This window comes from Oncorhynchus mykiss, unplaced genomic scaffold (assembly GCF_013265735.2).
Source record: "Oncorhynchus mykiss isolate Arlee unplaced genomic scaffold, USDA_OmykA_1.1 un_scaffold_225, whole genome shotgun sequence".
Lineage (NCBI taxonomy): Eukaryota > Metazoa > Chordata > Actinopteri > Salmoniformes > Salmonidae > Oncorhynchus > Oncorhynchus mykiss.
Window position 1 is genome coordinate 467,370 of NW_023493693.1, and position 67,631 is coordinate 535,000.

General features: G+C 46.5%; 1 protein-coding gene across 9 annotated transcripts; it reads right to left on the reverse strand.

Moving 5' to 3' along the window:
- Positions 1–11,176: 11,176 nt before the first annotated feature.
- On the reverse strand, positions 11,177–59,574 carry LOC118948220 (serine/arginine repetitive matrix protein 2-like). 9 transcript variants are annotated; one of them, XM_036973189.1, is made up of 10 exons: positions 59,358–59,574; positions 51,512–51,577; positions 51,227–51,297; positions 48,941–49,055; positions 48,264–48,455; positions 42,472–42,550; positions 15,790–17,696; positions 15,583–15,639; positions 11,848–15,510; positions 11,177–11,698 (listed from the first exon to the last, which is right to left on the reverse strand). In XM_036973189.1, the coding sequence occupies exons 1-10, from the start codon at positions 59,452–59,454 to the stop codon at positions 11,691–11,693; spliced, it is 6,255 nt and encodes a 2,084-aa protein (XP_036829084.1). In that variant the 5' UTR covers positions 59,455–59,574; the 3' UTR covers positions 11,177–11,690. The 9 variants fall into 9 exon arrangements, with proteins under 9 accessions (XP_036829084.1, XP_036829083.1, XP_036829081.1 ...); XM_036973188.1 differs by having other exon boundaries at positions 11,848–15,639; XM_036973186.1 differs by having other exon boundaries at positions 11,848–15,714.
- Positions 59,575–67,631: the final 8,057 nt, after the last annotated feature.

The window sequence follows — 67,631 nt, forward strand, 5'->3', positions numbered from 1 at the left end:
ATTATTGGGGTATAGTGATGTCTTTATTGGGGTATAGTGATGTCATTATTGGGGTATAGTGATGTCTTTATTGGGGTATAGTGATGTCTTTATTGGGGTATAGTGATGTCTTTATTGGGGTATAGTGATGTCATTATTGGGGTATAGTGATGTCATTATTGGGGTATAGTGATGTCTTTATTGGGGTATAGTGATGTCATTATTGGGGTATAGTGATGTCATTATTGGGGTATAGTGATGTCTTTATTGGGGTATAGTGATGTCTTTATTGGGGTATAGTGATGTCATTATTGGGGTATAGTGATGTCATTATTGGGGTATAGTGATGTCAGTATGGGGTATAGTGATGTCATTATTGGGGTATAGTGATGTCTTTATTGGGGTATAGTGATGTCTTTATTGGGGTATAGTGATGTCTTTATGGGGTATAGTGATGTCTTTATTGGGGTATAGTGATGTCTTTATTGGGGTATAGTGATGTCTTTATGGGGTATAGTGATGTCTTTATTGGGGTATAGTGATGTCTTTATGGGGTATAGTGATGTCTTTATTGGGGTATAGTGATGTCTTTATTGGGTATAGTGATGTCTTTATGGGGTATAGTGATGTCATTATTGGGGTATAGTGATGTCATTATGGGGTATAGTGATGTCTTTATTGGGGTATAGTGATGTCTTTATTGGGGTATAGTGATGTCTTTATTGGGGTATAGTGATGTCTTTATGGGGTATAGTGATGTCTTTATTGGGGTATAGTGATGTCTTTATGGGGTATAGTGATGTCTTTATTGGGGTATAGTGATGTCTTTATGGGGTATAGTGATGTCTTTATTGGGGTATAGTGATGTCTTTATTGGGTATAGTGATGTCTTTATGGGGTATAGTGATGTCATTATTGGGGTATAGTGATGTCATTATGGGGTATAGTGATGTCTTTATTGGGGTATAGTGATGTCTTTATTGGGGTATAGTGATGTCATTATTGGGGTATAGTGATGTCTTTATGGGGTATAGTGATGTCATTATTGGGGTATAGTGATGTCATTATTGGGGTATAGTGATGTCATTATTGGGGTATAGTGATGTCATTATTGGGGTATAGTGATGTCATTATTGGGGTATAGTGATGTCATTATTGGGGTATAGTGATGTCATTATTGGGGTATAGTGATGTCATTATTGGGGTATAGTGATGTCATTATTGGGGTATAGTGATGTCATTATTGGGGTATAGTGATGTCTTTATTGGGGTATAGTGATGTCTTTATTGGGGTATAGTGATGTCTTTATGGGGTATAGTGATGTCTTTATTGGGGTATAGTGATGTCTTTATTGGGGTATAGTGATGTCTTTATGGGGTATAGTGATGTCTTTATGGGGTATAGTGATGTCATTATTGGGGTATAGTGATGTCATTATTGGGGTATAGTGATGTCTTTATTGGGGTATAGTGATGTCTTTATTGGGGTATAGTGATGTCTTTATTGGGTTATAGTGATGTCTTTATTGGGGTATAGTGATGTCATTATGGGGGTATAGTGATGTCTTTATTGGGGTATAGTGATGTCTTTATGGGGTATAGTGATGTCTTTATTGGGGTATAGTGATGTCATTATTGGGGTATAGTGATGTCTTTATTGGGGTATAGTGATGTCTTTATGGGGTATAGTGATGTCTTTATGGGGTATAGTGATGTCTTTATTGGGGTATAGTGATGTCTTTATTGGGGTATAGTGATGTCTTTATGGGGTATAGTGATGTCTTTATGGGGGTATAGTGATGTCTTTATTGGGGTATAGTGATGTCATTATTGGGGTATAGTGATGTCTTTATTGGGGTATAGTGATGTCATTATTGGGGTATAGTGATGTCATTATTGGGGTATAGTGATGTCTTTATGGGGTATAGTGATGTCTTTATGGGGTATAGTGATGTCATTATTGGGGTATAGTGATGTCATTATTGGGGTATAGTGATGTCATTATTGGGGTATAGTGATGTCATTATTGGGGTATAGTGATGTCTTTATGGGGTATAGTGATGTCTTTATGGGGTATAGTGATGTCATTATTGGGGTATAGTGATGTCATTATTGGGGTATAGTGATGTCTTTATTGGGGTATAGTGATGTCTTTATTGGGGTATAGTGATGTCATTATTGGGGTATAGTGATGTCTTTATTGGGGTATAGTGATGTCATTATTGAGGTATAGTGATGTCATTATTGGGGTATAGCGATGTCTTTATGGGGTATAGTGATGTCTTTATGGGGTATAGTGATGTCATTATTGGGGTATAGTGATGTCATTATTGGGGTATAGTGATGTCATTATTGGGGTATAGTGATGTCATTATTGGGGTATAGTGATGTCTTTATTGGGGTATAGTGATGTCTTTATTGGGGTATAGTGATGTCTTTATGGGGTATAGTGATGTCTTTATTGGGGTATAGTGATGTCTTTATTGGGGTATAGTGATGTCTTTATTGGGGTATAGTGATGTCATTATTGGGGTATAGTGATGTCTTTATTGGGGTATAGTGATGTCATTATTGGGGTATAGTGATGTCTTTATGGGGTATAGTGATGTCTTTATGGGGTATAGTGATGTCTTTATTGGGGTATAGTGATGTCTTTATTGGGGTATAGTGATGTCTTTATGGGGTATAGTGATGTCTTTATTGGGGTATAGTGATGTCTTTATGGGGTATAGTGATGTCATTATTGGGGTATAGTGATGTCTTTATTGGGGTATAGTGATGTCTTTATGGGGTATAGTGATGTCATTATTGGGGTATAGTGATGTCTTTATTGGGTATAGTGATGTCATTATTGGGGTATAGTGATGTCTTTATTGGGGTATAGTGATGTCATTATTGGGGTATAGTGATGTCATTATTGGGGTATAGTGATGTCATTATTGGGGTATAGTGATGTCTTTATTGGGGTATAGTGATGTCTTTATTGGGGTATAGTGATGTCTTTATTGGGGTATAGTGATGTCTTTATTGGGGTATAGTGATGTCATTATTGGGGTATAGTGATGTCTTTATTGGGGTATAGTGATGTCTTTATGGGGTATAGTGATGTCATTATTGGGGTATAGTGATGTCATTATTGGGGTATAGTGATGTCATTATTGGGGTATAGTGATGTCTTTATGGGGTATAGTGATGTCTTTATGGGGTATAGTGATGTCATTATGGGGTATAGTGATGTCATTATTGGGGTATAGTGATGTCTTTTTTGGGGTATAGTGATGTCTTTATTGGGGTATAGTGATGTCATTATTGGGGTATAGTGATGTCATTATTGGGGTATAGTGATGTCATTATTGGGGTATAGTGATGTCATTATTGGGGTATAGTGATGTCATTATTGGGGTATAGTGATGTCATTATTGGGGTATAGTGATGTCATTATTGGGGTATAGTGATGTCTTTATTGGGGTATAGTGATGTCATTATTGGGGTATAGTGATGTCATTATTGGGGTATAGTGATGTCATTATTGGGGTATAGTGATGTCATTATTGGGGTATAGTGATGTCATTATTGGGGTATAGTGATGTCATTATTGGGGTATAGTGATGTCTTTATTGGGGTATAGTGATGTCTTTATTGGGGTATAGTGATGTCATTATTGGGGTATAGTGATGTCATTATTGGGGTATAGTGATGTCATTATTGGGGTATATTGATGTCATTATTGGGGTATAGTGATGTCATTATTGGGGTATAGTGATGTCATTATTGGGGTATAGTGATGTCATTATTGGGGTATAGTGATGTCATTATTGGGGTATAGTGATGTCATTATTGGGGTATAGTGATGTCATTATTGGGGTATAGTGATGTCTTTATTGGGGTATAGTGATGTCATTATTGGGGTATAGTGATGTCTTTATTGGGGTATAGTGATGTCTTTATTGGGGTATAGTGATGTCTTTATTGGGGTATAGTGATGTCATTATTGGGGTATAGTGATGTCATTATTGGGGTATAGTGATGTCTTTATTGGGGTATAGTGATGTCATTATTGGGGTATAGTGATGTCATTATTGGGGTATAGTGATGTCTTTATTGGGGTATAGTGATGTCTTTATTGGGGTATAGTGATGTCATTATTGGGGTATAGTGATGTCTTTATTGGGGTATAGTGATGTCATTATTGGGGTATAGTGATGTCTTTATTGGGGTATAGTGATGTCTTTATTGGGGTATAGTGATGTCTTTATTGGGGTATAGTGATGTCTTTATTGGGGTATAGTGATGTCTTTATTGGGGTATAGTGATGTCTTTATTGGGGTATAGTGATGTCATTATTGGGGTATAGTGATGTCTTTATTGGGGTATAGTGATGTCTTTATGGGGTATAGTGATGTCATTATTGGGGTATAGTGATGTCATTATTGGGGTATAGTGATGTCATTATTGGGGTATAGTGATGTCTTTATGGGGTATAGTGATGTCTTTATGGGGTATAGTGATGTCATTATGGGGTATAGTGATGTCATTATTGGGGTATAGTGATGTCTTTATTGGGGTATAGTGATGTCTTTATTGGGGTATAGTGATGTCATTATTGGGGTATAGTGATGTCATTATTGGGGTATAGTGATGTCATTATTGGGGTATAGTGATGTCATTATTGGGGTATAGTGATGTCATTATTGGGGTATAGTGATGTCTTTATTGGGGTATAGTGATGTCATTATTGGGGTATAGTGATGTCATTATTGGGGTATAGTGATGTCATTATTGGGGTATAGTGATGTCATTATTGGGGTATAGTGATGTCATTATTGGGGTATAGTGATGTCATTATTGGGGTATAGTGATGTCATTATTGGGGTATAGTGATGTCTTTATTGGGGTATAGTGATGTCTTTATTGGGGTATAGTGATGTCATTATTGGGGTATAGTGATGTCATTATTGGGGTATAGTGATGTCATTATTGGGGTATATTGATGTCATTATTGGGGTATAGTGATGTCATTATTGGGGTATAGTGATGTCATTATTGGGGTATAGTGATGTCATTATTGGGGTATAGTGATGTCATTATTGGGGTATAGTGATGTCATTATTGGGGTATAGTGATGTCATTATTGGGGTATAGTGATGTCTTTATTGGGGTATAGTGATGTCATTATTGGGGTATAGTGATGTCTTTATTGGGGTATAGTGATGTCTTTATTGGGGTATAGTGATGTCTTTATTGGGGTATAGTGATGTCATTATTGGGGTATAGTGATGTCATTATTGGGGTATAGTGATGTCTTTATTGGGGTATAGTGATGTCATTATTGGGGTATAGTGATGTCATTATTGGGGTATAGTGATGTCTTTATTGGGGTATAGTGATGTCTTTATTGGGGTATAGTGATGTCATTATTGGGGTATAGTGATGTCATTATTGGGGTATAGTGATGTCAGTATGGGGTATAGTGATGTCATTATTGGGGTATAGTGATGTCTTTATTGGGGTATAGTGATGTCTTTATTGGGGTATAGTGATGTCTTTATGGGGTATAGTGATGTCTTTATTGGGGTATAGTGATGTCTTTATTGGGGTATAGTGATGTCTTTATGGGGTATAGTGATGTCTTTATTGGGGTATAGTGATGTCTTTATGGGGTATAGTGATGTCTTTATTGGGGTATAGTGATGTCTTTATTGGGTATAGTGATGTCTTTATGGGGTATAGTGATGTCATTATTGGGGTATAGTGATGTCATTATGGGGTATAGTGATGTCTTTATTGGGGTATAGTGATGTCTTTATTGGGGTATAGTGATGTCATTATTGGGGTATAGTGATGTCTTTATGGGGTATAGTGATGTCATTATTGGGGTATAGTGATGTCATTATTGGGGTATAGTGATGTCATTATTGGGGTATAGTGATGTCATTATTGGGGTATAGTGATGTCTTTATTGGGGTATAGTGATGTCTTTATTGGGGTATAGTGATGTCATTATTGGGGTATAGTGATGTCTTTATTAGGGTATAGTGATGTCTTTATTGGGGTATAGTGATGTCATTATTGGGGTATAGTGATGTCTTTATTGGGGTATAGTGATGTCTTTATTGGGGTATAGTGATGTCATTATTGGGGTATAGTGATGTCATTATTGGGGTATAGTGATGTCAGTATGGGGTATAGTGATGTCATTATTGGGGTATAGTGATGTCTTTATTGGGGTATAGTGATGTCTTTATTGGGGTATAGTGATGTCTTTATGGGGTATAGTGATGTCTTTATTGGGGTATAGTGATGTCTTTATTGGGGTATAGTGATGTCTTTATGGGGTATAGTGATGTCTTTATTGGGGTATAGTGATGTCTTTATGGGGTATAGTGATGTCTTTATTGGGGTATAGTGATGTCTTTATTGGGTATAGTGATGTCTTTATGGGGTATAGTGATGTCATTATTGGGGTATAGTGATGTCATTATGGGGTATAGTGATGTCTTTATTGGGGTATAGTGATGTCTTTATTGGGGTATAGTGATGTCATTATTGGGGTATAGTGATGTCTTTATGGGGTATAGTGATGTCATTATTGGGGTATAGTGATGTCATTATTGGGGTATAGTGATGTCATTATTGGGGTATAGTGATGTCATTATTGGGGTATAGTGATGTCATTATTGGGGTATAGTGATGTCATTATTGGGGTATAGTGATGTCATTATTGGGGTATAGTGATGTCATTATTGGGGTATAGTGATGTCATTATTGGGGTATAGTGATGTCTTTATTGGGGTATAGTGATGTCTTTATTGGGGTATAGTGATGTCTTTATGGGGTATAGTGATGTCTTTATTGGGGTATAGTGATGTCTTTATTGGGGTATAGTGATGTCTTTATGGGGTATAGTGATGTCTTTATGGGGTATAGTGATGTCATTATTGGGGTATAGTGATGTCATTATTGGGGTATAGTGATGTCTTTATTGGGGTATAGTGATGTCTTTATTGGGGTATAGTGATGTCTTTATTGGGTTATAGTGATGTCTTTATTGGGGTATAGTGATGTCATTATGGGGGTATAGTGATGTCTTTATTGGGGTATAGTGATGTCTTTATGGGGTATAGTGATGTCTTTATTGGGGTATAGTGATGTCATTATTGGGGTATAGTGATGTCTTTATTGGGGTATAGTGATGTCTTTATGGGGTATAGTGATGTCTTTATGGGGGTATAGTGATGTCTTTATTGGGGTATAGTGATGTCATTATTGGGGTATAGTGATGTCTTTATTGGGGTATAGTGATGTCATTATTGGGGTATAGTGATGTCATTATTGGGGTATAGTGATGTCTTTATGGGGTATAGTGATGTCTTTATGGGGTATAGTGATGTCATTATTGGGGTATAGTGATGTCATTATTGGGGTATAGTGATGTCATTATTGGGGTATAGTGATGTCATTATTGGGGTATAGTGATGTCTTTATGGGGTATAGTGATGTCTTTATGGGGTATAGTGATGTCATTATTGGGGTATAGTGATGTCATTATTGGGGTATAGTGATGTCTTTATTGGGGTATAGTGATGTCTTTATTGGGGTATAGTGATGTCATTATTGGGGTATAGTGATGTCTTTATTGGGGTATAGTGATGTCATTATTGAGGTATAGTGATGTCATTATTGGGGTATAGCGATGTCTTTATGGGGTATAGTGATGTCTTTATGGGGTATAGTGATGTCATTATTGGGGTATAGTGATGTCATTATTGGGGTATAGTGATGTCATTATTGGGGTATAGTGATGTCTTTATTGGGGTATAGTGATGTCTTTATTGGGGTATAGTGATGTCTTTATGGGGTATAGTGATGTCTTTATTGGGGTATAGTGATGTCTTTATTGGGGTATAGTGATGTCTTTATTGGGGTATAGTGATGTCATTATTGGGGTATAGTGATGTCATTATTGGGGTATAGTGATGTCTTTATGGGGTATAGTGATGTCTTTATGGGGTATAGTGATGTCTTTATTGGGGTATAGTGATGTCTTTATTGGGGTATAGTGATGTCTTTATGGGGTATAGTGATGTCTTTATTGGGGTATAGTGATGTCTTTATGGGGTATAGTGATGTCATTATTGGGGTATAGTGATGTCTTTATTGGGGTATAGTGATGTCTTTATGGGGTATAGTGATGTCATTATTGGGGTATAGTGATGTCTTTATTGGGTATAGTGATGTCATTATTGGGGTATAGTGATGTCTTTATTGGGGTATAGTGATGTCATTATTGGGGTATAGTGATGTCATTATTGGGGTATAGTGATGTCATTATTGGGGTATAGTGATGTCTTTATTGGGGTATAGTGATGTCTTTATTGGGGTATAGTGATGTCTTTATGGGGTATAGTGATGTCTTTATTGGGGTATAGTGATGTCTTTATTGGGGTTTGGTGATGTCTTTATTGGGGTATAGTGATGTCATTATTGGGGTATAGTGATGTCTTTATTGGGGTATAGTGATGTCATTATTGGGGTATAGTGATGTCTTTATGGGGTATAGTGATGTCTTTATTGGGGTATAGTGATGTCATTATGGGGTATAGTGATGTCATTATTGGGGTATAGTGATGTCTTTATTGGGGTATAGTGATGTCTTTATTGGGTATAGTGATGTCTTTATGGGGTATAGTGATGTCATTATTGGGGTATAGTGATGTCTTTATTGGGGTATAGTGATGTCTTTATTGGGGTATAGTGATGTCATTATGGGGTATTGTGGGGTATTGTAAAATAATTTACAGGGTTAATAACCTCTGGGGGGGTAGTGGGGTGTACAGGGTTAATAACCTCTGGGGGGGGTAGTGGGGTGTACAGGGTTAATAACCTCTGGGGGGGTAGTGGGGTGTACAGGGTTAATAATCTCAGGGGGGGGGGGGGGTAGTGGGGTGTACAGGGTTAACCTCTGGGGGGGGGGGGGTAGTGGGGTGTACAGGGTTAATAAACTCTGGGGGGGGGGGGTAGTGGGGTGTACAGGGTTAACCTCTGGGGGGGGGGGGTAGTGGGGTGTACAGGGTTAATAACCTCTGGGGGGGGGGGTAGTGGGGTGTACAGGGTTAATAACCTCTGGGGGGGGGGGGGTAGTGGGGTGTACAGGGTTAATAACCTCTGGGGGGGGTAGTGGGGTGTACAGGGTTAATAATCTCTGGGGGGTGGTAGTGGGGTGTACAGGGTTAACCTCTGGGGGGGGGGTAGTGGGGTGTACAGGGTTAATAACCTCTGGGGGGGGGGGGGTAGTGGGGTGTACAGGGTTAATAACCTCAGGGGGGGGGGGGTAGTGGGGTGTACAGGGTTAATAACCTCTGTGGGGGGGGGGGGGGGGTAAGTGGGGTGTACAGGGTTAATAACCTCTGTGGGGGGGGGGGGGGGGGTAAGTGGGGTGTACAGGGTAAAAAACCTCTGGGGGGGGGGGTAGTGGGGTGTACAGGGTTAATAATGTTCACACACGACAGGCAGGACTCATTTCATTCACATGTTTAATTCATTAATGCTCTGGGTGAAAACTAAGAAACCAAAGAACAGACAGAAAAGCCCAACAACAACAACAACATTGTTTAAAAGACAGAAGGCTTCAAGGCAATGTTCCCCGTTAGCAGAGATCTCATTAGCTTTAAAACGTCACACTAGAAGGTGGTTCCCGGGTCCCGGGCCGTACTGAAAGACATCCTGCATCACGTCCTCTTCACCACGCCACGGCCCAGAGTCGTGTGCTACGTCGGGGGTACGGTGTCCTTCGAGATGAGCCCGTAGCTTCTGGACAGAGTCGATATGAAGTAAGTAGGGTTTAAGTCACAAATAGCACCTTGTGCACTACCCTTGACCGGAGCGGCTCTGGTAGGGCACTAAATAGGGCGGGGGGGGGGGGGTCAAACTGATTCCAAGCAGGGCCCTAGTGTCTGCTGGGTTTCCCCCTTTCAATTAAAGACCTAGACAACCAGGTGAGGGGGGAGTTCCTTACTAATTAGTGACCTTTTTAATTCCATTCAATCAGGAACAAAAACCCACAGACACTCAACCCCTCCAGTGGAATGAGTTTGACACTATGGGGGGGGGTTTGTTGTCATCGGGGCGTCGGTCCAGCTCCAGTCTGCTGGTTGAGCCGTTAGATCGTGAGGTATGTTGTTTTGGAGGGGGAGGAGGGGGGGATCGTGGTGCTGCTTCTTTAATGCAGCAAACACTTTAATCTTCATACAAAATGGCTGCCGTGGCAGTCTAAAAACCTAGTTCAGTTCCTACCACACTGAACTGTCCCTCCCTCATGGATCTAACGTGGACTAGTGTTAGGTAATATGGTGAAACTCCCTCCCTCATGGATCTAACGTGGACTAGTGTTAGGTAATATGGTGAAACTCCCTCCCTCCCAAGCTGAAGGTGACACTCCCTCCCTCCCAAGCTGAAGGTGAAACTCCCTCCCTCCCAAGCTGAAGGTGAAACTCCCTCCCTCCCAAGCTGAAGGTGAAACTCCCTCCCTCCCAAGCTGAAGGTGAAACTCCCTCCCTCCCAAGCTGAAGGTGAAACTCCCTCCTTCCCAAACTGATGGTGAAACTCCCTCCCTCCCAAACTGATGTTTACATCTATAATGTTTATAAATCCACGAGGGGAAGTGCACACATCATGGAGGAGAGAATCAGACCCAAAGGGAACCCTATTTCTTATATATAGTGCACTACTTTAGACCAGAGCCCTATGGCACCCTATTCCCTATATAGTGCACTACTTTATACCACAGCCCTATGGCACCCTATTCCCTATATAGTGCACTACTTTATACCACAGCCCTATGGCGCCCTATTCCCTATATAGTGCACTACTTTATACCACAGCCCTATGGCACCCTATTCCCTATATAGTGCACTACTTTATACCTGAACATTATATGGCCCTGGTCTAAAATAGTGCCCTATATATAGGGAATAGGGTGCCATAGGGCTCTGGTCTAAAATAGTGCCCTATATATAGGGAATAGGGTGCCATAGGGCTCTGGTCTAAAATAGTGCCCTTATATAGGGAATAGGGTGCCATAGGGCTCTGGTCTAAAATAGTGCCCTATATATAGGGAATAGGGTGCCATAGGGCTCTGGTCTAAAATAGTGCCCTATATATAGGGAATAGGGTGCCATAGGGCTCTGGTCTAAAATAGTGCCCTATATATAGGGAATAGGGTGCCATAGGGCTCTGGTCTAAAATAGTGCCCTATATATAGGGGATAGGGTGCCATAGGGCTCTGGTCTAAAATAGTGCCCTATATATAGGGGATAGGGTGTCATAGTAGACGCAGGGTTTGAATGTGTCCTCTCCCAAACGGGCCTCCAGGCTCATTACAACAGAACTTGATGGGTTGGTAGTTGTATCAGACAAGGCAGAAGAAAGGTGTGTCAAAGTTTTAAAAACAAACGTTCTGTACAAACATATACACAGTTTGGTTTTGTTAAAGCAGTGTGTGTGTGTGTGTGGGGGGGGGGGGGGGCTGAATAGTTTAAAAATAGTGCAATGGTAAGCTTCTTCTGGTTCAACGTTTCCTTCTGCTACATAATGCCAAGGGGCAGTCTGAAGGCACCGAGTTGTTTTACGCGCAGTCACCGCGGAGATGGAGGGAGGAGCGTCCCGCCAATACAGTTACAACACAGTCACCGCGGAGACGGGACGGAGGACAGTCAGGTTCCTGCAGAGATGAGGGAGAGTAGAATGTTTTGTGATAAAACAATGATCTATAACTGTACAACAATATGGATCCAGATTAAGGATACTTCTATACTTCGGCTACTTGACTGTCAGAATGTAAACGAAACAACAGGAAGATAAAGTCATTACCCAGTATAAAGTCACGCCACCGCGGCCCGGTCAGGCCCCTCCCACGCGATTTTCTCATGACTTTTGTTGGCGGCGGGGTCGGTGATTGGCTCGTGGCTTTCGCTGGCGGCGGGGTCGGGGATTGGCTCGTGGCTTTCGCTGGCGGCGGGGTCGGTGATTGGCTCGTGGCTTTCGCTGGCGGCGGGGTCGGTGATTGGCTCGTGGCTTTCGCTGGCGTCGGGGTCGGGGATTGGCTCGTGGCTTTCGTTGGCGGCGGGGTCTGTGATTGGCTCGTGGCCTTCCCTGAATTTTTCTGTTTGCCTCTCCTGTTCCCGGCTCGGACCTGGTTGTGCTCCTGAACCATCACCTCCTGCGGCGAGCCGCTAGACTCCTTCCAGGGAACTCTCCTCTTCCTTCTCTCCGTTTTCACAGCTTTGTCGTCCTCTCCGCTCCTCTCCTCCTGTCTGGTCTCGTCGGGGCAGTATGTGTCGTCTAGATTGACGGTGCAGACGTCCCACTCCTTCTCAACGGTGGACTCTGTGTCGGGGGAGTTGATCTTCTTGAGGAACACGCAACACTCCTTCAGTCTCTCTGGACTCCAGGCTTTAGAGCTGAGACGCTGCTGTTTGGTGAGGCCTGTCAGCTGGTTGGGGCTGCAGGGATGACTGGTCTCTGAGGAGGCAGGTAGACAGTGGTGATGTGGAGACCTGGTGAGCTCCTCCCTGGGCTGAGCAGAAGGCCAGACCTGGTGAGGTGAGTTGCCTTCCTCCACCAGGCTTCTCCTCCAGATCAGCCTGTTGGGCTGCTTGGCTCTGAGGGCCCAGGTGAGGAACTTTTCTCTGACTCTGAGCAGAGTGGTTCTGTACGTCCCGAGGGCCCTGACCTTCCTACAAGGAGCTCTAAGACGCAGCCCGCCAGACGCCGGCCTCGCAGTGAACAGACGCCGCCTGGCATTCAGCTCTCTTCCACGTTGGAGCCGTTCCTGGGCCAGACGGAGCTGGGCGGGGCTCTTCGGCACAGCTTTGGCAAACTTCTTGATGTGTTTGCGTAGTCGTATGGTCTGCGGGCTGGGAAAGACGCTCTCCCTGCTGGCGTTCCGGGGGTAGTGCAGGAGCTCATAGGGGTTTCGGGAGCTGGTCTTCTTCACAATGCCCAGAGACTGAGTCTCAGTGGTCTGCATGAACCAGGAGGCCAGCCTCTCCACGCTGCAGCGCCGGTCAAACAGCAGCCGCACTGCCGACCCAACCTCTGGCTCCCAGGAGGACAAAGAGTCGTCGTCGAGTCTCTGCTTGGCGGACATGATCGTCCCCGTCCTGGTGGTATGGGTGGTAGCGGCAGTGGCAGCGACCCAGCTTTGGGATATGAGGCGGATCCTGCGAGCCAGCTCTTGGTTCAGGCTGTCCTGGTCGGAGGAGACGGGCCACCACCTCAACGCCTCGCTGGAGCTGGCTGGGAAAATGGAGTCTACCGAAACCCCCGCTACCTGGCTCAGGTCCTCACACAACACCCCTCCTCTTCCCTCGCTCCTCCTCTCCTCCCTCCCGGACAGCAGCTCCTCCCGCCCTGGGGTGTCCTCTCCTCCCTCCTCCTTCCTCTTGCGATGGCTGCCCTTGCTGCTGGCCCTGTTGATCAGTAGCTGTCTGGATCGGCGCAGCAGGGCGGTACTGTGGCTCAGGGACCTAGAGGTGGAGGTGGCTACAGAGTGAAGCAGGTATACTGAAGGCTTCCTCACTCTCACAGAGTGACGCACCGCCAACACAGGAGGAGTCTGGGTCTGACGCTCCCTCTCTCCATCCTTGGACTCTGTCGTTCTCTCTATCTGCATCCGAGTGGCGTCCTCGCTAGTCGGCGTGCTGCTGATTTTCCTGGGCTCTTTGGAAGGCTGGGGTTCAGGAAGGAGGGCTTTCCGCTGACAGAGCTTCTCCGGAGATTTCCTGTCCCGGTTCATGTGGACCTTGCGTTTCCCCGGCGACGTGGTGGTGACGGTAACAGAGATTCCGGAGATCTTGACCTTGGCGGGTCTCCCTGGACGACGCATGGCCGCGGTACACTGCAGCTTCTGGCACTTGATAATGTTGCTGCTGTTGCTGGCATGGGGAGCGAACCTCTTCTCCTTCACCGGTCTGACGAAGTTCAGATCCATCAGCTGCTCTGTAGCCTGGAGACAAGCAGCCTCCTCCGACACTGTCCTCTTTGTCCTGTGGGAGCGTCCGTACACCACGGTGATCTTCAGGTTCCTGTTGGCTGGGTCTCTCTCCTCGTTGCCCTCCTCCCTGGTGCTGCAGCCTAAGGGAACTCCACTGGACCGGTCCTGACCACCCTGCCTGGAGCCACAGCTCGGCTCTACACCCCTTTGCTTGGGCGGGCGGCCGATCGGCCTCTTGGCCCTCTTCTCCAGCTGGGGGCCCAGTTTCTTGGGACGTCCCGGACGTCTCTTTGTGGGGGTGGTTTCACGAAAAGGAGGCGAGCCGTCTCCGTTCTGGGACCCGGGAGACCGTTTTGGCGGGCTACCCCCCTCTCCTCGTCTCATCGTTCCACACAGCTTTGGTGATGACGATATGGTGTTCTTGGGTGGACTCCTGGTCTGGAGGGGACTCCTGGTCTGGAGGGGACTCCTGGTCTGGAGGGGACTCCTGGTCTGGGGTGGACTCCTGGTCTGGGGTGGACTCCTGGTCTGGGGTGGACTCCTGGTCTTCGGTGGACTCCTGGTCTGTGGTGGACTCCTGGTCTTCGGTGGATTGTGAGTCTTCTCTGGGGTCTTCTCTGGACTTCCAGCCCACGATGACTCCTCACAGGGGTCAAAGGTCTCCTGTCCATGCCAGCTGGATCCTGGTGCAGCCGCCTTCAGGGTGTACCTCACCCCCTCCTCACCCACTACTGCAGACACAAACATCAGCTTGATGGGGCTGATGTACTGAGGCTGCCCTGTGGGGACCTCTGGCCTGGAGGCTGTCTGAGGGCTCGCTGGTTGGGACTGTTGGGCGGAGTGGGAGGAGCGTAAGCGCCCAAAAGGTTTGGCTGCTCTGAGCCTAACGTCTGCCCTGTTCTGGGAGCGCTGTTTAGGGGGACTCTGCTGCTCAGAGGAAGCTGCAGTGACGGGAATCACCTGACCTCGTCTCTGTGACTCACGGTCTGAAGTCTGACCTCTTGCTGTTGATCTACAGCCTCTGCCTCCCATCCTCTCCTGACTGACATCCTCAGGACTGGATGCCAGCGGTAATTCCTCTTCTCTTGCTTCGCCCAACCCCTCAGCCGTGTCTGTGGCCGAGGACGGGGAGTCTGTGCAATTGGTGTTGGGGGCATTGAGTGGTTGCCGATCCTTTGGCGTCCTCTGGGCGGAGAAGATCCTCTCTGAGAAACAGGCAGCAGAATACATCATCCTGGGCTCTGTGACGTAGGAGGAGAACCGCTGGGGAGGGACGATGCTCCTCCTGGACCTCCCAGCCTCGCTGCTCCTCCCCACCACCACCTGGCTGTTGCAGCCTGGCTGGGACCTGCTGCCTCTCCTGGTTCTGCAGGGGTGGGAAGGGCTATTCCTGGCTGACACTCTGCTACTGTCCTTGCTGCTGCCTGCTGTCTCCTCCTCTTCCTCTCTACTCCTCTCAGGAAGACCACTGCTGGTACTACCTGGTGACTCCTCCTCTTCCTCTCTACTCCTCTCAGGAAGACCACTGCTGGTACTACCTGGTGACTCCTCTTCCTCTCTACTCCTCTCAGGAAGACCACTGCCATGGTCACAGGCGCTGCTGGTACTACCTGGTGACTCCTCCTCTTCCTCTCTACTCCTCTCAGGAAGACCACTGCTGGTACTACCTGGTGACTCCTCCTCTTCCTCTCTACTCCTCTCAGGAAGACCACTGCCATGGTCACAGGTGCTGCTGGTACTACCTGGTGACTCCTCCTCTTCCTCTCTACTCCTCTCAGGAAGACCACTGCCATGGTCACAGGTGCTGCTGGTACTACCTGGTGACTCCTCCTCTTTCCTCTTCTCAGGGAGGTCACTCCTACTGCTGTCCTGACAGGTGATGTTCCAGCTCTCTGGTTTGTGTTGGTCCTCCTGCGGGGGACTCTGTTGTGTAGAGGAGAGGACTGGGGGTTTCTCCATCTCCTCCTTCATGCCGACTCTATCCTTCGTGACTCTCACTGGACCTGCCTCCTCTGCTGTCACCTTCGACGTCGCGCCCTCCTTCACTCTACCGGTCTCTCCCTCCTTCACTCTACCGGTCTCTCCCTCCTTCACTCTACCGGTCTCTCCCTCCTTCACTCTACCGGTCTCACCCTCCTTCACTCTAACGGTCTCGCCCTCCTTCACTCTACCGGTCTCGCCCTCCTTCACTCTACCGCTCTCTCCCTCCTTCACTCTACCGGTCTCTCCCTCCTTCACTCTACCGGTCTCGCCCTCCTTCACTCTACCGGTCTCGCCCTCCTTCACTCTACCGCTCTCTCCCTCCTTCACTCTACCGGTCTCTCCCTCCCCGGTCTCTCCCTCCTTCACTCTACCGGTCTCTCCCTCCTCCACTCTACCGGTCTCTCCCTCCTTCACTCTACCGGTCTCTCCCTCCTCCTCTGTGATTCTGTCTATCTCTGCTGTAACAGGGGTTGGTTCAGGTGACGAGCAGGTAGAAAAGGGCGTGGCACTGCGGCTCTTGTTCTTCCCTAGCGACAGCCTCCTGCCCAGCGATTGGTTCAGCCTGGCCAGCTCCCGTTTGATTAGCACGGTCTGGCGCCGGGCGGACGACTGGTCGGGCAAAGTCGCCATGGCAGCCAGGGCCTCCTGTCGCCGCCGGGAACGCGTCCGAGGTGGATGGCTCTCGTTGTTGTCATGGTGATGCAACATGTCGTTTAGGCTGTAGTCGCTGCCGCCACCCGTGTTCAGAACGGTGGTGATGATCTCACTCAGGTGGGCGTCGGCCTGGGACTCTGCAATGTGCCGATTGGCCGAGGTCGTCAGGTGGGGATCCTTCTCTAGGTTGTGATTGGCTAAGGCAGAGCTGAGTGGAGGATCCTCACCCACCTCCCCACCACACCCAGCCTCCTCCTCTTTTTCCCCCTCCTGCTGCTCCCTGTCCTCACCCACCTCCCCACCACACCCAGCCTCCTCCTCTTTTTCCCCCTCCTGCTGCAGAAGAGAGGGAGGCTTGTCTTCCTCCTTACCGTCCATGTCTGAGGGTATGGGGGAGAGAGGGGGAGGAGAGGGGGTGCGGGATCGCTCTCTCTTGAGGACAGGGCACTCGCTTCCTCCTCCACCTCCCGGGGTTGTGTGTCTGACCGGGGCCAGGTAGGTGTGTTCTGAGCAGCAGGAGGCACAGGGCTGGGGGTTGGAGCAACAGACAGAGGCCACGGGACAGACTGAGGGATTAGGGCACAGAGCGGAGGATGAACGAGAAGAGGAGGATGTGAAAGAGCACAGAGAAGAGGAGGAGCGAACCCCAGTGGTGATGTGTCCCAGGGACAGGCTCTGGCAGGACAGGCAGCGGAGGCTCTGGAGGCAGAAACAGACAGGAGGCAGCCAGCAGCAACAGCCTGGACCACCTGGTGTCTTCCAGTCAGTCGGACGCGTGGCTCCACGACGGCTCCAACAGCCAGTGAAGGAAGGAGGAGAGGAAGTGTCGTCCTGTTGTTTGGCCACCAGGTGGCCGCAGAGAGGGTCTGGGGGCGGGACGAGGCGGCGATGGGCGTCCCTGTAGGCCAATGATAGACGGTGCTGCTGGTGGGCGAGCCTCAGGATTCGCTGGAGCAGAGAGCGATGGGCGGGGCATAACGTGGAGCGTACCGCTTCCAGAGCAGAGCTCCTCCCACTTGGGGCATCGGGCATCCCAGCATCCTCTGCTTCCCTCTGGGGTTCATCCGTAACCGGGGGCAACAGGGAGCTAGAGATAGACAGGGGATAGGAAAAATCTTTAATTTCATTTAAAAGGAGCCGCTTCATTAGATTCACCAAGTAAACCGTAGGACTCATTCTTATGCAGATTCATTACCATCACAGAAACAATGACCACACAACAGAAGCCGGTTTATTTATGAAGGCAGAGAGGCTTTATACCAACGCAGAACAGACGGTCAACAACTCTAACAGTCAACACAAAGCACTGGTGGTCTCATACGGAAAAAATCTACTTAAATTTAGCAATATTTGAGATTCTTCAAAGTAGCTACCCTTTGCCTTGACAGCTTTGCACACTCTTGGCATTCTCTCAACCAGCTTCATGAGGTAGTCACCTGGAATGCATTTCAATTAACAGGTGTGCCTTAAGTTAATTTGTGGAATTTCTTTCCTTCTTAATGCGTTTGAGCCAATCAGTTGTGTTGTGACAAGGTAGGGGTGGTATACAGGAGATAGCCCTATTTGGTAAAATACCAAGTCCATATTATGGCAAGAACAGCTCAAATAAGCAAAGAGAAACGACAGTCCATCATTACTTTAAGACATGAAGGTCAGTCAATACGGAAAACGTCAAGAACTTTGAAAGTTTCTTCAAGTTCAGTCGCAACAATCATCAAGTGCTGTGATGAAACTGGCTCTCATGAGGAATGTCACAGGAAAGACCCAGAGTTACCTCTGCTGCAGAGGATGAGTTCACTAGAGTTACCAGCCTCAGAATTTGCAGCCCAAATAAATGCTTCAGAGTTCAAGTAACAGACACATCTCAACATTAACTGTTCAGAGGAGACTGTGTGAATCAGGCCTTCATGGTCGAATTGCTGTAAAGAAACCACTACTAAAGGACACCAATAAGAAGAGACTTGATTGGGCCAAGAAACACGAGCAATGGACATTAGACCGGTGGAAACGAGTCCAAATTGGAGATGTTTGGTTCCAACGCCATTTCTTGGTGAGATGCAGAGTAGGTGAACGGATGATCTCAGCATGTGTGGTTCCCACCGTGAAGCATGGAGGAGGATGTGTGATGGTGTGGGGGTGCTTTGCTGGTGACACTGTCTGTGATCAACCCATAAAAGTTGAGTGGTGATAACAGCCTGTCTTTATAGAGGCGACCCCCATAAGGGTTGAGTGGTGATAACAGCCTGTCTTTATAGAGGCGACCCCCATAAGGGTTGAGAGGTGATAACAGCCTGTCTTTATAGAGGCGACCCCCATAAGGGTTGAGCGGTGATAAAAGCCCACCATAAGGGTTGAGTGGTGATAACAGCCTGTCTTTATAGAGGCGACCCACCATAAGGGTTGAGAGGTGATAACAGCCTGTCTTTATAGAGGCGACCCCCATAAGGGTTGAGAGGTGATAACAGCCTGTCTTTATAGAGGCGACCCACCATAAGGGTTGAGAGGTGATAACAGCCTGTCTTTATAGAGGCGAGGGTTGAGGGTTGAGAGGTGATAACAGCCTGTCTTTATAGAGGTGATAACAGCCCACCATGAGGGTTGAGATGTGATAACAGCCTGTCTTTATAGAGGCGACCCCCATAAGGGTTGAGATATAGAGGCGACCCCCATAAAGGTTGAGAGGTGATAACAGCCCACCATGAGGGTTGAGATGTGATAACAGCCTGTCTTTATAGAGGCGACCCCCATAAGGGTTGAGCGGTGATAAAAGCCCACCATAAGGGTTGAGTGGTGATAACAGCCTGTCTTTATAGAGGCGACCCACCATAAGGGTTGAGAGGTGATAACAGCCTGTCTTTATAGAGGCGACCCCCCCATAAGGGTTGAGAGGTGATAACAGCCCACCATGAGGGTTGAGATGTGATAACAGCCTGTCTTTATAGAGGCGACACCCCCATAAGGGTTGAGAGGTGATAACAGCCCACCATGAGGGTTGAGATGTGATAACAGCCTGTCTTTATAGAGGCGACCCCTATAAGGGTTGAGAGGTGATAACAGCCTGTCTTTATAGAGGCGACCCCCATAAGGGTTGAGAGGTGATAACAGCCCACCATGAGGGTTGAGATGTGATAACAGCCTGTCTTTATAGAGGCGACCCACCATAAGGGTTGAGAGGTGATAACAGCCCACCATAAGAGTTGAGTGGTGATAACAGCCCACCATAAGGGTTGAGAGGTGATAACAGCCTGTCTTTATAGAGGTGACCCCCATAAGGGTTGAGAGGTGATAACAGCCTGTCTTTATAGAGGCGACCCCCATAAGGGTTGAGTGGTGATAACAGCCCACCATAAGAGTTGAGTGGTGATAACAGCCCACCATAAGGGTTGAGAGGTGATAACAGCCCACCATAAGAGTTGAGAGTTGATAACAGCCCACCATAAGAGTTGAGTGGTGATAACAGCCCACCATAAGGGTTGAGATGTGATAACAGCCCACCATGAGGGTTGAGATGTGATAACAGCCTGTCTTTATAGAGGCGACCCCCATAAGGGTCGAGATGTGATAACAGCCCACCATAAAGGTTGAGTGGTGATAACAGCCCACCATAAGGGTTGAGAGGTGATAACAGCCTGTCTTTATAGAGGTGACCCCCATAAGGGTTGAGAGGTGATAACAGCCTGTCTTTATAGAGGCGACCCCCATAAGGGTTGAGTGGTGATAACAGCCCACCATAAGAGTTGAGTGGTGATAACAGCCCACCATAAGGGTTGAGAGGTGATAACAGCCTGTCTTTATAGAGGCGACCCCCATAAGGGTTGAGTGGTGACAACAGCCTGTCTTTATAGAGGCGACCCCCATAAGGGTCGAGATGTGATAACAGCCCACCATAAGAGTTGAGTGGTGATAACAGCCCACCATAAGAGTTGAGTGGTGATAACAGCCCACCATAAGGGTTGAGAGGTGATAACAGCCTGTCTTTATAGAGGCGACCCACCATAAGGGTTGAGAGGTGATAACAGCCTGTCTTTATAGAGGCGACCCCCATAAGGGTTGAGAGGTGATAACAGCCTGTCTTTATAGAGGCGACCCACCATAAGGGTTGAGAGGTGATAACAGCCTGTCTTTATAGAGGCGAGGGTTGAGGGTTGAGAGGTGATAACAGCCTGTCTTTATAGAGGTGATAACAGCCCACCATGAGGGTTGAGATGTGATAACAGCCTGTCTTTATAGAGGCGACCCCCATAAGGGTTGAGATATAGAGGCGACCCCCATAAAGGTTGAGAGGTGATAACAGCCCACCATGAGGGTTGAGATGTGATAACAGCCTGTCTTTATAGAGGCGACCCCCATAAGGGTTGAGTGGTGATAACAGCCTGTCTTTATAGAGGCGACCCCCATAAGGGTTGAGCGGTGATAAAAGCCCACCATAAGGGTTGAGTGGTGATAACAGCCTGTCTTTATAGAGGCGACCCACCATAAGGGTTGAGAGGTGATAACAGCCTGTCTTTATAGAGGCGACCCCCATAAGGGTTGAGAGGTGATAACAGCCCACCATGAGGGTTGAGATGTGATAACAGCCTGTCTTTATAGAGGCGACACCCCCATAAGGGTTGAGAGGTGATAACAGCCCACCATGAGGGTTGAGATGTGATAACAGCCTGTCTTTATAGAGGCGACCCCTATAAGGGTTGAGAGGTGATAACAGCCTGTCTTTATAGAGGCGACCCCCATAAGGGTTGAGAGGTGATAACAGCCCACCATGAGGGTTGAGATGTGATAACAGCCTGTCTTTATAGAGGCGACCCACCATAAGGGTTGAGAGGTGATAACAGCCCACCATAAGAGTTGAGTGGTGATAACAGCCCACCATAAGGGTTGAGAGGTGATAACAGCCTGTCTTTATAGAGGTGACCCCCATAAGGGTTGAGAGGTGATAACAGCCTGTCTTTATAGAGGCGACCCCCATAAGGGTTGAGTGGTGATAACAGCCCACCATAAGAGTTGAGTGGTGATAACAGCCCACCATAAGGGTTGAGAGGTGATAACAGCCCACCATAAGAGTTGAGAGTTGATAACAGCCCACCATAAGAGTTGAGTGGTGATAACAGCCCACCATAAGGGTTGAGATGTGATAACAGCCCACCATGAGGGTTGAGATGTGATAACAGCCTGTCTTTATAGAGGTGACCCCCATAAGGGTTGAGAGGTGATAACAGCCTGTCTTTATAGAGGCGACCCCCATAAGGGTCGAGATGTGATAACAGCCCACCATAAAGGTTGAGTGGTGATAACAGCCCACCATAAGGGTTGAGAGGTGATAACAGCCTGTCTTTATAGAGGTGACCCCCATAAGGGTTGAGAGGTGATAACAGCCTGTCTTTATAGAGGCGACCCCCATAAGGGTTGAGTGGTGATAACAGCCCACCATAAGAGTTGAGTGGTGATAACAGCCCACCATAAGAGTTGAGTGGTGATAACAGCCCACCATAAGGGTTGAGAGGTGATAACAGCCTGTCTTTAAAGAGGCGACCCCCATAAGGGTTGAGTGGTGACAACAGCCTGTCTTTATAGAGGCGACCCCCATAAGGGTCGAGATGTGATAACAGCCCACCATAAGGGTTGAGTGGTGATAACAGCCCACCATAAGGGTTGAGAGGTGATAACAGCCTGTCTTTATAGAGGTGACCCCCATAAGGGCTGAGAGGTGATAACAGCCTGTCTTTATAGAGGCGACCCCCATAAGGGTTGAGAGGTGATAACAGCCCACCATGAGGGTTGAGATGTGATAACAGCCTGTCTGTATAGAGGCGACCCACCATAAGGGTTGAGAGGTGATAACAGCCCACCATGAGGGCTGAGATGTGTTAACAGCCTGTCTTTATAGAGGTGACCCCCATAAGGGTTGAGAGGTGATAACAGCCTGTCTTTATAGAGGCGACCCCCATAAGGGTCGAGATGTGATAACAGCCCACCATAAAGGTTGAGTGGTGATAACAGCCTGTCTTTATAGAGGCGACCCCCATAAGGGTTGAGAGGTGATAACAGCCTGTCTTTATAGAGGCGACCCCCATAAGGGTTGAGTGGTGACAACAGCCTGTCTTTATAGAGGCGACCCCCATAAGGGTCGAGATGTGATAACAGCCCACCATAAGAGTTGAGTGGTGATAACAGCCCACCATAAGGGTTGAGAGGTGATAACAGCCCACCATAAGAGTTGAGAGTTGATAACAGCCCACCATAAGAGTTGAGTGGTGATAACAGCCCACCATAAGGGTTGAGAGGTGATAACAGCCTGTCTTTATAGAGGCGACCCCCATAAGGGTTGAGAGGTGATAACAGCCCACCATGAGGGTTGAGATGTGATAACAGCCTGTCTATAGATGCGAACCCCCATAAGGGTTGAGAGGTGATAACAGCCCACCATGAGGGTTGAGATGTGATAACAGCATGTCTTTATAGAGGTGACCCCCATAAGGGTTGAGAGGTGATAACAGCCTGTCTTTATAGAGGCGACCCCCATAAGGGTCGAGATGTGATAACAGCCCACCATAAAGGTTGAGTGGTGATAACAGCCTGTCTTTATAGAGGCGACCCCCATAAGGGTTGAGAGGTGATAACAGCCTGTCTTTATAGAGGCGACCCCCATAAGGGTTGAGTGGTGACAACAGCCTGTCTTTATAGAGGCGACCCCCATAAGGGTCGAGATGTGATAACAGCCCACCATAAGGATTGAGTGGTGATAACAGCCCACCATAAGGGTTGAGAGGTGATAACAGCCTGTCTTTATAGAGGTGACCCCCATAAGGGTTGAGAGGTGATAACAGCCTGTCTTTATAGAGGCGACCCCCATAAGGGTTGAGAGGTGATAACAGCCCACCATAAGAGTTGAGAGGTGATAACAGCCCACCATAAGAGTTGAGTGGTGATAACAGCCCACCATAAGAGTTGAGAGGTGATAACAGCCCACCATAAGAGTTGAGAGGTGATAACAGCCCACCATAAGAGTTGAGAGGTGATAACAGCCCACCATAAGAGTTGAGAGGTGATAACAGCCCACCATAAGGGTTGAGAGGTGATAACAGCCTGTCTTTATAGAGGTGACCCCCATAAGGGTTGAGAGGTGATAACGGCCTGTCTTTATAGAGGCGACCCCATAAGGGTTGAGTGGTGATAACAGCCCACCATAAGGGTTGAGAGGTGATAACAGCCTGTCTTTATAGAGGTGACCCCCATAAGGGTTGAGAGGTGATAACAGCCTGTCTTTATAGAGGCGACCCCCATAAGGGTTGAGTGGTGATAACAGCCTGTCTTTATAGAGGCGACCCCCATAAGGGTTGAGAGGTGATAACAGCCTGTCTTTATAGAGGCGACCCCCATAAGGGTTGAGCGGTGATAAAAGCCCACCATAAGGGTTGAGTGGTGATAACAGCCTGTCTTTATAGAGGCGACCCACCATAAGGGTTGAGAGGTGATAACAGCCTGTCTTTATAGAGGCGACCCACCATAAGGGTTGAGAGGTGATAACAGCCTGTCTTTATAGAGGCGAGGGTTGAGGGTTGAGAGGTGATAACAGCCTGTCTTTATAGAGGTGATAACAGCCCACCATGAGGGTTGAGATGTGATAACAGCCTGTCTTTATAGAGGCGACCCCCATAAGGGTTGAGATATAGAGGCGACCCCCATAAAGGTTGAGAGGTGATAACAGCCCACCATGAGGGTTGAGATGTGATAACAGCCTGTCTTTATAGAGGCGACCCCCATAAGGGTTGAGTGGTGATAACAGCCTGTCTTTATAGAGGCGACCCCCATAAGGGTTGAGCGGTGATAAAAGCCCACCATAAGGGTTGAGTGGTGATAACAGCCTGTCTTTATAGAGGCGACCCACCATAAGGGTTGAGAGGTGATAACAGCCTGTCTTTATAGAGGCGACCCCCATAAGGGTTGAGAGGTGATAACAGCCTGTCTTTATAGAGGCGACCCACCATAAGGGTTGAGAGGTGATAACAGCCTGTCTTTATAGAGGCGACCCCCATAAGGGTTGAGAGGTGATAACAGCCCACCATGAGGGTTGAGATGTGATAACAGCCTGTCTTTATAGAGGCGACACCCCCATAAGGGTTGAGAGGTGATAACAGCCCACCATGAGGGTTGAGATGTGATAACAGCCTGTCTTTATAGAGGCGACCCCCATGAGGGTTGAGAAGTGATAACAGCCTGTCTTTATAGAGGCGACCCCCATAAGGGTTGAGAGGTGATAACAGCCCACCATGAGGGTTGAGATGTGATAACAGCCTGTCTTTATAGAGGCGACCCACCATAAGGGTTGAGAGGTCATAACAGCCCACCATAAGAGTTGAGTGGTGATAACAGCCCACCATAAGGGTTGAGAGGTGATAACAGCCTGTCTTTATAGAGGTGACCCCATAAGGGTTGAGAGGTGATAACAGCCTGTCTTTATAGAGGCGACCCCCATAAGGGTTGAGTGGTGATAACAGCCCACCATAAGAGTTGAGTGGTGATAACAGCCCACCATAAGGGTTGAGAGGTGATAACAGCCCACCATAAGAGTTGAGAGTTGATAACAGCCCACCATAAGAGTTGAGTGGTGATAACAGCCCACCATAAGGGTTGAGATGTGATAACAGCCTGTCTATAGAGGCGACCCCCCCATAAGGGTTGAGAGGTGATAACAGCCCACCATGAGGGTTGAGATGTGATAACAGCCTGTCTTTATAGAGGTGACCCCCATAAGGGTTGAGAGGTGATGACAGCCTGTCTTTATAGAGGCGACCCCCATAAGGGTCGAGATGTGATAACAGCCCACCATAAGGGTTGAGAGGTGATAACAGCCTGTCTTTATAGAGGTGACCCCCATAAGGGTTGAGAGGTGATAACAGCCTGTCTTTATAGAGGCGACCCCCATAAGGGTTGAGTGGTGATAACAGCCCACCATAAGAGTTGAGTGGTGATAACAGCCCACCATAAGAGTTGAGTGGTGATAACAGCCCACCATAAGAGTTGAGTGGTGATAACAGCCCACCATAAGGGTTGAGAGGTGATAACAGCCTGTCTTTATAGAGGCGACCCCCATAAGGGTTGAGTGGTGACAACAGCCTGTCTTTATAGAGGCGACCACCATAAGGGTTGAGTGGTGATAACAGCCCACCATAAGGGTTGAGAGGTGATAACAGCCTGTCTTTATAGAGGTGACCCCCATAAGGGTTGAGAGGTGATAACAGCCTGTCTTTATAGAGGCGACCCCCATAAGGGTTGAGAGGTGATAACAGCCCACCATGAGGGTTGAGATGTGATAACAGCCTGTCTTTATAGAGGCGACCCACCATAAGGGTTGAGAGGTGATAACAGCCCACCATGAGGGTTGAGATGTGTTAACAGCCTGTCTTTATAGAGGTGACCCCCATAAGGGTTGAGAGGTGATAACAGCCTGTCTTTATAGAGGCGACCCCCATAAGGGTTGAGTGGTGATAACAGCCCACCATAAGGGTTGAGAGGTGATAACAGCCCACCATAAGAGTTGAGAGTTGATAACAGCCCACCATAAGAGTTGAGTGGTGATAACAGCCCACCATAAGGGTTGAGAGGTGATAACAGCCTGTCTTTATAGAGGCGACCCCCATAAGGGTTGAGAGGTGATAACAGCCCACCATGAGGGTTGAGATGTGATAACAGCCTGTCTATAGAGGCGACCCCCCCATAAGGGTTGAGAGGTGATAACAGCCCACCATGAGGGTTGAGATGTGATAACAGCCTGTCTTTATAGAGGTGACCCCCATAAGGGTTGAGAGGTGATAACAGCCTGTCTTTATAGAGGCGACCCCCATAAGGGTCGAGATGTGATAACAGCCCACCATAAAGGTTGAGTGGTGATAACAGCCTGTCTTTATAGAGGCGACCCCCATAAGGGTTGAGAGGTGATAACAGCCTGTCTTTATAGAGGCGACCCCCATAAGTGTTGAGTGGTGACAACAGCCTGTCTTTATAGAGGCGACCCCCATAAGGGTCGAGATGTGATAACAGCCCACCATAAGGGTTGAGTGGTGATAACAGCCCACCATAAGGGTTGAGAGGTGAGAACAGCCTGTCTTTATAGAGGTGACCCCCATAAGGGTTGAGAGGTGATAACAGCCTGTCTTTATAGAGGCGACCCCCATAAGGGTTGAGTGGTGATAACAGCCCACCATAAGAGTTGAGTGGTGATAACAGCCCACCATAAGGGTTGAGAGGTGATAACAGCCCACCATAAGAGTTGAGAGGTGATAACAGCCCACCATAAGAGTTGAGTGGTGATAACAGCCCACCATAAGAGTTGAGAGGTGATAACAGCCCACCATAAGAGTTGAGAGGTGATAACAGCCCACCATAAGAGTTGAGAGGTGATAACAGCCCACCATAAGAGTTGAGAGGTGATAACAGCCCACCATAAGGGTTGAGAGGTGATAACAGCCTGTCTTTATAGAGGTGACCCCCATAAGGGTTGAGAGGTGATAACAGCCTGTCTTTATAGAGGCGACCCCCATAAGGGTTGAGTGGTGATAACAGCCCACCATAAGAGTTGAGTGGTGATAACAGCCCACCATAAGGGTTGACAGGTGATAACAGCCCACCATAAGAGTTGAGAGTTGATAACAGCCCACCATAAGAGTTGAGTGGTGATAACAGCCCATCATAAGGGTTGAGATGTGATAACAGCCTGTCTATAGAGGCGACCCCCCCATAAGGGTTGAGAGGTGATAACAGCCCACCATGAGGGTTGAGATGTGATAACAGCCTGTCTTTATAGAGGTGACCCCCATAAGGGTTGAGAGGTGATAACAGCCTGTCTTTATAGAGGCGACCCCCATAAGGGTCGAGATGTGATAACAGCCCACCATAAAGGTTGAGTGGTGATAACAGCCCACCATAAGGGTTGAGAGGTGATAACAGCCTGTCTTTATAGAGGTGACCCCCATAAGGGTTGAGAGGTGATAACAGCCTGTCTTTATAGAGGCGACCCCCATAAGGGTTGAGTGGTGATAACAGCCCACCATAAGAGTTGAGTGGTGATAACAGCCCACCATAAGAGTTGAGTGGTGATAACAGCCCACCATAAGGGTTGAGATGTGATAACAGCCTGTCTTTATAGAGGTGACCCCCATAAGGGTTGAGAGGTGATAACAGCCTGTCTTTATAGAGGCGACCCCCATAAGGGTTGAGTGGTGACAACAGCCTGTCTTTATAGAGGCGACCCCCATAAGGGTCGAGATGTGATAACAGCCCACCATGAGGGTTGAGATGTGATAACAGCCTGTCTTTATAGAGGCGACCCACCATAAGGGTTGAGAGGTGATAACAGCCCACCATGAGGGTTGAGATGTGTTAACAGCCTGTCTTTATAGAGGTGACCCCCATAAGGGTTGAGAGGTGATAACAGCCTGTCTTTATAGAGGCGACCCCCATAAGGGTTGAGTGGTGATAACAGCCCACCATAAGGGTTGAGAGGTGATAACAGCCCACCATAAGAGTTGAGAGTTGATAACAGCCCACCATAAGAGTTGAGTGGTGATAACAGCCCACCATAAGGGTTGAGAGGTGATAACAGCCTGTCTTTATAGAGGCGACCCCCATAAGGGTTGAGAGGTGATAACAGCCCACCATGAGGGTTGAGATGTGATAACAGCCTGTCTATAGAGGCGACCCCCCCATAAGGGTTGAGAGGTGATAACAGCCCACCATGAGGGTTGAGATGTGATAACAGCCTGTCTTTATAGAGGTGACCCCCATAAGGGTTGAGAGGTGATAACAGCCTGTCTTTATAGAGGCGACCCCCATAAGGGTCGAGATGTGATAACAGCCCACCATAAAGGTTGAGTGGTGATAACAGCCTGTCTTTATAGAGGCGACCCCCATAAGGGTTGAGAGGTGATAACAGCCTGTCTTTATAGAGGCGACCCCCATAAGTGTTGAGTGGTGACAACAGCCTGTCTTTATAGAGGCGACCCCCATAAGGGTCGAGATGTGATAACAGCCCACCATAAGGGTTGAGTGGTGATAACAGCCCACCATAAGGGTTGAGAGGTGAGAACAGCCTGTCTTTATAGAGGTGACCCCCATAAGGGTTGAGAGGTGATAACAGCCTGTCTTTATAGAGGCGACCCCCATAAGGGTTGAGTGGTGATAACAGCCCACCATAAGAGTTGAGTGGTGATAACAGCCCACCATAAGGGTTGAGAGGTGATAACAGCCCACCATAAGAGTTGAGAGGTGATAACAGCCCACCATAAGAGTTGAGTGGTGATAACAGCCCACCATAAGAGTTGAGAGGTGATAACAGCCCACCATAAGAGTTGAGAGGTGATAACAGCCCACCATAAGAGTTGAGAGGTGATAACAGCCCACCATAAGAGTTGAGAGGTGATAACAGCCCACCATAAGGGTTGAGAGGTGATAACAGCCTGTCTTTATAGAGGTGACCCCCATAAGGGTTGAGAGGTGATAACAGCCTGTCTTTATAGAGGCGACCCCCATAAGGGTTGAGTGGTGATAACAGCCCACCATAAGAGTTGAGTGGTGATAACAGCCCACCATAAGGGTTGACAGGTGATAACAGCCCACCATAAGAGTTGAGAGTTGATAACAGCCCACCATAAGAGTTGAGTGGTGATAACAGCCCATCATAAGGGTTGAGATGTGATAACAGCCTGTCTATAGAGGCGACCCCCCCATAAGGGTTGAGAGGTGATAACAGCCCACCATGAGGGTTGAGATGTGATAACAGCCTGTCTTTATAGAGGTGACCCCCATAAGGGTTGAGAGGTGATAACAGCCTGTCTTTATAGAGGCGACCCCCATAAGGGTCGAGATGTGATAACAGCCCACCATAAAGGTTGAGTGGTGATAACAGCCCACCATAAGGGTTGAGAGGTGATAACAGCCTGTCTTTATAGAGGTGACCCCCATAAGGGTTGAGAGGTGATAACAGCCTGTCTTTATAGAGGCGACCCCCATAAGGGTTGAGTGGTGATAACAGCCCACCATAAGAGTTGAGTGGTGATAACAGCCCACCATAAGAGTTGAGTGGTGATAACAGCCCACCATAAGGGTTGAGATGTGATAACAGCCTGTCTTTATAGAGGTGACCCCCATAAGGGTTGAGAGGTGATAACAGCCTGTCTTTATAGAGGCGACCCCCATAAGGGTTGAGTGGTGACAACAGCCTGTCTTTATAGAGGCGACCCCCATAAGGGTCGAGATGTGATAACAGCCCACCATAAGGGTTGAGTGGTGATAACAGCCCACCATAAGGGTTGAGAGGTGATAACAGCCTGTCTTTATAGAGGTGACCCCCATAAGGGTTGAGAGGTGATAACAGCCTGTCTTTATAGAGGCGACCCCCATAAGGGTTGAGTGGTGATAACAGCCCACCATAAGAGTTGAGTGGTGATAACAGCCCACCATAAGGGTTGAGAGGTGATAACAGCCCACCATAAGAGTTGAGAGGTGATAACAGCCCACCATAAGAGTTGAGTGGTGATAACAGCCCACCATAAGAGTTGAGTGGTGATAACAGCCCACCATAAGGGTTGAGAGGTGATAACAGCCTGTCTTTATAGAGGTGACCCCCATAAGGGTTGAGAGGTGATAACAGCCTGTCTTTATAGAGGCGACCCCCATAAGGGTTGAGTGGTGATAACAGCCCACCATAAGAGTTGAGTGGTGATAACAGCCCACCATAAGGGTTGAGAGGTGATAACAGCCCACCATAAGAGTTGAGAGGTGATAACAGCCCACCATAAGAGTTGAGTGGTGATAACAGCCCAACATAAGAGTTGAGTGGTGATAACAGCCCACCATAAGGGTTGAGAGGTGATAACAGCCCACCATAAGGGTTGAGTGGTGATAACAGCCCACCATAAGAGTTGAGAGGTGATAACAGCCCACCATAAGAGTTGAGAGGTGACAACAGCCCACCATAAGGGTTGAGAGGTGATAACAGCCTGTCTTTATAGAGGCGACCCCCATAAGGGTTGAGTGGTGATAACAGCCCACCATAAGAGTTGAGAGGTGATAACAGCCCACCATAAGAGTTGAGTGGTGATAACAGCCCACCATAAGAGTTGAGTGGTGACAACAGCCTGTCTTTTATCACATCATTTACAGATGTCCAGAGGCCACACCCCAACACTCTGACATCTAAGCATTCAAAAATAGAACGAGTACTTTTTGGGCGTCAGAGAAAATGTACGGAGTTAAAAATGACATTATTTTCTTTAGGAATGTAGAGAAGTAAAAGTACAGATACCACCCCCCCCCCCCCCCCCCCCAAAAAAACCCACAAGTTAAAATACTTTAAAATACTACTTAAGTACTGCTAGAGTACCAGCTTCTTCCCCGATTCAGTCAGCCTCACCTCCTAGTGGTCTAAATGGGGCAGGTACTGGAGACAATAAATACAATTATCAATATAACATTTAAAATCACCAACTCATTTAGAACAGAACAACACAGCATCAAAGGGCCTCTTTAAAGATTTATTTTAATTTATTTTTTTTTAGACACAAATCAATCAAAAGAATATTTTTTAAAAATCACAGACCTGAAGCAAAAAGATTTCCAAGCAGCAAAACTAAACGCTTCACTACAACAATTAAACATCTATCATTCAGAGTCCAAATCGATGTATAAAATAACTGATTTCTGTTCAAGTATTTATTTGTTTAATTATGTAGACCGTTGGAAACAACAAAGAAATCACCTGAAGATGTACACAAGCAAGGCTGTTACCGGTATTGAGGAGTGTAACCATGGTAATACCGCAGTAGAACCTCGTCTGAGTTTGGGGTCGGTCAGTGTAACCATGGTAATACCGCAGTAGAACCTCGTCTGAGTTTGGGGTCGGTCAGTGTAACCATGGTAATACCGCAGTAGAACCTCGTCTGAGTTTGGGGTCGGTCAGTGTAACCATGGTAATACCGCAGTAGAACCTCGTCTGAGTTTGGGGTCGGTCAGTGTAACCATGGTAATACCGCAGTAGAACCTCGTCTGAGTTTGGGGTCGGTCAGTGTAACCATGGTAATACCGCAGTAGAACCTCGTCTGAGTTTGGGGTCGGTCAGTGTAACCATGGTAATACTGCAGTAGAACCTAGTCAGTGTAATCATGGTAATACTGCAGTAGAACCTCGTCTGAGTTTGTGTTGGTCAGTGTAACCATGGTAATAACGCAGTAGGGCCTCGTCTGAGTTTGGGTCGGCCAGTGTAACCATGGTAATACTGCAGTAGAAACTAGTCAGTGTAACCATGGTAATACTGCAGTAGAACCTCGTCTGAGTTGGTCAGTGTAACCATGGTAATACCGCAGTAGGGCCTCGTCTGAGTTTGGGTCGGCCAGTGTAACCATGGTAATACTAGTGTCAGGCAGGTAGGTACAGAGCCATATGATACTACTGTAGACCAGAGACCCTATTCCCTATATAGTGCCCTAATTTAGACCAGAGCCCTATTCCCTATATAGTGCCCTAATTTAGACCAGAGCCCTATTCCCTATATAGTACACTACTATAGACCAGAGCCCTATTCCCTATATAGTGCACTACTATAGACCAGAGCCCTATTCCCTATATAGTGGTACTACTATAGACCAGAGCCCTATTCCCTATATAGTGGTACTACTATAGACCAGAGCCCTATTCCCTATATAGTACACTACTATAGACCAGAGCCCTATTCCCTAGATAGTGCACTACTATAGACCCTATTCCCTAGATAGTGCACTACTATAGACCCTATTCCCTATATAGTGGCACTAGTATAGACCCTATTCCCTATATAGTGGTACTACTATAGACCAGAGCCCTATTCCCTATATAGTGGTACTACTATAGACCCTATTCCCTAGATAGTGGTACTACTATAGACCCTATTCCCTATATAGTGGCACTAGTATAGACCCTATTCCCTAGATAGTGCACTACTATAGACCCTATTCCCTAGATAGTGCACCTGGCCTGCTGGATGCCTTTGAGAGTTTATAAGGTCCAAGACTTTAGCTGGAGCTGTCTGGGAGGGGTCTCCGCGGGGAGAGAAAAGTGACAACTAGCTGTTATTGGCAGAGAGGTTTGGAACTCAGCTTCCTATTGGTCTATTAACTACATCCCACCAAAACTGACATTTCAGGTGGTCTTTTCAAAACAGCTCTGCCAACCTCAGTGTGGAAATATACATATAAAACACAGGAAAATCACGTGTTTGACTACACTGTGCCTTTAATGTCAAACCCTGAGGCCCTGGTCCAAAGCAATGCACTATACTGGGAATAGAGGTGCCCTTACAGCCTGTAGTTGGAATATAGTGGGGTCGGCACCTTGAAAACATCGACATTGGCAACAAATTAATAAGCCAAGGAGGAAGTAACAAGGGAAGGAACCACAGTGTTTGTCGGTGTTTTCCAGGTGACCCTAATTAGAGAAGTTACAGGACATGTCGTTTTCATACTTCACGTTGCTAGGCAACATCTTCACGCTTCGTCTATTCCTCTCTGATAAGATACCGTTGCACTAACATGCTTATCTAGCCATACAGTAGCACTGGTACCAGGCAGTATTAGTCAACTAGCCATTAGCCGCTCATCTACCCACACAGCAGCACTGGTACCAGGCAGTATTAGTTAACTAGCGATTAGCCGCTCATCTAGCCACACAGCAGCACTGATACCAGGCAGTATTAGTTAACTAGCTACATGTGCTCTGACTCCGAGTACATTTAGCAAGCTAGCCAACTAGCGATTAACAATAATTATTTTTTCAGCAACATCCTTGCTAAGAAAAGACAAAGTAGCAAACGGTAGTTTGCAGACAGTAAGCTAAACAAACAAAATAGTGAGCAACAAATGAATAAGCCAAAGAGGAAGTAACAAGGGAAGGAACCACAGTGTTTGTCAGTGTTTTCCAGGTGACCCTAATTAGAGAAGTTACAGGACACGTCGTTTTCATACTTCACGTTGCTAGGCAACATATTCACGCTTCGTCTATTCCTCTCTGATAAGATACCGTTGCACTAACATGCTCATCTAGCCACACAGCAGCACTGGTACCAGGCGGTATTAGTCAACTAGCCGTTAGCCGCTCATTAGCCGCTCTGTCTTTGAGTAACACTTGAGTAACGAGGCAGGGCTCGGTGTGGTTAGCGGCATGCAGGAGAGGGAGAACGATGACTCAAGAAGCATAACGAATTGAACTATAATACGCGTCAGAGTTGCGTACTACATTTAACAAAACCAAACACTGAAATAACGGTACAGAAGGCAAAGTGAAAACTAGAACCCGTCCGAGCATCAACGCCGGTATATAGTAACACACACGGAATACCCGCCCAGCGCTAGGAGGAACTTCAAGGGATACTTCGGGATGTCGGCATTAGTTACTTACTTCCCCAGAGTCAGGTGAACGTGTGGATACCATTTTTATGTCCCTGAGTCCAATGTGAAGGTAGTTAGAGTTTCGTGAGTCGATGCTAACTAGTGTTAGCGCAATGACTGGAAGTATATGGGTATCTGCTAGAATGCGATCAGATACTCATAGACTTTCAGTCATTACACTTACTAGAATGCTAGCTGTTCCCATAGACATCCAGTCATTGCACTAACGCTAGTTAGCAACTTCTTTCAAACTGCACACAGACATATTTTATTTATTTAACTAGGCAAGTCAGTTAAGAACAAATTCTTATTTTCAATGCCGGCCTCCCGGGGAACAGTGGGGTTAACTGCCTGTTCAGGGGCAGAACGACAGATTTGTACCTTGTCAGCTCGGGGATTTGAACTTGCAACCTTCCGGTTACTAGTCCAACGCTCTAACAACTACGCTACCCTGGTCTGATATAAAAAATGGTATCCGCGAGTTCATCTGACTCTGGGGAAAATAGAAAATATCCTGTAAGTATCCCTTTAAAAATGCACCTTTATAGGCTTCATAGTGTCTCTTAATTAAACTCTGTAGGTTTAAGAGAAGAGGATTCAGTGAGGGTGACAACAACACAAAGATGTCTCAGGTCCCGTTAAAAAAAAAAAAAATCCTTCTGTTCTAAACAGCAGTAAATGGCTTGTTGTTATCCTTCACAGGGTGGTCGTTGAGGATGTAGAGGTTCATACAGGAATCTGTCCATGTTCAGATCAGAGACGTTGTGAGATCAGAGACGTTGTGAGATCAGAGACGTTGTGAGATCAGAGACGTTATGAGATCAGAGACGTTATGAGATCAGAGACGTTGTGAGATCAGAGACGTTATGAGACCAGAGACGTTATGAGATCAGAGACGTTATGAGATCAGAGACGTTATGAGATCAGAGACGTTGTGAGATCAGAGACGTTATGAGACCAGAGACGTTATGAGACCAGAGATAGACAGGCTGAGAGGTTAATGAAAGAGCAGCATTAAGTGGGAGGAATTACAGAAACCCCCCCAACACCCTGAAAATTGTGTTTTGGTCCAATAGCAACGGCTCCTTCTGAGATGCCCAATACCAGAGAAGATAGAAAACAGAGAGAGATCAATAGCTAAATACAACGGCTCCTTCTGAGATGCCCAATACCAGAGATGATAGAAAACAGAGAGAGAGATCAATAGCTAAATACAACGGCTCCTTCTGAGATGCCCAATACCAGAGAAGATAGAAAACAGAGAGAGAGATCAATAGCTAAATACAACGGCTCCTTCTGAGATGCCCAATACCAGAGAAGATAGAAAACAGAGAGAGATCAATAGCTAAATACAACGGCTCCTTCTGAGATGCCCAATACCAGAGAAGATAGAAAACAGAGAGAGATCAATAGCTAAATACAACAGCTCCTTCTGAGATGCCCAAAACCAGAGAAGATAGAAAACAGAGAGAGATCAATAGCTAAATACAACGGCTCCTTCTGAGATGCCCAATACCAGAGATGATAGAAAACAGAGAGAGAGATCAATAGCTAAATACAACGGCTCCTTCTGAGATGCCCAATACCAGAGAAGATAGAAAACAGAGAGAGATCAATAGCTAAATACAACGGCTCCTTCTGAGATGCCCAAAACCAGAGAAGATAGAAAACAGAGAGAGATCAATAGCTAAATACAACGGCTCCTTCTGAGATGCCCAATACCAGAGATGATAGAAAACAGAGAGAGAGATCAATAGCTAAATACAACGGCTCCTTCTGAGATGCCCAATACCAGAGATAATAGAAAACAGAGAGAGATCAATAGCTAAATACAACGGCTCCTTCTGAGATGCCCAATGCCAGAGATGATAGAAGAAGCAGTGCGGCTTGGTTGGGGTCGTGTTTCGGAGGACTCGTGGCTCTCGACCGGGAGTTGCAGCGATGAGACAAGACTGTAACTACCAATCGGGGAGAAAAAAAGGGGTCAAAATAAATAATACGAAAAGACACCTGACGTGAAGAGAGACGTTCTCGTTTTATAGTCCACACTATTTCTGGGTAATATAACCTGGTCTGCATGGACACACAGTGACCTGGGTAATATAACCTGGTCTGCATGGACACACAGTGACCTGGGTCATATAACCTGGTCTGCATGGACACACAGTGACCTGGGTCATATAACCTGGTCTGCATGGACACACAGTGACCTGGGTAATATAACCTGGTCTGCATGGACACACGGTGACCTGGGTAATATAACCTGGTCTGCATGGACACACAGTGACCTGGGTAATATAACCTGGTCTGCATGGACACACGGTGACCTGGGTAATATAACCTGGTCTGCATGGACACACAGTGACCTGGGTAATATAACCTGGTCTGCATGGACACACAGTGACCTGGGTAATATAACCTGGTCTGCATGGACACACAGTGACCTGGGTCATATAACCTGGTCTGCATGGACACACAGTGACCTGGGTCATATAACCTGGTCTGCATGGACACACAGTGACCTGGGTCATATAACCTGGTCTGCATGGACACACAGTGACCTGGGTCATATAACCTGGTCTGCATGGACACACAGTGACCTGGGTAATATAACCTGGTCTGCATGGACACACGGTGACCTGGGTTATATAACCTGGTCTGCATGGACACACAGTGACCTGGGTCATATAACCTGGTCTGCATGGACACACAGTGACCTGGGTCATATAACCTGGTCTGCATGGACACACAGTGACCTGGGTAATATAACCTGGTCTGCATGGACACACGGTGACCTGGGTTATATAACCTGGTCTGCATGGACACACAGTGACCTGGGTCATATAACCTGGTCTGCATGGACACACAGTGACCTGGGTCATATAACCTGGTCTGCATGGACACACAGTGACCTGGGTAATATAACCTGGTCTGCATGGACACACAGTGACCTGGGTCATATAACCTGGTCTGCATGGACACACAGTGACCTGGGTAATATAACCTGGTCTGCATGGACACACAGTGACCTGGGTCATATAACCTGGTCTGCATGGACACACAGTGACCTGGGTAATATAACCTGGTCTGCATGGACACACAGTGACCTGGGTCATATAACCTGGTCTGCATGGACACACAGTGACCTGGGTCATATAACCTGGTCTGCATGGACACACAGTGACCTGGGTAATATAACCTGGTCTGCATGGACACACAGTGACCTGGGTAATATAACCTGGTCTGCATGGACACACAGTGACCTGGGTAATATAACCTGGTCTGCATGGACACACAGTGACCTGGGTAATATAACCTGGTCTGCATGGACACACAGTGACCTGGGTAATATAACCTGGTCTGCATGGACACACAGTGACCTGAATGTAGCTGTCAAGTTTTTAAAAAAGGCCTTGTGATTAACATCAGACTTGGGGGGTCAATATGATACATTGGTGAAATAGATGGAGGTGTGTTTGATTTACCTCGATTAGGCAACAAATGGTACCAGATGTCCAGAAATCTACAACCTCGAAAGGTCAAGCGAAAACCAAAACCAAGCGCACCAAGTATTCATGAAATCTGTATTGGACCCAGATCCCACAAAACATTCTCCTGTTCTGTTGGAGGTCGAGAGGAGTTCCAAGTGTTGTCGGTTCTAGACTCGAATGTTCTGTAGTCTAGAACCTGTTGGTGGCAGCGTTAGTCCCTGAGTCGGTGGAACCCGGCAGGGTCCGGCGGTTGCCGTGCGGTCGTAGTCGTGACGGGCCTCCTCTTGGGCGGTATCTTCAGGGTTCCGTTGCGCTCTTTGACCTTGTACTCCAGCGTGCTGTGAGGTATCCCATAAACCACCTGGGCCTTGGAAACGCTCATCCTGCCCCCCATCACCATGGTGATAGCCTCCTCTAGCAGGTCGTGGTCGTACTGCCGGTAGCGCCCGCGCTTCTTCCTGGACTGCTTGTTCTCCCCGCTATGCTCCGCCCCTTCCTCAGGATCATCCAATGAGGAGCAGCGGTGGTGGGGTGAGAGGTCAGGCAGATCGAGGGAGGGCAGGAGGGCGCGGTGGAGTCTCAGCAGAGAGGAAGAGGTAGCAGCGATATTAGTGGTGGTGGTGCCATGGTGTGGTGGGGGGTGGTAGTGCTGGGGCTCAGCCAGGCTGCAAGGCTCAGGGAGAGGGGCAGCTGGTCTGGAGCGTGATCTGACCTGGGGGATACGGAGGTGGAGCTCCTCTCTGAGCTGGGGGGATAGAGACCGGGACAAAGCCCTCTGCAGGCCACGCTGGGTCAGACAAGACGAAGAGGAGGGAAGGAAGAGCATCTCTCCGTTTTCCTCCCTCGCTCCCAGCTCCGCCCAGGACGCCACCCTCTGCAACACCAGCCGCACCTCCTCGCCGTGCACCGCCGCCGACGTCACATCCTGTGAGGTCACATCCTCCCCCAGCTCTGAGCGCAGGATTCCAAGGGGGATCCCGTAGAGAAGGGCAGCTCTGTTCTCCTGGAGACGACCAGACGTCACGTCTCTCAGAGCCTTGGACAGCAGCCCCTCAGACAGCTCACTGGACCTCTGGGCATGGTGTTCCTCGGTCTGGTACGCCCCGGCTGCTCCCCAACGCTGCTGCTGCCTCCTAGTGGGGGGGGAGGACCAAACACCACCGTCAGGATCAGGGAAGGGGGGAGAGGGGTGACTCCTTTATGTCGTGTCGGGAACACCACTGTGCACGGACTGTGACAGCATGGTCTGGGAGTGACATCATCTCTGTGCGACTGTCATACGAAGAGAGGGGGTGACATCATCTCTGTGTGTCTGTCATACGAAGAAAGGGGGTGACATCATCTCTGTGTGTCTGTCATACGAAGAAAGGGGGTGACATCCTCTCTGTGTGTCTGTCATACGAAGAAAGGGGGTGACATCCTCTCTGTGTGTCTGTCATGTGAAGAAAGGGGGTGACATCATCTATGTGTGACTGTCATATGAAGAAAAGGGGTGACATCATCTCTGTGCGACTGTCGCATGAAGAGAGGCAGTGACATCATCTCTGTGCGACTGTCACATTGAAGAAAGATTTGCAGCGTAGTTAATCCCTGTCCAGTATTTTGGTTAAAGGATTTCTGATCCACAACGTCATTAGGAAACAGGAACGATCCGGACAGTGACGTTACGCTGTCTCACAGCCACGTGTTTCTGTGTGTCAGTCTGACTAGCTGTGGTGACAGATCCAGCCAGCTGCACTGTGTTCTAGGTACCAACAGGTGTTGAAACAGGCAGGTACAACCTGATTATATGGATATATACACACATCCCACACATCCCCATTCCATTATTCACCTCACCGTCCAAGTCTACAGCCTGGCTATACTGATACCAGAGGACTGTCCCAATTCATCCACCACTAGACAGTCTACAGCCGGGCTATACTGATACCAGAGGACTGTCCCAATTCATCCACCACTAGACAGTCTACAGCCTGGCTATACTGATACCAGAGGACTGTCCCAATTCATCCACCACTAGACAGTCTACAGCCTGGCTATACTGATACCAGAGGACTGTCCCAACTCATCCACCACTAGACAGTCTACAGCCTGGCTATACTGATACCAGAGGACTGTCCCAATTCATCCACCACTAGACAGTCTACAGCCTGGCTATACTGATACCAGAGGACTGTCCCAATTCATCCACCACTAGACAGTCTACAGCCTGGCTATACTGATACCAGAGGACTGTCCCAATTCATCCACCACTAGACAGACAGTCTACAGCCTGGCTATACTGATACCAGAGGACTGTCCCAATTCATCCACCACTAGACAGTCTACAGCCTGGCTATACTGATACCAGAGGACTGTCCCAATTCATCCACCACTAGACAGTCTACAGCCTGGCTATACTGATACCAGAGGACTGTCCCAATTCATCCACCACTAGACAGACAGTTTACAGCCTGGCTATACTGATACCAGAGGACTGTCCCAATTCATCCACCACTAGACAGACAGTCTACAGCCTGGCTATACTGATACCAGAGGACTGTCCCAATTCATCCACCACTAGACAGACAGTCTACTGATACCAGAGGACTGTCCCAATTCATCCACCACTAGACAGACAGTCTACTGATACCAGAGGACTGTCCCAATTCATCCACCACTAGACAGACAGTCTACAGCCTGGCTATACTGATACCAGAGGACTGTCCCAATTCATCCATCACTAGACAGACAGTCTACAGCCTGGCTATACTGATAACAGCGGACTGTCCCAATTCATCCACCACTAGACAGACAGTCTACAGCCTGGCTATACTGATACCAGAGGACTGTCCCAATTCATCCACCACTAGACAGACAGTCTACAGCCTGGCTATACTGATACCAGAGGACTGTCCCAATTCATCCACCACTAGACAGTCTACAGCCTGGCTATACCGATACCAGAGGACTGTCCCAATTCATCCACCACTAGACAGACAGTTTACAGCCTGGCTATACTGATACCAGAGGACTGTCCCAATTCATCCACCACTAGACAGACAGTCTACAGCCTGGCTATACTGATACCAGAGGACTGTCCCAATTCATCCACCACTAGACAGTCTACAGCCTGGCTATACTGATACCAGAGGACTGTCCCAATTCATCCACCACTAGAAGGTATACAGCCTGGCTATACTGATACCAGAGGACTGTCCCAATTCATCCACCACTAGACAGACAGTCTACTGATACCAGAGGACTGTCCCAATTAATCCACCACTAGACAGACAGTCTACTGATACCAGAGGACTGTCCCAATTCATCCACCTCTAGAGAGACAGTCTACTGGTACAGACCACCTAACACTGTCCCACTACATCCACCACTAGACAGTCTACTGTTACAGACCACCTAACACTATCCCACTACATCCACCACTAGACAGACAGTCTACTGATACAGACCACCTAACACTGTCCCACTACATCCACCACTAGACAGTGTACTGATACAGACCACCTAACACTGTCCCACTACATCCACCACTAGACAGACAGTCTACTGATACAGACCACCTAACACTGTCCCACTACATCCACCACTAGACAGTCTACTGATACAGACCACCTAACACTGTCCCACTACATCCACCACTAGACAGTCTACTGATACAGACCACCTAACACTGTCCCACTACATCCACCACTAGACAGACAGTCTACTGATACAGACCACCTAACACTGTCCCACTACATCCACCACTAGACAGTCTACTGATACAGACCACCTAACACTGTCCCACTACATCCACCACTACACAGTCTACTGGTACAGACCACCTAACACTGTCCCACTACATCCACCACTAGACAGTCTACTGATACAGACCACCTAACACTGTCCCACTACATCCACCACTAGACAGACAGTCTACTGATACAGACCACCTAACACTGTCCCACTACATCCACCACTAGACAGTCTACTGATACAGACCACCTAACACTGTCCCACTACATCCACCACTAGACAGACAGTCTACTGATACAGACCACCTAACACTGTCCCACTACATCCACCACTAGACAGTCTACTGATACAGACCACCTAACACTGTCCCACTACATCCACCACTAGACAGTCTACTGATACAGACCACCTAAAACTGTCCCACTACATCCACCACTAGACAGTCTACTGATACAGACCACCTAACACTGTCCCACTACATCCACCACTAGACAGTCTACTGATACAGACCACCTAACACTGTCCCACTACATCCACCACTAGACAGTCTACTGATACAGACCACCTAACACTGTCCCACTACATCCACCACTAGACAGACAGTCTACTGATACAGACCACCTAACACTGTCCCACTACATCCACCACTAGACAGTCTACTGATACAGACCACCTAACACTGTCCCACTACATCCACCACTAGACAGTCTACTGATACAGACCACCTAACACTGTCCCACTACATCCACCACTAGACAGACAGTCTACTGGTACAGACCACCTAACACTGTCCCACTACATCCACCACTAGACAGTCTACTGATACAGACCACCTAACACTGTCCCACTACATCCACCACTAGACAGACAGTCTACAGATACAGACCACCTAACACTGTCCCACTACATCCACCACTAGACAGACAGTCTACTGATACAGACCACCTAACACTGTCCCACTACATCCACCACTAGACAGACAGTCTACTGATACAGACCACCTAACACTGTCCCACTACATCCACCACTAGACAGTCTACTGATACAGACCACCTAACACTGTCACACTACTCTGAATTATGTCGTGGTTTTGCCGTACAGGCTAAATAGTGAAATATTGTATTGTCAATGCATGGTAAATAGTAACGACGGCATCTATTGGCTATGCATACTAAGTATCGTGCTAGTATGGACATTATGGACCAATGAGAGGAGAGACACTCACCCGGAGGCTTTGTGAATGGTGGGTGACGTGGAGGCCGAGCTGGCAGAGTTCCGCTTGGAGAGGTCGAGCACACTGTCCGCTACGGGAGAAGGAATCAGACAACTAGTCAGAGGTCAGACAACTAGTCAGAGGTCGAGCACACTGTCCGCTATGGGAGGAGGAATCAGACAACTAGTCAGTGGTCAGACAACTAGTCAGACAACTAGTCAGAGGTCAGACAACTAGTCAGAGGTCGAGCACACTGTCCGCTACGGAAGAAGAAATCAGACAACTAGTCAGAGGTCAGACAACTAGTCAGAGGTCAGACAACTAGTCAGACAACTAGTCAGAGGTCAGACACCTAGTCAGAGGTCAGACAACTAGTCAGAGGTCAGACAACTAGTCAGAGGTCAGACAACTAGTCAGACAACTAGTCAGAGGTCAGACACCTAGTCAGAGGTCAGACAACTAGTCAGAGGTCAGGCAACTAGTCATAGGTCAGACAATTAGTCGGAGGTCAGACAACTAGTCAGACAACTAGTCAGAGGTCAGACAACTAGTCAGAGGTCGAGCACACTGTCCGCTACGGGAGGAGGAATCAGACAGCTAGTCAGAGGTCAGACAACTAGTCAGAGGTCAGACAACTAGTCAGACAACTAGTCATAGGTCAGCCAACTAGTCAGTGGTCAGACAACTAGTCAGACAACTAGTCAGAGGTCAGACACCTAGTCAACTAGTCAGAGGTCAGACAACTAGTCAGACAGCTAGTCGGAGGTCAGACAACTAGTCAGAGGTCAGACAACTAGTCAGACGCCTAGTCAGAGGTCAGGCAACTAGTCAGAGGTCAGGCAACTAGTCAAAGGTCAGGCAACTAGTCAGAGGTCAGACAACTAGTCAGACAACTAGTCAGAGGTCAGACACCTAGTCAACTAGTCAAAGGTCAGGCAACTGGTCAGAGGTCAGACAACTAGTCGGAGGTCAGACAACTAGCCAGACAGCTAGTCGGAGGTCAGCCAACTAGTCAGAGGTCAGACACCTAGTCAGAGGTCAGGCAACTAGTCAGAGGTCAGGCAACTAGTCAGAGGTCAGACAACTAGTCAGAGGTCGAGCACACTGTCCGCTATGGGAGGAGGAATCAGACAGCTAGTCAGAGGTCAGACAACTAGTCAGAGGTCAGACAACTAGTCAGACAACTAGTCATAGGTCAGCCAACTAGTCAGAGGTCAGACAACTAGTCAGACAACTAGTCAGAGGTCAGACACCTAGTCAACTAGTCAAAGGTCAGGCAACTGGTCAGAGGTCAGACAACTAGTCGGAGGTCAGACAACTAGTCAGACAGCTAGTCGGAGGTCAGACAACTAGTCAGAGGTCAGGCAACTAGTCAGAGGTCAGGCAACTAGTCAAAGGTCAGGCAACTAGTCAGAGGTCAGACAACTAGTCAGAGGTCAGACAACTAGTCAGACAACTAGTCAGAGGTCAGACACCTAGTCAACTAGTCAAAGGTCAGGCAACTGGTCAGAGGTCAGACAACTAGTCGGAGGTCAGACAACTAGCCAGACAGCTAGTCGGAGGTCAGACAACTAGTCAGAGGTCAGACAACTAGTCAGACAACTAGTCAGAGGTCAGAAACCTAGTCAGAGGTCAGACACCTAGTCAGAGGTCAGACACCTAGTCAGAGGTCAGGCAACTAGTCAGAGGTCAGGCAACTAGTCAGAGGTCAGGCAACTAGTCAAAGGTCAGGCAACTAGTCAGTGGTCAGACAGCTAGTCAGAGGTCAGGCAACTAGTTAGAAATGTGTGGGTTCTAGGTCCTGTTGGGTTCTCTACCTGGTGTGGCTCTAGGTCCTGTTGGGTTCTCTACCTGGTATTGGTTCTAAGTCCTGTTGGGTTCTCAGTCATGTTGGGTTCCCTACCTGGTGTGGCTCTAGGTCCTATTGGGTTCTCTACCTGGTGTGGCTCTAGGTCCTGTTGGGTTCTCTAACTGGTGTGGCTCTAGGTCCTGTTGGGTTCTCTACCTGGTATTGGTTCTAAGTCCTGTTGGGTTCTCAGTCCTGTTGGGTTCTCTACCTGGTATTGGTTCTAGGTCCTGTTGGGTTCTCTACCTGGTATTGGTTCTAGGTCCTGTTGGGTTCTCTACCTGGTATTGGTTCTAGGTCCTGTTGGGTTCTCAGTCCTGTTGGGTTCCCTACCTGGTGTGGCTCTAGGTCCCATTGGGTTCTCTACCTGGTATTGGTTCTAGGTCCTGTTGGGTTCTCTACGTGGTGTGGTTCTAGGTCAAAGATGGGACGAGGATTCTAATATCCCATAACTTTTTGCATAAACAAGGAAGAATTCTAAGCAAAAAGGAAACCAGCAATGCTAGTTAGCAACGGCCCTGGTCCCAATGAATCTGTGTATTTCCCAAAGCTACAGCGTTATCCTGACCTGGGTATCCTCAACAATGCTAGTTAGCAACGGCACTGGTCCCAATGAATCTGTGTATTTCCCAAAGCTACAGCGTTATCCTGACCTGGGTATCCTCAACAATGCTAGTTAGCAACGGCCCTGGTCCCAATGAATCTGTGTATTTCCCAAAGCTACAACGTTATCCTGACCTGGGTATCCTCAACAACGTTATCCTGACCTGGGTATCCTCAACAACGTTATCCTGACCTGGGTATCCTCAACAATGCTAGTTAGCAACGGCCCTGGTCCCAATGAATCTGTGTATTTCCCAAAGCTACAACGTTATCCTGACCTGGGTATCCTCAACAACGTTATCCTGACCTGGGTATCCTCAACAATGCTAGTTAGCAACGGCACTGGTCCCAATGAATCTGTGTATTTCCCAAAGCTACAACGTTATCCTGACCTGGGTATCCTCAACAATGCTAGTTAGCAACGGCACCAGTCCCAATGAATCTGTGTATTTCCCAAAGCTACAGCGTTATCCTGACCTGGGTATCCTCAACAATGCTAGTTAGCAACGGCCCTGGTCCCAATGAATCTGTGTATTTCCCCAAGCTACAGCGTCATCCTGACCTGGGTATCCTCAACAATGCTAGTTAGCAACGGCCCTGGTCCCAATGAATCTGTGTATTTCCCAAAGCTACAACGTTATCCTGACCTGGGTATCCTCAACAATGCTAGTTAGCAACGGCACTGGTCCCAATGAATCTGTGTATTTCCCAAAGCTACAACGTTATCCTGACCTGGGTATCCTCAACAATGCTAGTTAGCAACGGCACTGGTCCCAATGAATCTGTGTATTTCCCAAAGCTACAACGTTATCCTGACCTGGGTATCCTCAACAACGCTAGTTAGCAACGGCACTGGTCCCAATGAATCTGTGTATTTCCCAAAGCTACAACGTTATCCTGACCTGGGTATCCTCAACAATGCTAGTTAGCAACGGCACTGGTCCCAATGAATCTGTGTATTTCCCAAAGCTACAGCGTTATCCTGACCTGGGTATCCTCAACAACGTTATCCTGACCTGGGTAATCCTCAACCTAGGTGCTACAACGTTATCCTGACCTGGGTAATCCTCAACAATGTTATCCTGACCTGGGTAATCCTCAACCTAGGTGCTACAACGTTATCCTGACCTGGGTATCCTCAACAACGTTTTCCTGACCTGGGTAATCCTCAACCTAGGTGCTACAACGTTATCCTGACCTGGGTAATCCTCAACCTAGGTGTGGGTTCTCTCCCAGAGCAGCCTACTACAAAGCAGGATCAAATAGTTAGCCAGGTATCGTTGATAAGCACGGATGTTATAAATATCACCCGGGACTATGAGCCGCAGTGTTCGGCGTTCTTCCTTTCTGTTGTCCTGGAATTCCACAACTCCAGCACCTGAGGAAAGTACCAGGATGTACCTAACGTTCTTCAGCTTTTCAACTTTGAAAAAAAGAGAAACTTATAGATATGCGTTTTCGGGTGTTGAATCAATCGACCCTTCGCTAAAACCCTCTGGCTCCCTTGGATACTGATGCAACCTCTGGTTCCCTTGGATACTGATGCAACCTCTGGTTCCCTTGGATACTGATGCAACCTCTGGTTCCCTTGGATACTGATGCAACCTCTGGTTCCCTTGGATACTGATGCAACCTCTGGTTCCCTTGGATACTGATGCAACCTCCGACAGCGTTTTCCCCCGGAAGCCCATTTTCCCCCTTCTAACCGTTGGAGAAATCTCCTCACAATGATCTCAAACTATGTTTTTAATACACGCAATGAAAATAAACACTGCTAATTCAGGAAACTCTTGGGTATGTTGTGGTGGATTGTTGCTACAATGTCTTCCCGGGAAACCTGGTCAAGTTGTTTCGTAGTGTGGCTAGCCACTGACTACACCCTGTATAGTACGAGTTGCTAACCCATTTGGGGATCGTAAAAGTGCTTTCAGATCGTTTGCTGATGTCGACAGCAAGGTGAGTTAAAATTCCTAATATAGCCAACTTGGCTAGCTAGCATCCATTTAGAGAAAACAAGTTCTAGCAAGTGGCTAGCTAGCGTTAACAACGTTTGGTGGTCAATAAGAAAGAGCTGAGCTAGCTAACCAGCTGAGCTAAGCTAACCAGCTGAGCTAAGCTAACCAGCTGAGCTAAGCTAACCAGCTGAGCTAGCTAACCAGCTGAGCTAAGCTAACCAGCTGAGCTAGCTAACCAGCTGAGCTAAGCTAACCAGCTGAGCTAAGCTAACCAGCTGAGCTAAGCTAACCAGCTGAGCTAAGCTAACCAGTTGAGCTAAGCTAACCAGCTGAGCTAGCAAACACTAACTAAATATAGTTTTGGGATTCTGATAATACTCCCAACAGGCTCTGCATTTCAGGAATCAGTACCTGGTTCGCTGTTTAATTATTTAACCATTTAAACAACGATTTTTCCCACTGCCCTTCATGCGTTTCGGGCTCGACTACAGTTGCTATCCCTTGGAGCGTTGTAATTGGTTGCTCAAAATTTCAGGGCGGGGCTTAGTGAAAGAGTCAATTAGACCTTGCCCATTTAAGCTCATCTTTAAAAAAAAAACTATGTAAAAATAGTTAGGCAAGTTAGCTGGCTAGCTCATTGATCCCGCTTTGTAGTATACCCCACCTGGTGTGGGTTCTGTGTTCTGTTGGGTTCTCTACCCGGTGTAGGTTCTATGTTCTGTTGGGCTCTCTACCCGGTGTGGATTCTATGTTCTGTTGGGTTCTCTACCCGGTGTGGGTTCTAAGCCCTGTTGGGATCTCTGCCCGGTGTGGATTCTAAGCCCTGTTGGGCTCTCTGCCCGGTGTGGGTTCTAAGCCCTCTTGGGCACTTTGCCCAGTGTGGGTTCTAAGCCCTGTTGGGCTCTCTACCCGGTGTGGGTTCTATGTTCTGTTGGGTTCTCTACCCGGTGTGGGTTCTAAGCCCTGTTGGGTTCTCTACCCGGTGTGGGTTCTAAGCCCTGTTGGGCTCTCTACCTGGTATTGGTTCTATGTCCTGTTGGGTTCTCTAACTGGTGTGCGTTCCAAGTCCTGTTGGGTCCTCTACCTGGTATGGGTTCTAAGTCCTGTTGGGTTCTCTATCTGGTTTTGGTTCTATGTCCTGTTGTGTTCTTTATCTGGTGTTGGTTCTCTACCTGGTATGGGTTCTAAGTCCTGTCGGGTTCTCTTCCTGGTATGGGTTCTAAGTCCTGACGAGTTCTCTTTCCGGTGTGGGTTCTAAGTCCTGTTGGGTTCTCTATCTGGTATTGGTTCTATGTCCTGTTGGGTTCTCTATCTGGTGTTGGTTCTCTACCTGGTATGGGTTCTAAGACCTGTCGAGTTCTCTTCCTGGTGTGGGTTCTATGTCCTGTCGGGTTCTCTACCTGGTGTGGGTTCCTCCTCCTGGTTCCGTGTCACAGTGAGGTCTAGAGGTGAGTCGAGGTCAGAACGCTGGGAGCCTGTGGTGGTGGTAAGGCGTGTCTTGGAGGCGTACTCCATGGCAAACTGCCTCACCATCCTCTTCATCAGTTCCTGGGCCACCAGAGGGACGTTAGGGTCTCCGCTGGACGCCAGCTCTGGACAGACAGCCAATCACAGGTAAGCACACTGTCTACGTACATTTATCTTAGCCAATCACAGGTAAACACACTGTCTACGTACATTTATCTCAGCCAATCACAGGTAAACACACTGTCTATGTACATGTATCTCAGCCAATCACAGGTAAGCACACTGTCTACGTACATTTATCTCAGCCAATCACAGGTAAACACACTGTCTATGTACATTTATCTCAGCCAATCACAGGTAAACACACTGTCTACGTACATTTATCTCAGCCAATCACAGGTAAACACACTGTCTACGTACATGTATCTCAGCCAATCACAGGTAAGCACACTGTCTACGTACATTTATCTCAGCCAATCACAGGTAAACACACTGTCTACGTACATGTATCTCAGCGCGTATAAACCAGGTAGCCAACGATGCTACGTAGCGCTGTTAGCATTAAGAGTGTAAACGCCGTCATCTCTGTTCTAGTCGGACGGGGACTCACCTTTCTTATGGAACACAGCGTGGAGGAACCTGTGAGCTGATAGGCTGCTGTCCGAGAGGGAAGGGGCTTGGGAGGGCGTGTCGTCTGAGGGGGAGGCGGCCACTGGGACATGGTCCTATTAGAGGAGGAAGAGACAATGACATCACAGAGGCGTCGTAACAACACATACAAAACCGCAACAACGCCGTAGCCAATCACAGGCCTGCCTCTGCCCAGGTTCCTCTGCCCAGGTTCCTCTGCCCAGACGCATGCCAGATCTTACAACGTCTGGATCCATATGTTATATATCAGCTAACCGCATCATGATGTCCATGACGCGGTCCATGACGTGGCGCGCAACCATTGGTTGATTCACCGCAACGTCTGAGCAGCGGAGCACAACCAACGTCACCTGAACGACAACAGCTACAAATATTCAGCGACTGACAGAGAAACCCAGTAAATCTGATATTATTGAACTAAGCGTTTCCCTGAGAGAGCTGGAACTAAACTGAAGCGTTTCCCTGAGAGAGCTGGAACTAAACTGAAGCGTTTCCCTGAGAGAGCTGCAACTAAACTGAAGCGTTTCCCTGAGAGAGCTGGAACTAAACTGAAGCGTTTCCCTGAGAGAGCTGGAACTAAACTGAAGCGTTTCCCTGAGAGAGCTGGAACTAAACTGAAGCGTTTCCCTGAGAGAGCTGCAACTAAACTGAAGCGTTTCCCTGAGAGAGCTGGAACTAAACTGAAGCGTTTCCCTGAGAGAGCTGGAACTAAACTGAAGCGTTTCCCTGAGAGAGCTGGAACTAAACTGAAGCGTTTCCGTGAGAGAGCTGGAACTAAACTGAAGTGTTTCCCTGAGAGAGCTGGAACTAGACTGAAGTGTTTCAGTGAGAGAGCTGGAACTAGACTGAAGCGTTTCAGTGAGAGAGCTGGAACTAGACTGAAGCGTTTCCCTGAGAGAGCTGGAACTAAACTGAAGCGTTTCCCTGAGAGAGCTGGAACTAAACTGAAGTGTTTCCCTGAGAGAGCTGGAACTAGACTGAAGTGTTTCCCTGAGAGAGCTGGAACTAAACTGAAGCGTTTCCCTGAGAGAGCTGGAACTAAACTGAAGCGTTTCCCTGAGAGAGCTGGAACTAAACTGAAGCGTTTCCCTGAGAGAGCTGGAACTAGACTGAAGCGTTTCCCTGAGAGAGCTGGAACTAAACTGAAGCGTTTCCCTGAGAGAGCTGGAACTAAACTGAAGCGTTTCCCTGAGAGAGCTGGAACTAAACTGAAGCGTTTCCCTGAGAGAGCTGGAACTAAACTGAAGCGTTTCCCTGAGAGAGCTGGAACTAAACTGAAGCGTTTCCCTGAGAGAGCTGGAACTAAACTGAAGCGTTTCCGTGAGAGAGCTGGAACTAAACTGAAGTGTTTCCCTGAGAGAGCTGGAACTAGACTGAAGTGTTTCAGTGAGAGAGCTGGAACTAGACTGAAGCGTTTCCCTGAGAGAGCTGGAACTAGACTGAAGCGTTTCAGTGAGAGAGCTGGAACTAGACTGAAGCGTTTCCCTGAGAGAGCTGGAACTAAACTGAAGCGTTTCCCTGAGAGAGCTGGAACTAAACTGAAGCGTTTCCCTGAGAGAGCTGGAACTAAACTGAAGCGTTTCCCTGAGAGAGCTGGAACTAAACTGAAGCGTTTCCCTGAGAGAGCTGGAACTAAACTGAAGCGTTTCCCTGAGAGAGCTGGAACTAAACTGAAGCGTTTCCCTGAGAGAGCTGGAACTAGACTGAAGCGTTTCCCTGAGAGAGCTGGAACTAGACTGAAGCGTTTCCCTGAGAGAGCTGGAACTAGACTGAAGCGTTTCCCTGAGAGAGCTGGAACTAGACTGAAGCGTTTCAGTGAGAGAGCTGGAACTAAACTGAAGCGTTTCCCTGAGAGAGCTGGAACTAAACTGAAGCGTTTCCCTGAGAGAGCTGGAACTAAACTGAAGCGTTTCCCTGAGAGAGCTGGAACTAGACTGAAGCGTTTCAGTGAGAGAGCTGGAACTAGACTGAAGCATTTCCGTGAGAGAGCTGGAACTAAACTGAAGCGTTTCCCTGAGAGAGCTGGAACTAGACTGAAGCGTTTCCATGAGAGAGCTGGAACTAGACTGAAGCGTTTCCCTGAGAGAGCTGGAACTAGACTGAAGCGTTTCCCTGAGAGAGCTGGAACTAGACTGAAGCGTTTCCCTGAGAGAGCTGGAACTAGACTGAAGCGTTTCCCTGAGAGAGCTGGAAGTAAATCGAGACAGAAAATAGCAGTCCGTTTGTATCACGGAGCTGAACTTACATTGATCAGCAGGCTGCAGAAGGAACAACTGGCTTTCACTGCCCAGTCCTCTAGCTCCTCGGGTTCACAGTCTGGAAACACACACACACACACACACACACACACACACACACAATAAAGTCTCAGTGGCACCAACTGGGAGCGAACACGTGTACACACACGATCATAGACAAGACAAGACTCATGTCTAACACAAAATACCTGCACGCAAATACACACACACACACACACACACACACACACACACACACACACACACACACACACACACACACTGACACTCACCGTCAAAAATATTGAGGTCTCTGAGCAGCAACGGGCCATAGATTCCCTCCAGAATGCTCTCAAACCCTGGAATACACATCAACTAGTGGTTAGAGTGGAGAGGAGGTAGGTACCCTAGTGGTTAGAGTGGAGAGCCCTGGAATACACATCAACTAGTGGTTAGAGTGGAGAGGAGGTAGGTACCCTAGTGGTTAGAGTGGAGAGCCCTGGAATACACATCAACTAGTGGTTAGAGTGTAGAGGAGGTAGGTAGACTAGTGGTTAGAATGGAGAGCCCTGGAATACACATCAACTAGTGGTTAGAGTGGAGAGGAGGTAGGTACCCTAGTGGTTAGAGTGGAGAGCCCTGGAATACACATCAACTAGTGGTTAGAGTGGAGAGGAGGTAGGTACCCTAGTGGTTAGAGTGGAGAGCCCTGGAATACACATCAACTAGTGGTTAGAGTGTAGAGGAGGTAGGTAGACTAGTGGTTAGAGTGTAGAGCCCTGGAATACACATCAACTAGTGGTTAGAATGGAGAGGAGGTAGGTAGTCTAGTGGTTAGAATGGAGAGGAGGTAGGTACCCTAGTGGTTAGAGTGGAGAGCCCTGGAATACACATCAACTAGTGGTTAGAGTGGAGAGGAGGTAGGTACCCTAGTGGTTAGAGTGGAGAGGAGGTAGGTACCCTAGTGGTTAGAGTGGAGAGGCGGCAGGTAGCCTAGTGGTTAGAGTGTAGAGGAGGCAGGTAGCCTAGTGGTTAGAGTGTAGAGGAGGCAGGTAGCCTAGTGGTTAGAGTGTAGAGGAGGCAGGTAGCCTAGTGGTTAGAGTGTAGAGGAGGCAGGTAGCCTAGTGGTTAGAGTGTAGAGGAGGCAGGTAGTCTAGTGGTTAGAGTGTAGAGGAGGCAGGTAGCCTAGTGGTTAGAGTGTAGAGGAGGCAGGTAGCCTAGTGGTTAGAGTGTAGAGGAGGTAGGTAGTCTAGTGGTTAGAGTGTAGAGGAGGCAGGTAAGTCTAGTGGTTAGAGTGTAGAGGAGGCAGGTAGTCTAGTGGTTAGAGTGTAGAGGAGGCAGGTAGCCTAGTGGTTAGAGTGTAGAGGAGGTAGGTAGTCTAGTGGTTAGAGTGTAGAGGAGGCAGGTAGCCTAGTGGTTAGAGTGTAGAGGAGGCAGGTAGGATGGATATAGGTCTGTAACAGTTTGGGTCTAGAGGCAGGGCAGGATGGGTATAGGTCTGTAACAGTTTGGGTCTAGAGGCAGGGCAGGATGGGTATAGGTCTGTAACAGTTTGGGTCTAGAGGCAGGGCAGGATGGGTATAGGTCTGTAACAGTTTGGGTCTAGAGGCAGGGCAGGATGGGTATAGGTCTGTAACAGTTTGGGTCTAGAGGCAGGGCAGGATGGGTATAGGTCTGTAACAGTTTGGGTCTAGAGGCAGGGCAGGATGGGTATAGGTCTGTAACAGTTTGAGTCTAGAGGCAGGGCAGGATGGATATAGGTCTGTAACAGTTTGGGTCTAGAGGCAGGGCAGGATGGATATAGGTCTGTAACAGTTTGAGTCTAGAGGCAGGGCAGGATGGGTATAGGTCTGTAACAGTTTGGGTCTAGAGGCAGGGCAGGATGGATATAGGTCTGTAACAGTTTGGGTCTAGAGGCAGGGCAGGGTGGATATAGGTCTGTAACAGTTTGGGTCTAGAAGCAGGGCAGGATGGGTTAAACTGGCAGTTAGCATTATATTGACGTTAACAGTTGTGAGATTAGGCTACAGGTTAAACATAAAATAAACAAATAAACAAATTAAACAAACACCGGCTGTTGTTGACCCTCAGTTCAAATACATATTATTTCCTACTTAATGAAGTGATTGAAATTATCTTCTTCCTCAATAGTCTATTCCAGCAGACTACCGGGGGGAAAACAAGCATCTCAACAACAACAACAACAACAACACCTCGCTACTCATGTTTAATACATCTGTCTGTTAATTTGAACCATTCAAGCTGCTAAAACCATTCAGTTTACATCTTGACTACTGCAGACTATCTGAAATGAGAGGTGGGCCTCGTGGGTGTGTGTGTGTGTGTGTGTGTGTGTGTGTGTGTGTGTGTGTGTGTGTGTGTGTGTGTGTGTGTGTGTGTATCATGTGCTGCTTATGTCTCTGAAATAAGATGCAGGCTTCGTGTGTGTGTGTGTGTGTGTTTGTGTGTGTGTGTATCATGTGTTGTTTAGGTCTCTGAAATAAGATGCAGGACTCGTGTGTGTATCATGTGTTGCCCATGCCTATCGAAATGACAAGTCAATCTCGCAAATGGGCCATTTATAACCGTTTGTAGTCTTAACATGGTGGTTTGTTGCATATGGCCCATATACCACGGCCAACGGCTGTATCCAGGCACTTGGTATTAGCCTGTTGCAAACGTAGCAGCTACTCTTCCTGGGGTCCAAACAGAACACAGAACACAGAACACAGAGCACAGAGCACAGAGCACAGAACACAGAGCACAGAACACAGAGCACAGAGCACAGAACACAGAGCACAGAACACAGAACACAGGGCACAGAACACAGAACACAGAACACAGAACACAGAGCACAGAACACAGAGCACAGAGCACAGAACACAGGGCACAGAACACAGAACACAGAACACAGAGCACAGAACACAGAGCACAGAGCACAGAACACAGAACACAATTCAGAACATCAATAGACAAGAACAGCTCAAGGACAGAACTATATACATTATTAAAAGGCACATGTAGCCTCCATATCAATGCTTAAACACAAACTATCTGGGTCCAATAGGGGGAGAGGAGGTGTGGCCGGGAGGTGTGGCTTTATCTGCCCTCATATCAATACATAGACACAAACTATCTGGGTCCAATAGGGGGAGAGGCGTTGTGCCGTGAGGTGTGGCTTTATCTGCCCTCATATCAATACATAGACACAAACTATCTGGGTCCAATAGGGGGAGAGGAGGTGTGGCCAGGAGGTGTGGCTTTATCTGCCCTCATATCAATACATAGACACAAACTATCTGGGTCCAATAGGGGGAGAGGAGGTGTGGCCGGGAGGTGTTGCTTTATCTGCCCTCATATCAATACATAGACACAAACTATCTGGGTCCAATAGGGGAGGAGTGGCCGGGAGGTGTGGCTTTATCTGCCCTCATATCAATACATAGACACAAACTATCTGGGTCCAATAGGGGAGGAGTGGCCGGGAGGTGTGGCTTTATCTGCCCTCATATCAATGCATAGACACAAACTATCTGGGTCAAATAGGGGAGGTGTGGCCGTGAGGTGTGGCTTTATCTGCCCTCATATCAATACATAGACACAAACTATCTGGGTCAAATAGGGGAGGTGTGGCCGGGAGGTGTGGCTTTATCTGCCCTCATATCAATACATAGACACAAACTATCTGGGTCCAATAGGGGAAGAGGAGGTGTGGCCGGGAGGTGTTGCTTTATCTGCCCTCATATCAATACATAGACACAAACTATCTGGGTCCAATAGGGGGAGAGGAGGTGTGGCCGGGAGGTGTGGCTTTATCTGCCCTCATATCAATACATAGACACAAACTATCTGGGTCCAATAGGGGGAGAGGAGGTGTGGCCGGGAGGTGTGGCTTTATCTGCCTTCATATCAATACATAGACACAAACTATCTGGGTCCAATAGGGGAAGAGGAGGTGTGGCCGGGAGGTGTGGCTTTATCTGCCCTCATATCAATACATAGACACAAACTATCTGGGTCCAATAGGGGGAGAGGAGGTGTGGCCGGGAGGTGTGGCTTTATCTGCCCTCATATCAATACATAGACACAAACTATCTGGGTCCAATAGGGGAAGAGGAGGTGTGGCCGGGAGGTGTTGCTTTATCTGTTTTGTGAAACCAGGTTTTCTGTTTATTTAAAACAATATGAGATGGAAGGAAGTTCCATGCAATAAGGGCTCTATATAATACTGTACGCTTCCTTCAATTTGTTCTGGATCTGGGGACTATGAAAAGACCCCCGAGGGGCACTTCTGGTGGGGTAAGTGTGTGTGTCAGAGATGTGTGTAAGTTGATTGTGAAAACAATTTGGGATTTTCAACATAATGTTTCTTATAAAAACAACTCTTAGCCAAGAGAGACTGGGCATCCACAGTATTAATATCAGCCCTCTGATTACAATGAAGAGCGAGACGTGCCTCTCTGTTCTGGGCCAGCTGCACTTGACCTTAAGCATCGTGCTTAAAGCCAATTTGTTCTTGATTCTAAAATGTGGTCGGAGGCGCCATATGGAAGGGAGTGAGGAAACTGCGGAGACCAAATTGAGTTCCATTCCACATCACTCCCAAATGTTGTTACGATGCGGACGGCTCCGTATTGGCTCCGCCTTGACATGACAGGTTGATGGTAGCTGGGGGGGGGGGACTTCCTGTATAAACACAAACTCACTTCCTTCACAACAGCTCTGAGCTGCTCGCGAGAAGTATGACTGAGTTCTGCTGAGGCCATATCACAGTAAATGCTGATTGGCCATATACCATATCACAGTAAATGCTGATTGGCCATATACCATATCACAGTAAATGCTGATTGGCCATATACCATATCACAGTAAATGCTGATTGGCCATATACCATATCACAGTAAATGCTGATTGGCCATATACCATATCACAGTAAATGCTGATTGGCCATATACCATATCACAGTAAATGCTGATTGGCCATATACCATATCACAGTAAATGCTGATTGGCCACTGCAGACGTTTCCTGAACCGTGCAGAGACTTAACCGTGATATATTGGCCATATACCACCCCCCCCCCCCCCCCCCCCCCCCCCCTCATGCCTTGTGTCTTAAATCACAGCAGTCAAACTAATTAAAATCGACATGTGGATGGATTAAAAAAACTGTTGAGTTTAAATAAAAAGGTTAATTATATTTTCTCTTGCGACATATAGTCAACATTTGTTTATTAAATTTGCAATTAGTATTTTAATGAAAAATTTAAATTTTTCTTCCAACATCATTACAGGTTTCATCGTCGATATTCCTTCATTTTGACGCGATAAGATTATGTAAAAAAAAGTGTTTATACGACCAATCTGGCAACTTCTCTCTTGCAAAAAAAAAACGGAAGTGGGCTAGTTCAGGCCTTTTGGCAGGTCATTTGGCTAAATATTTGTACTTGACCTGGCAACCCTATCGCTAACATTAGCTAACGTTACACTCATAACCCCCTTCCCCGAAATAACCTAAACAATGTCAATGTCTAGCTAACATATTTAAACAGCAGGCGAACTAACATAACCTATAGAACAACTGTATAGCACGAAACTGTTATTCTAACATGTTTCACTAACAATTAAACGTTAGCTGGTATTATAACGCGATCCTAACTAAACGTTCGCTATACAAATGAGTATGAAAATGTAAACATGTTTCCCCATGTCAATAAAGACCCTTGACTCGAACGGTAACTAGTTATAGTAACCATAACAAACACGGCAGCTAGTTATAGTAACCATAACAAACACGACAGCTAGTTATAGTAACCACAACAAACACGTTATAGCTAGTTATAGTAACCATAACAAACACGGTAACTAGTTATAGTAACCATAACAAACACGTTATAGCTAGTTATAGTAACATAACAAACACGGTATAGCTAGTTATAGTAACATAACAAACACGGTATAGCTAGTTATAGTAACCATAACAAACACGACAGCTAGTTATAGTAACCACAACAAACACGTTATAGCTAGTTATAGTAACATAACAAACACGTTATAGCTAGTTATAGTAACCATAACAAACATGGTATAGCTAGTTATAGTAACATAACAAACACATTATAGCTAGTTATAGTAACATAACAAACACGGTAACTAGTTATAGTAACCATAACAAACACATTATAGCTAGTTATAGTAACATAACAAACACGGTAACTAGTTATAGTAACCATAACAAACACATTATAGCTAGTTATAGCAACCATAACAAACACATTATAGCTAGTTATAGTAACATAACAAACACGGTAACTAGTTATAGTAACCATAACAAACACGTTATAGCTAGTTATAGTAACCATAACAAACACATTATAGCTAGTTATAGTAACATAACAAACACGGTATAGCTAGTTATAGTAACATAACAAACACGTTATAGCTAGTTATAGTAACATAACAAACACGTTATAGCTAGTTATAGTAACCATAACAAACACATTATAGCTAGTTATAGTAACATAACAAACACGGTATAGCTAGTTATAGTAACCATAACAAACACGTTATAGCTAGTTATAGTAACCATAACAAACACGGTATAGCTAGTTATAGCAGCCATAACAAACACGGTATAGCTAGTTATAGTAACCATAACAAACACGTTATAGCTAGTTATAGTAACATAACAAACACGGTATAGCTAGTTATAGTAACCATAACAAACACGTTATAGCTAGTTATAGTAACCATAACAAACACGTTATAGCTAGTTATAGTAACATAACAAACACGGTAACTAGTTATAGTAACCATAACAAACACGGTATAGCTAGTTATACTAACCATAACAAACACGGTAGCTAGTTATAGTAACCATAACAAACATGGCAGCTAGTTATAGTAACATAACAAACACGTTATAGCTAGTTATAGTAACATAACAAACACGTTATAGCTAGTTATAGTAACCATAACAAACACGTTATAGCTAGTTATAGTAACATAACAAACATGGCAGCTAGTTATAGTAACCATAACAAACATGGCAGCTAGTTATAGTAACCATAACAAACACGACAGCTAGTTATAGTAACATAACAAACACGGCAGCTAGTTATAGTAACATAACAAACACAACAGCTAGTTATAGTAACCACAACAAACACGGTATAGCTAGTTATAGTAACCATAACAAACACGGCAGCTAGTTATAGTAACATAACAAACACAACAGCTAGTTATAGTAACCACAACAAACACGGCAGCTAGTTATAGTAACATAACAAACACAACAGCTAGTTATAGTAACCATAACAAACACGGCAGCTAGTTATAGTAACATAACAAACACAACAGCTAGTTATAGTAACCACAACAAACACGGCAGCTAGTTATAGTAACATAACAAACACAACAGCTAGTTATAGTAACCACAACAAACACAACAGCTAGTTATAGTAACCATAACAAACACGACAGCTAGTTATCGTAACATAACAAACACGACAGCTAGTTATAGTAACATAACAAACATGGCAGCTAGTTATAGTAACCACAACAAACACGGTATAGCTAGTTAAGCTAATCCAACTAGCTTGTTAGCTGCTAGAAATCATGGACTTCTACGAGGTGTTTTTACATGGACGTACATTGGAAACAGCCAAGACAGGACAAAGAGAAACGGAGTCAACAGAAAACGGACATGCTAAACTACCTGCTGCTATTAAAGACAGCTTGTACAGGCATTTAGCATTAGCGGCTAACGTTAGTTACCTGACGTTATTAAAGGCAGCTTGTAAAGGCATTTAGCATTAGCGGCTAACGTTAGTTACCTGACGTTATTAAAGGCAGCTTGTAAAGGCATTTAGCATTAGCAGCTAACGTTAGTTACCTGCTGTTGAAACGGTATCTAGCATTAGCGGCTAACGTTAGTTACCTGCTGTTGTAAAGGTATCTAGCATTAGCGGCTAACGTTAGTTACCTGCTGTTGTAAAGGTATCTAGCATTAGCGGCTAACGTTACAGCTAAACCGGGTTTAACTCATGTTGTGGATCTTTCCCTTTTTGTACTTCGGGGATGTAAAATCGCTTCCAAGTTCAAAAGGCCATTTAAAAAAAGATGCCTAGGTTTCTTCTTACCGACGCAGTTGATCAGTTTGTGCCGCCAGGTATCGAGTTCCCGCTTGAATCCGTTCCTTTCTACGGTGCATTTGGAGCTGCGGCACCGGGCAGCCATTCTGTCTGCCTCCTCCTTTCACCCTGCTCGGTCTCTCTTTGCGTCATCAGGAGTCAACCTCCGCTCATCACGACTGACCTCTCTCTCTCCCTGGCACTTTCTCTCTCTCGCTCTCTCTCTCTCTCTCTCCCTGGCTCTTTCTCTCTCTCTCTCTTTCTCTCTCTCTCTCTCTCTCTCTCTCTGTCTCCCTCTCTCTCTCTCTCTCTCTCTGTCTCTGTCTCTCTCTCTCTCTCTCTCCCTGGCTCTTTCTCTCTCTCTCTCTCTCTCTCTCTCTCAATTCAAGTTTAATGTATGGGGCTTTATTGGCATGGGAAACATATGTTTACATTGCCAATGCAATAAACAAAAGTTAAATAAACAAATGAACAGTAAACATTACACTCACAAAAGTTCCAAAAGAATAAAGACATTTCAAATGTCATATTATGTGCAAATTGTGTGTGCCCCCCCCCCCCCCCCCCCCCCCCCGTGAGAACTTGCACAATTGGTGGATGACTAAATACTTTTTTGCCCCACTGTAGTCTATACCATCTACTGCATCTTGTATACAGTCTATACCATCTACTGCGTCTTGTATATAGTCTATACCATCTACTGCATCTTGTATATAGTCTATATCATCTACTGCATCTTGTATATAGTCTATACCATCTACTGCATCTTGTATATAGTCTATACTATCTACTGCATCTTGTATATAGTCTATACCATCTACTGCATCTTGTATACAGTCTATACCATCTATTGCATCTTGTATATAGTCTATACTATCTACTGCATCTTGTATATAGTCTATACCATCTACTGCATCTTGTATACAGTCTATACCATCTATTGCATCTTGTATATAGTCTATATCATCTACTGCATCTTGTATATAGTCTATACCATCTACTGCATCTTGTATATAGTCTATACTATCTACTGCATCTTGTATATAGTCTATACCATCTACTGCATCTTGTATATAGTCTATACCATCTACTGCATCTTGTATACAGTCTATACCATCTATTGCATCTTGTATATAGTCTATATCATCTACTGCATCTTGTATATAGTCTATACCATCTACTGCATCTTGTATATAGTCTATACTATCTACTGCATCTTGTATATAGTCTATACCATCTACTGCATCTTGTATACAGTCTATACCATCTATTGCATCTTGTATATAGTCTATACTATCTACTGCATCTTGTATATAGTCTATACCATCTACTGCATCTTGTATACAGTCTATACCATCTATTGCATCTTGTATATAGTCTATATCATCTACTGCATCTTGTATATAGTCTATACCATCTACTGCATCTTGTATATAGTCTATATCATCTACTGCATCTTGTATATAGTCTATACCATCTACTGCATCTTGTATATAGTCTATACCATCTATTGCATCTTGTATATAGTCTATATCATCTACTGCATCTTGTATATAGTCTATACTATCTACTGCATCTTGTATATAGTCTATACTATCTACTGCATCTTGTATACAGTCTATACCATCTACTGCATCTTGTATACAGTCTATACCATCTACTGCATCTTGTATATAGTCTATACCATCTACTGCATATTGTATATAGTCTATACTATCTACTGCATCTTGTATATAGTCCATACTATCTACTGCATCTTGTATACAGTCTATACCATCTACTGCATCTTGCTACCTGCCCTCCAGGACACCTACACCACCTGATGTCACAGGAATGCCGAAAAGATCATCAAGGACAACAACCACCCGAGCCACAGCCTGATCACCCTGGTATCATCCAGAAGGCGAGGTCAGTACAGGTGCATCAAAGCTGGGACCGAGAGACTGAAAAACAGCTTCTATCTCAAGGCCATCAGACTGTTAAACAGCCACCACTAACATTGAGTGGCTGCTGCCAACATACTGACTCAACTCTCTGGCCACTTTAATGCATGGACTTAATAAAGGTATCACTTTAAACTATGGCACTTTATATGATGTTTACATACCCTACATTACTCATCTCATATGTATATACTGTACTCTATACCATCTACTGCATCTTGCCTATGCCGTTCGGCCATCACCCATCCATGTATTTATAGGTACATATTCTAGAAATTGAAATTGTTAGATTACTTGTTAGATATCACTGCACGGTGGGGAACTAGAAGCACAAGCATTTCACTACACTCAGCATTAACATCTGCTAACCATGTGACCAATAACATCTGCTAACCATGTGACCAATAACATCTGCTAACCATGTGACCATTAACATATGCTAACCATGTGACCACTACACTCAGCATTAACGTCTGCTAACCATGTGACCAATAACATCTGCTAACCATGTGACCAATAACATCTGCTAACCATGTGACCATTAACATCTGCTAATCATGTGACCAATACATTGTGATTTGATTTGAGTACTGCAGGGTTATTATAGACTGATGAGACGTCCTCCCTCTAGTGGTGAAAACAGAGTACTGCATGGTTAATATAGACTGATGACACGTCCTCCCTCTAGTGGTGACAACAGAGAACTGCAGGGTTATTATCGACTGATGACGCGTCCTCCCTCTAGTGGTGAAAACAGAGAACTGCAGGGTTAATATAGACTGATGACACGTCCTCCCTCTAGTGGTGACAACAGAGAACTGCAGGGTTATTATCGACTGATGACGCGTCCTCCCTCTAGTGGTGAAAACAGAGAACTGCAGGGTTATAATAGACTGATGACACGCCCCCCTCTAGTGGTGAAAACAGAGTACTGCAGGGTTATTATAGACTAACGACACGTCCTCCCCCTAGTGGTGAAAACAGAGAACTGCAGGGTTAATATAGACTGGTGACACGTCCTCCCTCTAGTGGTGAAAACAGAGTACTGCAGGGTTATTATCGACTGATGACGCGTCCTCCCTCTAGTGGTGAAAACAGAGAACTGCAGGGTTATAATCGACTGATGACACATCCTCCCTCTAGTGTTGACAACAGAGTATTGCAGGGTTATTATAGACTAACGACACGTCCTCCCCCTAGTGGTGACAACAGAGTATATGTAACAGTGTATGTGACCAATACAATGTGATTTGATTTGAGGAACGCTCACTCCAAGCCTCTAGCGACAGGGGGGGGTTCATCTACTGGGCCTGTGGTATAGTTACATTTAAATGGATGTTTTTGAAGCAAAATGGTATTTTATTTTACATTTTTATTTCACCTTTATTTAACCAGGTAGGCTAGTTGGGAACACCTTTATTTAACCAGGTAGGCTAGTTGAGAACACCTTTATTTAACCAGGTAAGCTAGTTGAGAACACCTTTATTTAACCAGGTAGGCTAGTTGGGAACACCTTTATTTAACCAGGTAGGCTAGTTGGGAACACCTTTATTTAACCAGGTAGGCTAGTTGAGAACACCTTTATTTAACCAGGTAGGCTAGTTGAGAACAAGTTCTCATTTACAACTGCGACCCAGACCAAGATAAAGCAAAGCAGTTCGACACATACAACAACACAGAGTTACACATGGAGCAAACAACAACACAGAGTTACACATGGAATAAAACAAAACATACAGTCAATAACACAATAGAGAACTAAGAAAACAAAAAGTCTATATACAGATGACATGAGAGGCTCATTTATAGTAGAGGAGAAGAAGGTGTGTTTTTATAAATAATTAACTTATAATCATAATATGATGTAATGTGTGTCGGAGCCATTTTGGGTTTATGAGTTGTGTGTAAATGTTGTCTGTCCAGGGTTATTTAAAACAAATAATTGTTTTGTACACTAGAGGGCACTATATGTTGGGGTCAATGGTCGTGTGTGTGTGTGTGTGTCGTGTGTGTGTGTGTCTGTGTGTGTGTGCGTGTGTGCGTGCGTCTGTGTGTGCATGTGTGCGTGCGTGTGTGTGTGTATATACATGTATACCAGAAAGGGTTAGAAACAGATGAGAGGAGAGCACGTTCAGGTGTTACCGTATCACAGATGATAGAATGAATCTCTCTGTCCCTTATAGGAACATGTGTTTTGGAGATATTTTTGTACGCGCAAATAAATGGGAACTTCAACCCCAAAGGAGTAACGTTTTGGAAAGCAGAATTTTTTGTGGACATTTTAATCTAGCTCTCTCCTGTGCTAGTGGCAGTTCATAGGGAATCACCACTAGGGGGCGGTAGGTAGTCTAGTGGTTAGAGTGTAGAGGTGGCAGTTTATAGGGAATCACCACTAGGGGGCGGTAGGTAGTCTAGTGGTTAGAGTGTAGAGGTGGCAGTTCATAGGGAATCACCACTAGGGGGTGGTAGGTAGTCTAGTGGTTAGAGTGTAAAGATGGCAATTCATAGGGAATCACCACTAGGGGGCGGTAGGTAGTCTAGTGGTTAGAGTGTAAAGATGGCAATTCATAGGGAATCACCACTAGGGGGCGGTAGGTAGTCTAGTGGTTAGAGTGTAGAGGTGGCAGTTCATAGGGAATCACCACTAGGGGGCGGTAGGTAGTCTAGTGGTTAGAGTGTAGAGGTGGCAGTTCATAGGGAATCACCACTAGGGGGCGGTAGGTAGTCTAGTGGTTAGAGTGTAGAGGAGGCAGGTAGTCTAGTGGTTAGAGTGTGGAGGAGGTAGGTAGTCTAGTGGTTAGAGGGTAGGGGCGGCAGGGTAGCCTAGTGGTTAGAGTGTAGAGGAGTCAGGTAGTCTAGTGGTTAGAGTGTAGAGGAGGCAGGTAGACTAGTGGTTAGAGTGTAGAGGAGGCAGGTAGCCTAGTGGTTAGAGTGTAGAGGAGGCAGGTAGCCTAGTGGTTAGAGTGTAGAGGAGGCAGGTAGTCTAGTGGTTAGAGTGTAGAGGAGGCAGGTAGCCTAGTGGTTAGAGTGTAGAGAAGGCAGGTAGTCTAGTGGTTATAGTGTAGAGGAGGCAGGTAGTCTAGTGGTTAGAGTGTAGAGGTGGCAGGTAGTCTAGTGGTTAGAGTGTGGAGGAGGTAGGTAGTCTAGTGGTTAGAGTGTAGAGGAGGCAGGTATCCTAGTGGTTAGAGTGTAGAGGAGGCAGGTAGTCTAGTGGTTATAGTGTAGAGGAGGCAGGTAGTCTAGTGGTTAGAGTGTAGAGGTGGCAGGTAGTCTAGTGGTTAGAGTGTGGAGGAGGTAGGTAGTCTAGTGGTTAGAGTGTAGAGGAGGCAGGTAAGCCTAGTGGTTAGAGTGTAGAGGAGGCAGGTAGCCTAGTGGTTAGAGGGTAGGGGCGGCAGGGTAGCCTAGTGGTTAGAGTGTAGAGGAGTCAGGTAGTCTAGTGGTTAGAGTGTAGAGGAGGCAGGTAGCCTAGTGGTTAGAGTGTAGAGGAGGCAGGTAGCCTAGTGGTTAGAGTGTAGAGGAGGCAGGTAGCCTAGTGGTTAGAGTGTAGAGGAGGCAGGTATTCTAGTGGTTAGAGTGTAGAGGAGGCAGGTAGCCTAGTGGTTAGAGTGTAGAGGAGGCAGGTAGTCTAGTGGTCATAGTGTAGAGGAGGCAGGTAGTCTAGTGGTTAGAGTGTAGAGGTGGCAGGTAGCCTAGTGGTTAGAGTGTAGAGGTGGCAGGTAGCCTAGTGGTTAGAGTGTAGAGGAGGCAGGTAGTCTAGTGGTTAGAGTGTAGAGGAGGCAGGTAGTCTAGTGGTTAGAGGAGGCAGGTAGTCTAGTGGTTAGAGGGGAGGCAGGTAGCCTAGTGGTTAGAGTGGAGAGGCGGCAGGTAGTCTAGTGGTTAGAGTGTAGAGGAGGCAGGTAGTCTAGTGGTTAGAGTGTAGAGGAGGCAGGTAGCCTAGTGGTTAGAGTGTAGAGGAGGCAGGTATTCTAGTGGTTAGAGTGTAGTGGCGGCAGGTTGCTGGATCAAATCCCAGAGCTGACAAGGTAAAAATCTGTCCCCCTGAACAAGCCAGTTAACCCACTGTTCCTAGGCGGTCATTTAAAATAAGAATTTGTTCTTAACTGACTTGCCTAGTTAAATAAAGGTAAAATAAAACTCACTGTGATACAATGTCAGTGCTTAGTCATGTTGGCATCGCCAATGGGAGTCAAACGGGGACCACACAGTCCTCAGATCCATCTGTAAAGTCTTGTAGTAGTGCAGACAGACAGTCCTCAGATCCATCTGTAAAGTCTTGTAGTACAGACAGACAGTCCTCAGATCAATCTGTAAAGTATTGTAGTACAGACAGACAGTCCTCAGATCCATCTGTAAAGTCTTGTAGTACAGACAGACAGTCCTCAGATCCATCTGTAAATTATTGTAGTACAGACAGACAGTCCTCAGATCCATCTGTAAAGTATTGTAGTACAGACAGACAGTCCTCAGATCCATCTGTAAAGTCTTGTAGTACAGACAGACAGTCCTCAGATCCATCTGTAAAGTATTGTAGTAGTGCAGACAGACAGTCAGTCAGATCCATCTGTAAAGTCTAGTGGTACAGACAGACAGTCCTCAGATCCATCTGTAAAGTCTAGTAGTAGTGCAGACAGACAGTCCTCAGATCCATTTGTAAAGTTGTAGTAGTGCAGACAGACAGTCCTCAGATCCATCTGTAAAGTCTTGTAGTACAGACAGTCCTCAGATCCATCTGTAAAGTCTAGTAGTACAGACAGACAGTCCTCAGATCCATCTGTAAAGTATTGTAGTACAGACAGACAGTCCTCAGATCCATCTGTAAAGTCTTGTAGTACAGACAGACAGTCCTCAGATCCATCTGTAAAGGGTTGTAGTACAGACAGACAGTCCTCAGATCCATCTGTAAAGTCTTGTAGTACAGACAGACAGTCCTCAGATCCATCTGTAAAGTCTTGTAGTACAGACAGACAGTCCTCAGATCCATCTGTAAAGGGTTGTAGTACAGACAGACAGTCCTCAGATCCATCTGTAAAGTCTTGTAGTACAGACAGTCCTCAGATCCATCTGTAAAGGGTTGTAGTACAGACAGACAGTCCTCAGATCCATATGTAAAGTCTTGTAGTACAGACAGAGAGTCCTCAGATCCATCTGTAAAGTATTGTAGTACAGACAGACAGTCCTCAGATCCATCTGTAAAGTCTTGTAGTACAGACAGACGGTCCCCAGATTCATCTGTAAAGTCTTGTAGTACAGACAGACAGTCCTCAGATCCATCTGTAAAGTCTTGCAGTAGTACAGACAGACAGTCAGTCAGATCCATCTGTAAAGTCTTGTAGTACAGACAGACAGTCCTCAGATCCATCTGTAAAGTATTGTAGTACAGACAGACAGACAGTCCTCAGATCCATCTGTAAAGTATTGTAGTACAGACACACAGTCCTCAGATCCATCTGTAAAGTCTTGTAGGGGACTGTATACCGAGCCACACAGGACATGTCCTCAGATCCATCTGTAAAGTCTTGCAGTAGTACAGACAGACAGTCAGTCAGATCCATCTGTAAAGTCTTGTAGTACAGACAGACAGTCCTCAGATCCATATGTAAAGTCTTGTAGTACAGACAGACAGTCCTCAGATCCATCTGTAAAGTATTGTAGTACACACAGACAGTCCTCAGATCCATCTGTAAAGTCTTGTAGTACAGACAGACGGTCCCCAGATTCATCTGTAAAGTCTTGTAGTACAGACAGACAGTCCTCAGATCCATCTGTAAAGTCTTGTAGTACAGACAGACAGTCCTCAGATCCATCTGTAAAGTATTGTAGTACAGACAGACAGACAGTCCTCAGATCCATCTGTAAAGTATTGTAGTACAGACACACAGTCCTCAGATCCATCTGTAAAGTCTTGTAGGGGACTGTATACCGAGCCACACAGGACATGTCCTCAGATCCATCTGTAAAGTCTTGCAGTAGTACAGACAGACAGTCAGTCAGATCCATCTGTAAAGTCTTGTAGTACAGACAGACAGTCCTCAGATCCATATGTAAAGTCTTGTAGTACAGACAGACAGTCCTCAGATCCATCTGTAAAGTATTGTAGTACAGACAGACAGTCCTCAGATCCATCTGTAAAGTCTTGTAGTACAGACAGACGGTCCCCAGATTCATCTGTAAAGTCTTGTAGTACAGACAGACAGTCCTCAGATCCATCTGTAAAGTCTTGTAGTACAGACAGACAGACAGTCCTCAGATCCATCTGTAAAGTATTGTAGTACAGACACACAGTCCTCAGATCCATCTGTAAAGTCTTGTAGGGGACTGTATACCGAGCCACACAGGACAT

Coding starts and splice junctions, on each gene's coding strand:
- LOC118948220 (XM_036973183.1), bottom strand. CDS start 59,454: ATGGCTGCCCGGTGCCGCAGCTCCAAATGCACCGTAGAAAGGAACGGA. Junction 42,551..48,263: donor GGAGGAGGAACCCACACCAG/GTAGAGAACCCG, acceptor CTTCTCCCGTAG/CGGACAGTGTGCTCGACCTC. Junction 17,697..42,471: donor ACCATTCACAAAGCCTCCGG/GTGAGTGTCTCT, acceptor GTCTATCTCTAG/CTCCCTGTTGCCCCCGGTTA.